This window comes from Nyctereutes procyonoides, unplaced genomic scaffold, assembly GCF_905146905.1.
Source record: "Nyctereutes procyonoides isolate TBG_1078 unplaced genomic scaffold, NYPRO_anot_genome, whole genome shotgun sequence".
Lineage (NCBI taxonomy): Eukaryota > Metazoa > Chordata > Mammalia > Carnivora > Canidae > Nyctereutes > Nyctereutes procyonoides.
The window spans coordinates 3022840-3094928 of record NW_026575033.1 but is presented as its reverse complement, the minus strand read 5'-3'; the positions used below and the strand labels follow the sequence as shown (position 1 = coordinate 3094928).

Sequence of the window (72089 nt, the reverse complement as noted above, 5' to 3'; positions counted from 1 at the left end):
CTGGGATGGAGCCCCTCTTTGGGCTTCGTGCTCAGCTGGGAGTCAGCTTCTCCCTCTGCCTCTGCCGCTCCTCCCTGTTCATGAGATTTTTCTCTCTCTCTGTCAAATAAATAAAATCTTTTAAAAAATTATATATTCTGTGCTTTATTGCTTAATGTCTTATTTTACACTGATTTTTAAAAGAGAAAGGACTCTTCTAACTGAAACATTTACAAAGGCCTGATGCTCTTTCCTGCTTCTTAGATGAAATATCTTTTTCACCTACCAAAGACTGGACTACCTCTCTTTATTAACTGAGTTGGTGATGTTCACTCATACTGATAAAAATACTACTGCTTTCAGACTTTGCTGTATATGTGACATATACAATAGAAGAGGATATGCTCTAATTTCATATGACAGAGGGTTGTTAATACTTTTGTATACTTTTTTGGTTAAATTCACAAAGACTTTATAAGAAAGACAGGACATTATTCATGACAAACGAAAAAGTGAAGTATAAAACCATGTGTATGATCCTCAGTCTGTAAAAAGTGTATATGCCTGGATACTGTGGTCTGACATTGTGGTTATAAGTGAATTTGTTTGGGGACCCCTGGGTGGTTCAGCCAGTTGAGCATCTGACTATCAGTTTCAGCTCAGGTCACTATCTCATGGTGGGATGGAGCCCCGCATCGGGCTCAATGCTCAGCAAGGAGCCTACTGAAACATTCTCTCTCCCTTTGCCCCTCCCTCTTGCTCACTTGCTTTCCCTATCTTTCTAAAATAAATCTTTTAGGGCATCCCAGGTGGCTCAGCGGTTTAGTGCTGCCTTCGGTCCAGGGCATGCTTCTGGGAACCCAGGATTGAGTCCCACATCGGGCTCCCTCCATGGAGCCTGCTTCTCCCTCTGCCTGTGTCTCTGCCTCCCCCCCCGTGTCTCTCATAAATAAATAAACAAACAAACAAATAATCTTTAAAAATAATAAAAATAAATCTTTTAAAAAATAAGTGAATTTGTTTTATTATTTAATTATTTCTCAGCTTTATAGGATGAGCACATATTACTTTTAAATTTGAGGAGAAAAACATAAAATTATCAAAGGAGACTGGAAGAAATCACCAAAATGGTTGGGAAAGGGGGAGGAGTAAGCAGGGTCATGGTGAGGGTATCTTCCATGTTTTGTTTTATATGTTATATACTACATGAATCTTTATTTTTTAGATTTAGAGGGAGAGAGAGCAGATGAGGGGGAGAGAGATAAGCCCAAGCAGGCTCCTCACAGAGCTTGGAGCCCAACAGGGGGCTCGATCCCCCAACTCTGAGACCCTGACCTGAGCCAAAATCGAGAGTCGAGAGTCAGACACTTAACTGATTGAGCCACCCAGGCACCCCTCACAAATATTTCAATGTATATATGTTAAAGCCATATGAGAAAGTGGAAAAAAAAGGTTTTTGTGAGAAAAATTTGAGCACTATCTTATTTACCGTGATACCCCCAGTGCCTAGACAAAGTGTCAATCACATAGTAGGCATTCAGGAGCTTCTGAGTGAACAGTGTAATTCCATACATTAAAAACAATGACAGAGAGATCTGGAAGGGTATTATCTTTGTAACCAGGGAAGACAGTTCAGTAGTACCTTCTCTGAGAATGTGGCTGTGGGGTCCTTAGTGGGTAGTGCGAAGGTTTATTTTGCCAGTCCCAGGGCCAGGGCCAGGCATTGAAGCAGGATCCCGCTTGGTGGGACCTGTGCCTGAGAAATAGGCAGCCTTGTGAGTGTGTCTGTATGCAGATAACCATGACAGTGTTATCTGTGACTGGAAAAAATTACAAACAGCTATTTATCCATAATTAAAAGGGATTAAATACTTAATGGATATATCCATTCCATTCTCTTCAATACTGTATCTACATAGACTGACAGGGGAGGTCCATGATACATTGCTAAGTGAAAAAAGTAAGTTCAGACTATCAATGGCAACATGGCAATAACTCCAGTGGATTTGAAGGAATTATGCAGAGCAAAACAAGTCAACATAATTCCATTTATATAACACTCTTGAAATAACAAACTTATAGATGTGAAGAAGAGATGAGTGGCTGTCAGGGGTTGGGAAGTGGAGAATGGAGTTATATAGGGAGAGTATTAGAAAGCCCCGTGGTGATGGCTCAGTTCTGTACCTTGATTGTGGTGGTTACACAATTCCACACTTGACAAAGTTGCAAAGGAAACTAGACTGGCAAGTGAATGCATGTAAACCTGTGAAATTTGAGTGAGCTCTAGGTGGTCCCAGTGTCACTCCCCTGATTAGCTACTGTACTGTAGTCAGGTAAGATCCTACCATGGGGGGAAATGGTGAAAGATACACTGGGCCCCTTAGTCCTTTTTTTTTTTTTTCAACTTTCTGTGAATCTGTAATTCCAAACAATAAGTCGGGGGAAAATTGGGAAAAGCAAATTACAGAACAAAGTGTATAGTATGATTACTTTTGAAAAATATGTTATGGGTGGCTCAGTCAGTTAAGCGTCGAACTCTTGATTTTTGACTCAGGTCATGGTCTCAGGGTCATGGGATCAAGCCCTGTGTCAGATTTCACACTCAGCCAGGAGTCTGCTTGAGATTCTCCTCTCCCTCTTCCTCTCCCTCTGCTTTTCTCCACAGCTTGTGCTCTCTCAAGAATAAAAGTATGTTATACACACACATGTACATGTGTTTGTATGTAAATGTTATATGCATAGGAAAAGATCTAAAGGGTATACAGCAAATTGTTCCTATTACTTAACCCTGGGGATGAAGAGGGCAAGTGGGATGGGCTGACACGAGAGGGAAGACTTTCACTGCTTCCTCCTCACGTTTGTACACCATTGAGACTCTTTTCTCCATGGGCCTTAATATTATACTTTTATATTATTTTAGTAGGCAATATGAAATTTTGTCAGTAGTGCTTTTTATTTTTTTTTAATTTTTTTTTATTTATTTATGATAGTCACAAAGAGAGAAAGAGAGAGAGGCAGAGACATAGGCAGAGGGAGAAGCAGGCTCCATGCACGGGGAGCCCGATGTGGGATTCGATCCAGGGTCTCCAGGATCGCGCTCTGGGCCAAAGGCAGGCGCCAAACCGCTGCGCCACCCAGGGATCCCTCAGTAGTGCTTTTCAAACAGCAGGAGTAGAGGTTGTAAGAATGGCCTCCCTTTTTAAAGATTCATTTATTCATTAGAGACACAGAGGCAGAGACATAGACAAAGGGAGAAGCAGGCTCCTTGCGGGGATCCTAATGGAGGACTTGATCCCAGGACCCCGGGATCATGACCTAAGCCAAAGGCAGATGCTCAACCACTGAGCCACCCAAGCATCCCCACATCCCCCATTTAAATAATGAAATCTAAACATCATAGGAATCAGCTCAGGAAAATTCATGTGGAGTTGAAATAAGTTACAAAGTAACATCTGCTTCTTAGAAATTTCAACAAACATTAGTTGTCAATGTAAACAAAGAGCACAACCAACAAGAACATAATTGACTGTGGAGGTAAAGCTGCCTGGCTAGAGTCAGACTCGTGTGTCCAAGGCTGTCAGGATTTGCACCAACAACACAAAGGATGCTCTTGATTTTAGTTAGGGACAATTTATTGAACAGGTATAAGGAGAATTTTGGATTGTGGCTAGAAATAATGTGGGGCACATGCTGGTTCAGTGGTTGAGCACCTACCTTTGGTTCAGGTCCTGATCCTGGTGTCCTGGGATTGAGTCCTGCATCGGGCTCCCCACAGGGAGCCTGCTTCTCTCTGCCTATGTCTTTGCCCCTCTCGCTCTCTATGTCTCATGAATGGATTTAAAAAAAATTTTTAAGAAATAAAGTTAATGTGAAACAATAATATATATGGTCTTTATTGTGCTGCTTCTATAGATCACTCACATGGGCAAATTATTCATGTTCAAGTTAAGGCATAAGGAAGGAAGAAAAATGGATGGAATAGAAAGTCTTCCATTTTAACCACACCCTTTTTAAAGAAAAGCAAAAAGGACAAAAAGTAAGAAAAACAATATGAGGAATCAATGCTTTGAAGTTTCTGGCTTCTGGTATGAGAAAATGTGAGTTTCCCTAATAGAAATGGCTAATGAGAAAATAGACACTTTGAGGTAGAACAGAGTTTAGTTTTGAACATCTTAACTTTGAGATCACAACTAGATAAAGGTGTCACCTAATGGGATGTTTCAATCTGGAGCTTATAAGCGATATTACAAATTTTGGGCTTCAGATCTATAGGCTAAAAATGATCACCAGTAATGGCAAATGTGTAACTAAGTATGTAAAATTGTATTTTATTATCTTAATTTCTCCAAAAGCTATGCTTCTTTAAAACAAAAATTATAATGCTATATTGTGAGATTTGTGACATTAAAAGCACAAAAAATGGGTTGGTAAATGGAACTATACAGTTGTAATGAAAGTAATATAATCTTAGCTCTAAGTAGACTAATAAAGATGTATTTCATAATTCCTGAAGAAAGCACTAGAAAATCCTGCAGAGCAGCGTAGCCTAAAAGTGAACAGAGGAGCCAAAATGGGATAAGAAATGTTGACCCAAAAGAAGTCAAGAAAGGAACTGAGACACAAAACCTAAGTAAGAGTAACAGAAAACAAATAGCAAAATAGCACACTGTAATCATAACTGAAATGTAAATAATATACTTAAATACTACAATTCAGAGATAGTAATTGTCAAATTGGATTTTTTATTAAAAAAGAAAGACCCTAGGAGTATCTAGGCGGCTCGGTCAGTTAGGTGTCTGACTCTTGATTTCACCTCAGGTCATGATCTCATGCCTTTCATGGGGGTCTGTGCTGGGCGTGGAGCCTGCTTAAGATTCTCTCTATCCCTCTCCTCTTCCCTCCACACTTGTGCACATGCTCTCTTTTCTTCTCTCTCTAAAAAAGAAGCAAGACCCTATTATATGATTACATGCTGCCTCTAAGAAATATATATTTTTTAAAGATTTATGTATCTATTCATGAGACACACAGAGAAAGAGAGGCAGAGGGAGAAGCAGACCCCATGCAGGGAGCCCGATGTGGGACTCGATCCCAGATCCCGGGATCATGCCCTGAGCCGAAGGCAGACGCCCAACCGCCAAGCCACCCAAAAATACATATATATATATATATTTTTAAATACAAAAATAAAAAACCAGGGTTTTTTTTTTCTCCAAATTCCTGGTTTAATAAGGACTTGTTTATTTGAGAAAAAAGGGTCCCAAACATCAGGCTGTTCACAAAAATAACCCACAGTATCAACTTTAGAAAACAAATCTTAAGACTATTACACTAATTATTTTTCTAGAGGATGCATTTGACATGCCAACTCTCGTTCACAAAAATACATTGTTACATTTGTGTTGAACAGCCCCACATAGCATTCTTATGTATAACACACATACCTCTAACTCAAAGCTGCTCTCAGGTGCTACTCAACTAATGGATTGCCTTTGCAGTTAGGCAAGCAACTACCGAGCTCATGTATGAATGGAAAGAACTGTACTCCCTGCATAACAAGAGATTGATTATTTTGGAGACAGTTGGTAAAAACCACACATCCTTTTTATTGTTAAGTCATAAAGAGGTATCAAAATTAAAAGCAAAAATTACAGGGTAAGACTTAACATAACTACTAGGAGCGTCAAAGGAAGTGAAAATGGGACTAGGCGCAGGGCAATATGAATTAATGAACATGCGAAGGATAAGGATGGGGAGAACAGTGAGCATGTGCTGAAGAAGATACTAGGGGAGAGGATCTGGTGAAAATTTTGATCTTAGACAAGCGCCTAGGTAAAGAAATAATGGGACAAGATTTCTAAACCCCACTATGTGCTTAAAAGTCATCCTCGCCATTGGCGCTGTCTCTGTCATCCTCTCCTTCCTCAGCCTCTTTTTCATCATCCTTGATCAACTCCAGCTGGTCATCCCCCCGATCTTCATTATCATCATCATCCAGTAGGTCCCCCTCCTCAGCAGAGTCATCTGCACCCCCCTCAGACTGCATCTTCACATTAGCCTCATCTTTCTTCAGGGAGCTGCTGCTCTGCTCCTCTTCTGACTTATCATTCTTCATCTCTCCTTGTTTGCTCTGTTCTTTCTCAAATTTTTCCAGGCTTTCCAGTAGAGAATCCACTTTTTGTTTTATCTGGGCCAACTCCTTCTTAATGGTTTGAAGGTCATCTCCTTTCAACTTTCCAGACTTGGAAGAAGATCCTCGCTGTCCACTCTTAGAATTGACGCCACTTTTGCCCCTTGGTGAGGTGTGACGTTTTGAGGGAACCACAGCGCGAGCAATTGGAGGAGGAGGGGGTACACGTGCTGGGTAACCGTACATCCTGTCATAATAATCTCGTTGGAAGTCATAGTCCAAATCAAAAGAGGAGCTGAGTAGAGGGCACGGAGAAGGGTGTTCTGGAACTGACCCGTACATCTCCGCTGCAGATCGTTTCACACCTGCTTTTCCTGGGTTCACTTTTGGCTCTGCAGCCAGATCAATATCTAAAACCTGGCCAGCAACCATTCTGCCGTCCTCTCCTGCCACAGCAGCCCGGGCATTTCTCTCATTCACATACTGAACGAAGGCAAAGCCTTTATGAACAGAGCAACCCACAGTTTTGCCGTATTTTGAGAAGATTGCCTCCACATCAGATTTCTTGACCACAAGAGTATTGAGATTCCCAATGAATACACGGGAGTTCATGGAGCGAGGATCTGTCTTGTTGGAAACATTGCTGGCCGTTGTCTTTGATGGTAAGGTTCCTCACAAAGCCGAAAATGTAGCTGAAGATCCAAAAAATCTCACAGGATGGGGGGAGGGAGAAGGGATTCGATTCTGAATCTCCCACTCCCGGGTTCTACGTAGAGAAGCCAAGTGCTGCTCCAGGGCCACGACGCGGCCGCGACCGCTCAGCCTTCGTCTCTTCACCCAAAAATATATTTTAAGCACCAAGAAAATTAACTTGAAAATAAATGACAAAAACATGTCATGCAAACAGTCATCAGATAAAATACACTTTCAAAATGATAGATCAATACTTCAGATTTCTATGTCCCTAACTGCAAAGCTTCAAAGTACATGAAGCAAAAACAACTAAAGGGAGAATTGGAGAAACCTAGAGGCATAGTCACAATATTTTAAATCCCTTTCTTTATAATTGGTAAAATGCCTATACCAAAAATCAGAACATAAAGAATAAAAAAAAAAAGACTTGAATGACACTATCCCCCACCTTGACTTGACATTTACAGAACAGTATATTTATTATCCTTAGAATATACAGTCTTCAGTAACACATGTGATGTTCACTAAGACCACATCGTGAGCCATAAAAATTTTTCAAAAATTTTGAAAGACTGAAATATTTTTCAATGTCTTATTACCATGACGATAAAATGAGAAATTAATAGCAATGAAACATCTGAAAAATTGTTACCCTTCTTGCATGGTTACATATTTATATAGATACTAGCAGAAACACCAGTTACCTTGGCTGGAGGTCAGACCAATTCACGTCAAGAACAGCCAGAGTAACATTACAGTATTAGTTCCCCCATGCCCAACACCTTGCAGGTAATGCAGGTCAGATCGTGTAAACCTACTTATGTGATGGGACAACTGTACTGTCAGAGAGGACCCCTGAAAGATGAATTTGTCCACTTACATAGAATTCCTGTGCTCCTAAGAGAGAAGACAGGATCCTGGATCCTTATCCCTTGGAATGCAACTACATTTCTCTGGATGGGACACTAATAGGAACATAATGTTCAAAATCACTCCCGACACTCCTGAGATCCGGGTTATTCAGTCACCCTTTCCAGTAGCCTTGCTCCCTACTCTGGAATGTAACCCAAAGAGATAAGAGAAGATTTATTATCTTTAGGGTGGCAACAATTAGTTCTACCTTTCAGGAACAAATGACTACAGAGTGATACATAAAAATCTATTATTTCTGGGATAATTAAGAGTAAGCATCTTAAAATCAATTTTATAGGTCAGGAGGTCAAGACTTTACAGGAACATCAAAAAATTAAGGATTTGGGATCCCTGGGTGGTGCAGCGGTTTAGCACCTGCCTTTGGCCCAGGGCGCGATCCTGGAGACCCGGGATCGAATCCCATGTCAGGCTCCCGGTGCATGGAGCCTGCTTCTCCCTCTGCCTGTGTCTCTGCCTCTCTCTCTCTCTCTCTCTCTGTGTGACTATCATAAATAAATAAAAATTTTTTAAAAACTTTAAAAAATTAAGGATTTGTCTTTTCATAGCACATAAATATATCGGTGTATCAAAAAAAGAAATCATGAAGGAAATTAGAAAAATATTTTGAACTGAATGATAATGAAAATACAAAATATCAAAATCTGTCTTGTGCAGCTAATGCAGTGCATACAGGAAATTTACAGATTTAAATGCTTACATTTAAAAGAGAGCCTTCAAAGTTGATCTAAATTAAAAGGCTAGAAGAAGAAAAGTAAATTAAACTCAAATGAAAAGAAGGTAAAAATAAAGAGCAGAGAATAATAATGTAGAATACAGAAAAAGAGTACAAAAACTAACAGAACCAAAAGTTCTCTGGAAGAGGGATCCCTGGGTGGCGCAGCGGTTTGGCGCCTGCCTTTGGCCCAGAGCGCGATCCTGGAGACCCTGGATCGAATCCCACATCGGGCTCCCCATGCATGGAGCCTGCTTCTCCCTCTGGCTATGTCTCTGCCTCTCTCTCTTTCTCTCTCTGTGACTATCATAAATAAATAAAAATTAAAAAAATAAATTGGTTTGTCTTTGTATTAAAAAAAATTTATTAAAAAAAAAAGTTCTCTGGAAGAATTCTTAAATTTGATTGGTAAGGTCTTGATGCAACATACAAATTACCAATATCAGTAAAGAAGAGGGTACTCATTACAGGTCCTACTGATACCAAGAGAAGAGAAAGGGAATATTTTTTTAAAGATTTTATTTATTTATTAATGAGAGACCCAAAGAGAGAGGCAGAGACATAGGCAGAGGGAGAACAAGGCTCCCTGTGGGGAGCCCGATGTGGGATTCGATCCCAGGACCCCAGAACCATGACCTGAGCCAAAGGCAGACACTCAACCACTGAGCCACCCAGGTGCCCCGAGAAAAGGAATTTTATGAACACTATGCCAATGAATTTGATGACTTAGATAAAACATATAAATCCCTAAAGAAAATCAAAACTGACAAGATGAAATGAAATCTGGGTAGCAAAGAGTGAATTTGTAATAAAAAAATTTTCTCATGACCTCCAGTTCCAAAACAAGATTGAATAAAGGTACACATTCCCCTATTACTCCCACTAATTTCAACTAAAATTTCCAGATATTATGTAGAAAGCAAACATAAGTAGTGTCTGAAAAGTGAAGAGAAAGCAGACCATTTAGAAACCTCAGGACCTGGGATGCCTGGGTAGCTCAGCGATTGAACGTCTGCCTTTGGCTCTGGGTGTGATCCCGGAGTCCTGGGATCAAGTCCCACATCGGACTTCCTGCAGGGAGCCTGCTTCTCCCTCTGCCTGTGTCTCTGCTTCTCTCTCTATATATCTCTCATGAATAAATAAATAAAATCTTAAAAAAAAAAGCGAACCTCAGGACCCAAGAAATAACATGACAGCTCCCTAGGTTTTCTTTTTGCCTCATAAATCCAATATTGGGTGTTAGAGAAGCTGGCAATGTAGAAACACCAATGGGAGCAGACACACAAAAATTTGTGCTCTAGCCAAAAGACCAAGAAAGGATAAACCTACCAGGACAAAACAGCACAACACACACACACACACACACACACACACACACACAAATGCAGCCCTACCCTTACCCTATCAGCAAAGCCCAGGGAGGAGCCTAGATTTCTATTCTCATCTAGCGGTAATGAGGTGTCCCCCTTTCCTGCTATTGTGGTATAAGACAAAACCAGGTGGGGAGCTGGAACTTTCATTACCATCCAATAATAATGAAACTTTACCCCTTCCACAATGACATTCGAGACTACATGGAGTGTGGGCAAGAATGAGGCACCTCCCCAACAAGCAGAGGTGTTGTCAGTGAAAGCCTACTGGGGATCCCAAAATACCACCTCTACCCAACAATAATTTTTTTAAATTTATTTATGATAGTCACAGAGAGAGAGAGAGAGAGAGAGAGAGAGGCAGAGACACAGGCAGAGGGAGAAGCAGGCTCCATGCACCGGGAGCCCGACGTGGGATTCAATCCCGGGTCTCCAGGATCACGCCCCAAAGGCAGGCGCCAAACCGCTGAGCCACCCAGGGATCCCTCTACCCAACAATAATGAGGTACTCTCCCCAAATGGAGAGTCGAATGGAAAACCTGGACTTTCACACCCACTTGGCAGAAATGAGACAGTACCTATTTCCTTGAGGTGGATGGTATCAGAATAAGCCTGCTAAAACGGAAGATTAAGTAAGACCCAAGGTAACATAATACCCACAATGTCCAAGATACAATAAAAGATCAATCATACCATGCATCACTAAAACCTCAATGTGAGAGAAGACACAAGCACCAACCCTGAGATGTCAGAGTTATCTGACAAGAATTTTAAAGCAGCCATCATCAAAATGTTTCAGTGAGGAATCATAAATATTCTTGATACAAATGAAAAATAGAAAGTCTCAGCAAAGAAATAGAAGATAGAAAGAAGAAACAAATGGAAGCTATAGAACTGAAAAATATAATAACCAAAATAGAAAAAGTAATTGATGGGCTCAACAGTAGAATGGAAGGAACAGAAGAAATATTTAGTGAAGTTGAAAATCTAATAATAGAAATTACCCAATCTGGACAAGAGAAAATGAATTCAGGGTTGGGGGTGAGAGGGGAAGAACAGAGCCTCTAGGACCTGTGGGACTATGACAAAAACTCTAACATTCCCATCATTGGAGTTCAAGAAAGAGAAGAAAGAGTGTGGGGCCGAAAAAAATTTGTAAAAATATGATTGAAAATTCCCCCAAAATTTGACAAAATACATAAATCTACAGATTTAAGAAGTTGGCTGTACCCCATACAATTAAAAAAAAATCAGAGATCCAAGCTATCACCCATCATAATCAAACTTCTGAAAACTAAAGTTAAAGGACACAATTCTTGAAAACAGCAAGAGAAATGGCACCTTACCTCCAGGGGAAAACAAGTTGAATGGCAGTGAATTTGGATTTCTCATCTGAAAATAAGAGGCAAGAAGGAAGGGACACATTTCTCAATTGCTGAAAGTAAGAACCATCAATGCAGAATCCCCTATCTGGTGAAAACATTGTTCAGGAATAAAAAGGAGATCAAGATTTTTCTCAGACAAATGAAAATTCAGTGAATTAATGGTGACAGATGGTAGCTTCACTTGCAGTGAGCACAGCATAAGGTATAGAGTAGACATTGAATTGCTATGTTGTACACCTGAAACTAATGTAACATTGTGTGACAACTACAATTTTTTTTAGATTTTTATTTATTCATTCGAGAGAGAGAGAGGGGCAGAGACAGACGCAGAGGGAGTAGCAGCCTCCATGCAAAGAGCCCGACATGGGACTCAATCCCGGGTTTCCAGGATCTTGCCTTGTGCCAAAGGCAGGCGCTAAACCGCTGAGCCATTCAGGGATCCCTATACTTCAATTTTTAAAAAAATAAGTGAATGCATCGCCAGCAGACCTACCCCCAAAAGAATGCCTAAACAGAAAAGAAATGATAAAAACAAGAATTCTTGTAACATCAGAAAGAAAGATGGAAAGGGCAACAATAAATCTGTCTCCTTAGAGCTGAACTCCACGTTCCATGAGATTGAAAGTGGCTACAGCAGCCATAACTACTAACTTGTGAAGGTTCAAATCCAGTACAAATATAAAGTGTCTTTATCCCAGCACTCCAAGAAAAAGCATCATTGTACCCCACAGACTCTTGGTGGATCACATAACATTCCCTGAACCAACCACGACCACAGGTATGGGATGTACACACTGGCTCCATCCTTGAGATGGAGGATGGGCCCCACCTGAAGCAAAAGGCTGGAAAAGGAGGGACTTGTTAGCAGAAAAAAAAATGTGCTCAGGAAAGCAACTAATAGATGTTTCACTATAATGAATAAATAAAAAATGATAAAGAGTAAAATGGAAAAAAATACCCTCCACTACAAAGAAAACACCAAACTCAGATTGTTTCATTGGTGAATTCTATCAAACATCTAAAGAAGTAATAACACCAATGTTATATAAATCCTTCAGAAAAGAGAGAAAAGAGGAAAGCTTCCAACTTACTTTAGATACAGCATAACCCTAATACCAAAACTAACAAAGGCATTACAAAAAATAAAGTTCCCACATAAGCACAGGCAAAATAATCCTTAACCAAAACAAATCAAATCCAGCACCATATAAAAAGAATAATATATCATGATCAAGTAAGTTTTATCTCAGAAACACAAGATCGGTTAAAAATTTTTAAATTGAACAATATAATCTAACTTATTACCTGAATAATAGGAAAAAACCAAATGATTATGTCAGTGGATTCTGGGAAAGCATTTTACAAAATTCAGTATCATTAATGGTGAAAACGCTCAAGAAGCCAGAAATACAAGGAAACAAGGCAAAATGTCCACTCTCATCACTTCTATTCACTGTAATACTGGAGGTTCCTATCCTGTTCTAGAGGTCCTGTCCCATTCGATAAGGCAAGAAGAATAAATGAAATGCATGAGGAGCAGAAAATAAGCAAAACTGTCCCTATTTGGGGATGACAATTCCCTAAAAAATTCAGAGGAATCAGTGACAATGAAAAAAACTGCTATAACAAATAAGATTAGCGAGGGCTCAGGATACAAGGTCAATATAAAAAATCAGTTGTATTCCTATATGTGAGTACCAAAGGTACATAATAGTTATAATAATTTAAAGGAAATGAAAGTTGCCTACATTGAAAACTGCAAAACATTGCTGAGACAAAGAAAATTAAATAAATGGAGAGAGAGAACACATTCATGGAGTGGAAGACTCAATATTTTCAAGATGTCAGTTTTGGCCCAGATTTATTTGTAGATTCAGTACAATCCCAACTGTCATCACAACAGGCTTTTTTTTAATATTTCAGAAACTGAGAAGCCAATTCTAAAATGTATATGGAAATACAAAGAGGAATCAATAAAACTTTGAAAAAGAACAAATCTGTAAGAGTCACACTTCAGTATTTACCCTGAAGCAAAAATAATTCAGTGTGATCTGGGCATAATTACAAAACAAATGGATGGAACAGAATAGAGTCCAGAAATATATGCATACTCATACAGTCGATTTATTTTCAATAAAGATGCAATACAAATTTATTGGAGAAGTATTTTTGAACAAATAATGCTGACACCAATGGAGTGTCCAAATGTAAAATAAAATGAGCTTTGATTCCTGCCTGATACCATACACAAAGGAATAGGAGAGGTAGAGGATCAAGCTAAATATACAAGGTAAAACTAAAAAGCTTTTAGAAGGAAAAATAGAAGAAAATCTTCATTATGTGGGCATAGGTAAAGATTTAGAACCCAAGAGATGCTTGGCTGGCCCAGTCAGTAGAACACGTGACTCTTGATCTCAGGGTCATGGGGTTCAAGCTCCAAATTGAGTGTAGCACTTACTTTTTTTTTTTTTTAAGATTTTATTTATTTATTCATGAGAGACACACAGAGAGAGAGACACAGACACAGACAGAGGGAGAAGCAGACTCCATGCAGGGAGCCCGACCTGGGACTCATTCCAGGACCCCAGGACCCCCAGGACCACGCTCTGGGCTGAAGGTGGCGCTAAACCGCTGAGCCACCCGGACTGCCTTGTAGCGCTTACTTTAAAAGAAAAAAAAAAAAAAAAAAAAACCCAAAGCAATAACCAAAAAATTGATAAATTAGATTTTAACAAAACGGACAAATTCTAACTGAAAAACTGTTAAGAAAATGAATTAGACAAGTCTCAGACTGTGAAGAAATATTCACAAAACATTCCTGGCACAGGACTTGTATCCAGAATATATATTAAAAAAACTACAATTCATTAATTGTATAATTAATCAATAAGCACATGCAAAAGACTTGAATAAGTTCTTCAAAAAAGAAGCCACAGATAGCCAAGATGTATGGTAAGTATGCAGAACATTATCAGTCATCAGACAAGTACAAATTAAAACCACTCTGATACATGCTGGTAGGAATATAAATTGCTTTAAAACCACTTTGGGGGGACACCTGGGTGGCTCAGCGGTTGAGCATCTGCCTTTGGTCCAGGGCATGATCCTGGAGTCCCAGGATCAAGTCCCATATCGGGCTGCCTGCATGGGGCCTGTTTCTCCCTCTGCCTGTGTCTCTACCTCTCTGTCTCTCTGTTTCTCATGAATAAATAAATAAAATCTTTAAAAAAAAAAAAAAAAAGAAAACAAAGTTGGAGGAGAGAAGTTGGAGGGAGAAGCAGGCTCCACGCAGGGAGACCGACATGGGAGTCGTCCCCAGGTCTCCAGGATCAGTCCCTGGGCTGAAGACGGTGCTAAACCACTGATCCACCCAGTGCGCCCCCAACTTTGTTTTCTATTTCAAAATTGTTTTGGCTCTTCTAGGTCCTTTGAATTTCCATATGAATTTTAGCTAGTCAATTTCTACAAAATAAGAAAAAAAATCCTATTGAGACTTGAAATGGGATTGTATTGATATTATAGTTTTGGTAAAATTGGCATAGTTCCCTTATTGATTCTGTGCATAGAGTATCCCTCTAGTTCTTTAGGATTTCTTGGATTTCCCTCAAACACTTTAGTTTTCTCTGTATGGTGTTGTACATTTTTTTCAGACTTATTCCAAGTATTTCATATTTTGTTAAAATTTTTATTTATTTGAGAAAAAGAGAGAGAGAGAGAGTATGAGCAAGGGAAGGGGAAGAGGGAGAAGCAGGCTGCCCACTGAGCAGGGAAGTTGGATGGCAGACATTTCACCAACTGAGCCACACAGGCACCCCAGTATTTCATACTTTTTTAAAGAAGTCTTTACACCAAAGAAGGGGCTTGAACTGACAACCTTGAGATCAAGAGTCCCATGTTCTACTGACTGAGCCAGCCAGGTGCCCCATAAGTTTTCATATTTTTAGTACTACTGGAAATGGCATTTTAAAAATTTATTTATTTATTTCAGAGATAGAGGGAGTGAACATGAGTGGGAGTGCCATAGGGCTAGGGAGAGAGAATCTCGAGTCCACACTGAGCAGCCCAACTCTGGGCTCCATCTCACAATACTGAGATCATACCCCCACCAAAACCAAGAGTCAGATGCTTAACCAACTGCTTCACCCAGGCACCCCTGGAAATGGCATTTTAAATATTAATTTGTTCATTGATAGTATATACAAATACAGTTGATTTTTGAGTATTTCTTTCCTGCAACCTTACCAAATTCACTTGGTTCCGGTAGCATTTTTGTCATTTTCTATATAGATAAACTCGGCATTTGTTAAGGACAGTTTTATTTCTTACTTTGTGGATTGATTTTACTTCTTTTTGTGGTTTATTACTATATCATCCAGTACAATACTGAATAGAACTAATGAGAAGAGTCATCCTAACGCTGTTCCTGATCTTAGGGGGAAACAGTTCATTCACAATTAAGTGTGATGTCAGCAATAGGCTTTCTATACATTTTTAGAAGCCCTTTGTTACGTTCAGGAAGTTTCCTTCTAATCATTCTAATCCTGGGGTCTCCGGATCAAGTCCCACATCAGGCTCCCTGCATGGAACTGCTTCTCCCTCTGTGTCTCTGCCTCTCTCTCTCTCTCTCATGAATAAATAAAATCTTTAAAAAATATATTATGCTGAGAAAAGCCAGATACAAAATACACATATCTTATCATTCAATTTATATGAAAGCCCAAAAATTATTATCTGGCAAAGTATAGTGAGGGGGTGTGTGTGTGTATTTTCTGAGAGCAGAATGGTAAGGTTGGGAAGAGACTGACTAAAAAAAAGGAAAAAGGAACCTTCTTAAATAATAGATATATTCTATACTTGGATTGTGGTGATGGTTATATATAATATCATTAAACTACAATATTTAAAGTAGATTTGATGGCATAGAAATTATAGCTCAATAAGAGTTTGATGTAAAAATCAATAGAAAAAAATAAAAAAATCAATAGATTTTTAGTTGTTTTCAGTGAGTAGGTGTCAATTTCAGAAAGAGTATCAATTCTTTTCAGCTATTTTAGACCTTATTTATGAATATTACACCATAGTAAATTCTCCCATACCGCCACTACCTTTATTTCCTTCTTTATCTCAACATAATTACAATTTTAAAAAATGTAATGAATAGTTTATTTATAACCATCAAGTATTGTTCAATGCTACAAAATAGTGTATTATAATACAGTGTATTGGTTTTCCACCTGTTAATAGCCTTTCACTTTCAATAGCCTAGTTCTCCATGTATTTAAGAATTTTCTTCCCCAAAAGTTGTATTTCTGCCCCGTTTATCAATGATACTCTCTGTAAAGTCAAACACATCATTTCATTCCTTTTTTTTTTTAAACACATCATTTCTTGTACTTTCCTGGAGATTATCCTGTCTTCCAACCTCCTGCTCCGACCTGACCTGTTGACTTCTAAGACAACTTCAAAACAGTTATACTAGTACTTTCCTTCCCTGCTTTCCTGTATCAGTTCCATGCCTTTCTTATTCTTGTTTTACTCTCTATAGTTTTGCTGGAGCTCATCATCCAGCTACCTCCTACCTGAGCTTCTTGGAAGGCTCTTTGCCGCTCTTCTACAGATGTTTAGATTACAACTTTCTTTCCTTTTTTATGTCAACATCTCAGACATCTTTATTTCTTTCAAAATACTCATTGAAATAGCTATATTGTTTTCTTTCCCTTTCTTCTCAAGGGTTAATATTTTTTTTAATGTAAGGACGCCTGGATGGATCAGCGGTTGAGCGTCGGCCTTTGTTTGGCCCAGGGCGTGATCCTGGAGTCCCAGGATCAAGTCCTTCGTCAGGCTCCCTGCATGGAGCCTGCTTCTCTCTCTGTGTCTCTCATGAATAAATAAAATCTTTAAAAAAAATTTTTTTTAATGTTTTACTTTCATTTCACCAAGGTTTGGGGAGAGAGAAGAGAGAAACCTATGTGTTTAATTCATCATCATAAAACTGAATCCCGGCATTGCATTTTAGACAACTGATGTATCCTTGATTTTTCCCTGATTTTAACAAAGGAGAGAAAATTAGTACATTTGTCGATTTGGTGAAGATGAATGGATTCACTTCCATGGGTTTTAGTTTTATCAGTAAAATATACTGATATTTTACTAGGTCCCCAGCTGAGAGTGATGATGGAGGGCCTGTAGGTAGAAGGCTTTGGAGAGAAGAAAAGGTTAGTTATCCCTCTGAATAGGAAATTACAGCAATCAGAGAAACATGTTCTGGGCTTATTTGTGACCCCCAATACATTGGAGTCCTAACCCCCAGTACCTCAGAATGTTCTATTTGGAGATAAGGTCTTTAAAGAGGTGACTAATGAGGCTATGAAGGTGGGCCCTAATCTAATATAGCTAGTATCCTTATATGAAGGGGAAATTTAGACACGCAGATACCAGACACATGTAAGGGCAGCAGGACAAACATGAACAGTGAAGCAGCCATTTGCAAGCAAAGAGGGCTGAAACAGATCCTTCCTATTGCTCTTGAGAAAACCAATTTGCCAACAGACATCCATCTTCCAAGCACTATGAAAAAATAAATGTTCAAGTCACTGTGAATTTTGTTATGGCAGCTCTAGCAAACTAATACACACGGTCAGGTTGCTGGACAGTGTTGAGTTCCAATATTGGGTTTATGGTCATTTAAGTAGAGTTTTATTATTTATTTATTTATTTATTTATTTAAAAGATTTTATTTATTCATTCATGAGAGACACAGAGGGAGAAAGAGAGAGAGAGAGAGAGAGAGAGAGAGGCAGAGACACAGGCAGAGGGAGAAGCAGGCTCCAGGCAGGGAGCCTGATGTGGGAATCTATCCTGGGACTCCAGGATCACACCCCAGGCCAAAGGCAGGCACTTAACCGCTGAGCCACCCAGGGATCCCCTAAGCCACTTTCCACAATGCTTTCCATTATTTACCTAATTAAACGTTTCTGATGTCTCCCTATTACTTACAGAATAAAAGCCAGACTTCTTAAAGTGTTATACAAGAACTTTCATGTTCTGGTCCCTGCTTAAAGCTTTAGCCTTATTGTCTATCACTTCTCTTCCCCACTCACAAATACCCTATTATTGCAACTAAACTACTGGCAATTCCATGACTAATCATTAGACTGTTGCTTTTGCCTTTACTTCTGCCAAACTAAGAATTTGTTCAAAGACCACCTCTTCTTAAGTTTTTCCTGACTGTTCAGGCAAGGTTGACAAATGAAACTTTCCCTGGACTCTTACTACACTTTATACTTGTATCAAGTCAATCATCAAGCCGTATACTTATGCTATGTGATTTATCCAGTGAGACAGTAAATTCAAGCTTAATGATGAATAGCACCAGGACGAGTCATGATAGACAGTCTATAAATTTTTGCAGAGTGGACAACTGGATGACACACACTGTATTAGAAATGAGTGACTGGGCAGCCCCGGTGGCCCAGTGGTTTAGTGCTGCCTTCGGCCCGGGGTGTGATCCTGGAGACCCGGGATCAAGTCCCGCATCAGGCTTCCTGCATGAAGCCTGCTTCTCCCTCTCTGCCTGTGTCTGTGTCATGAATAAATAAAATCTTAAAAAAAAAAAAGACAAAAAGAGTGTTCATAATGTACAGGTTGGCACAGATATATACATTATATACAATGTAATTCTAATTAGCTGGGTAGCAATGGACTGTTGTTGATTAAAAAAAAAGATTGTGATGGCTATAGTGCTAACATTTGTAGAGCTTCAAGAAAAGTCAACTGTTTCAACATCACTGCTTTGACCAAGAAGTGATTAAAACAAAGCTATAATCGTTTATTTATAGCAGCTAGTGTACTATATGAAAATGAATATGCTGTTTGTTAGCTGTGTGACCACATGTTGCTGAAATTTCTGAGCTTCAGCGTCTAACCTGCATAGTGGGGATAGCTATTTCACAAGATTGTTTAAAAACTTAAATGATTAACTATACATAAAAATACCTGTCTTATGAACTGCCTTCTGTGTCTTCCGACTGAAGATTTTAACATCTTTCCCCTTCTTTCTGAGGTTCAAGTTAACCACTACTTTTTCAAACTCCAAGGTCAAAGGAAGTTTTTGAGTTACATGGAGATCAAAGCAACATAATTACGGTTTTAAGCAGGTCTGTCTCCTTTCAGTGTCAGCTGTCCAGATACGAAAATAAAAGTCAGGGACAGTAAATTGCTCTATGAACCAGAGGCATTTCTGTAAGCTATAAGAAGCATTCAACAAGTATTTTTACACCAAGAATATGACATGTTAATAACAGAGTTCAGCTTGGCATTTAACTATCATGTGGCAAGGTACTTTTTAGGTGCAATGAATCAAAAAAAATTAATATGTGCACCAGTCTACACATTCTAATGGCAAATATTTAAATGTGAATCATGGATCATTCATTAATGAAGAGTCAATGCTGGCAAATGAGACTGGCACTCTCATCCATTGATCTTGCTGTTTTACAATCTTTCTGGAAAGCCACTGGCAATATGCATCAAGATCTTTTAAGTGTTAGTATTTAGCTCTAAATTCTACTTATCCATATAGACTCAATGTATGCTCAAAAAGCATATACATATAAAAAGACTAAAAGAAAAAATGTATAAAAGACAATTATTCTGTCTCTGGGTAATGGGATTGAATTATTTTTCTTCTATGTGTTTTGAAAATGTTCTGCTTAATGTATACATAGTAGTTATGACTTCTAGATTATACAGAAATTGAAATCCAAGACACACTCATTATTGGGTATGATTTTTGACAAGTTTCTTAAATATTTCCTCACATGTAAAATAGCCCCAGGTGATAGGATTACTATTTTTGGTAATAGCTGTAAAGTGCCTGACTGAAAAAGGGAATTTGAAAAAACAAACATCTTCGGGGTAGACTATAAGGTTCATTAATTACATTCCAGAAAGGTATTTTTAAAAACTTTTTTTTTTTTTTATTTTTAAAGATTTGTTTGAGGTGGCAGGAAGGGCAGAGGGAGAGAGAATCTTAAGCAGACCCTCTCTGCCCCCAGCAGGGAGCCCTAGGCCGGGCTGGATCTCAGGGGAAACCAAGTCAGCAGGGCTTAACCGACTGGGCCACCCAGGTACCCGAAAAGAGGTTTTCAAAAATACAACTTCATGTAGCAGTTCTGATGAATATCTTTTACTTCACGTAAATGTCTACTTTTAGTAGCAATCCCAAAAGAAAATCCTATTTTTAGGAGTATGTTTAACTGAAAAAGCTCATTTTTTCCCACTTTCGTTTAGGCAATTGTTTTTTGAAGAAAGGTAAGCCTCCACCAAGTATCTCATACTTAAGCACAGTTCGTAGTTTTTTTGTTTTTTTGAGACTTTCATCCAAAATACACTTTGTATCTTCTGTGGCCTAGGAAATACCTGTATCTTCCTATTAGGGTAATGGAAAGGAAACACTACGCCAGAGCCTGGGCTATAGAGTTTGGAGCCCCATACACCCCACATGCAGACCACACACTCATGTCTGCTGTTCACTAAGCCTGCACCAAAAGCTATCAAGTGAGCGCTCTTCAGAGGTTCCAGAATCGGGTCAGGAGGTGGGTGGCCGCCCTGTGAATCCGTGGCTCCGGATCAGACCCACTTCTTGGTGACGTTTAGATGGTCGAGCTGGTCCGCCACGAACCTGTGCGGGGGGAACTTGGCCATTTTGGCCGCCTTGATGGCCTCGAAGGCCGCCGCCCTGCGCTCCGCCGCGTGGCCGTACTCCTGCTCCGCCGACAGGTAGGGCGTGCTCAGCCAGTACTGGTTCTCTGCCTCGATCTCCAGCCGGCGGATCATGTTCTGCTTCGCTTGGAAGGACACGGCCCGCGGCCGCCGGTGCTTCCCGATCCACTGCCTGCCGGGGATGCGATTGCGGAGGAGCAGAGCCGTCAGGAACATGGCACCTGCGGAAAGGGCAGAGCCGCACACGGAATGGCCACGCGCTCGGCCACCCGCGAGAACGCACACCGCACCCCCCAAAAAAGCGGGGAGCCCAAATAGGATCTACGGGGAAATAAGGGGGAACTCCCGAAACAACGAAACGTGCCAATCAACTCACCGACCGCATTCCCCAACACACCCCACAGCCTCCACAAGCCAGCGGGCACGACCCCGGAAGTGCGCCCGCCCCCCCGGAAGCTCCGTGCCCAAGAGCGCGAGCGAGACTTCAGCTCTCGCGAGAGAGGAGTGTAGGACTCCGCCCAGCCAGAGACGCTTTCTGCGCGGGGATTCAAACGAGGCGGGCGCGAGCCGAGCGGCGGGGTGTCTTTGCTTCTGGTGTGCTGACGAGCCGTCCGCAGCCATGGACCTGGTCCGAAGCTTCCACGCGAAGCTGCGGTCTCTGGCCATCACACTAGACAGGGAGACGGCTCGGCTGCAGCGAGCGCTGGACGGGGAGGAGAGCGGTGAGTGAGGCGGGCGGGCGGGGTCGGGGCTCCGCAGCCCGGAGAGCGGCGGGGCGGGGCGGGGCGGCTCGGCCTTGCGGTGAAGATGCGCACACTCGCCGGAGGGTTATTCGTGCACAGTGCGGGGACTGCCTCGAAAGACTGCGGCATGGGGACGGTACGCCTGCTAAAATGCCGGTGTCTGTCGTTAGCAGAGTCCCGAGGTGACCGTTGCCGCTTTGTCATCATTTATTCTTCCGCCCCCTCAAGTACGTTGTGGCTGTTGGGGTTCTGTGTCCGAGCTCGTTTGCTTTCCTCAAATAATGAAACAGCGCTGCTACTGTGCTGCGAGGAGGAACAGCATAGGCTAACAGTGTAAATTGACAGATTGAGCTCGTCGTGCATACGATAATTTATGCCTACGCGTATTGCCTTCAAGTCAGTCACAGTATCATGGGTGTTTATCGATAAAAATATAGTATAATTAAAATGAAACAAAACGCAGTTATTTAGCAGGGCTCTTTACATCCATCGTGACTGTCTCACCCAAATGATCCACAGTTGCAGGAGATGCCTGTATGCCCCAGCAAACCGTATTGCCGACACAAACACTAGTACTCAATACTGCTGCGTTCTTTCTTTCTTCCTTTTTTTTTTTTAACTGATCTTTACACCCAAGGTGGGGCTCGAACTCACGACCCAGAGATCGAGAGTGGCACGCTTTTGCAACTGAGCCAGCCAAGCACCCCTGAATACTGCTCTTTAAAAAAATAAGTATAACAGGATTCTTAACCATTAATCTTTGTGTTAGGAATTTCTTAAGAAATTGTTTCAAGAGTAGTTCAGATTTTGAGATTATTTTATAGATGTCGTAATTGTAATTTGCCTTAAAATATTGTGCCCTGTAGACAGAGACTCCTTTTACTTTAGTAAAATTATGAATAGTGTTCCAGCCATTTAAAAATGTTTATTCTTTTGACTGCAATATGTGAAACAATATGTAAAACAACAATGAGATGTGGAAAAGTAGAAAGAGGGAGATAAATATTTGCTATAACTCAATGATTCAAGGATACCCTATTAATATTTTATTATTTTTTGTTTTCTCTCTCTCTCTTTTTTTTATTATTATTATTTTTTTTTTTGGTGAGCTCCATTTCTAATGTGGGGCTTGAACTCATGACTGTGAGATCAAGAGTCACATACCCAAGGGACTGAGCCAGCGAGGTTCCTCTTTGGATTCTTGGTATATAGTTGAATTGCTTTCCACAAAGCTTGCACTAATTTACCTTCTTACCATATTAATTGTGTACACAAATTTTGCATTTTCTTCTGGTTTTATATGAAAAGTTGGAATAATATTTCTATTTGTGGCTAATATGTGTTACAGAAAATATGGGATTGTGATAGAGAAAATGACCACCAATTTCACCTTTTTATGATCACAATGATGAATCATTAAATGGACTTTTTAAACTTCTTTACTGAGCTATAATTCACGTACTGTAAAATTCAGCATTTAAAGAATACAATCAGGGGCACCTGGGTGGCTCAGTGGGTTGAGTTGGTTTCACCTCGGGTCATGATCTTGTCATGGGATGGAGCCCCACATTGAGCACCAAGCTCAATAGGAAGTCTGCTGGTGATTTTCTTTCTCCCTCTCCCTTTGCCCCTTCTTCCCCTGTGCTCTTTCTCTCTAAAATAAATAAATCATTGTTTAAAAAAAAAAAGATATAATTCAATGATTTTTGATATATTCACAGTCATGCAACCATTACAGTAAGTTTAGACTTTCATCACCCTCGGAAGAGACCCTCGTGACTGTTTATATCCACTCCCCATAATCCCATCTCCACCTACCACACTAGCCTTATGCAACCACTAATTTTCTTTCTGTCTGTATAAATTTGCATATTCTGTATATTTCATACAAAAGGAACCATATAGGGGTGCCTGGGTGGCTCAGTCCGTTAAATGCCTGCCTTCAGTTCAGGTCACTATTTTCTCTGTCTTAGGATCAAGCTCCGCGTTGGGTTCCCTCCTCAGCAAGGAGTCTGGTTCTCTCTCCTTCTGCCCCTCCTCCCTGTTTGTTCTCTCTCTCTCTGAAATAAATAAATAAAATCTTAAAAAAAGGAACCATACAATTTGTAGGCTTTTGGGATTGACTTATCATAGCATAATGTTGCAAGGTTCATTCATGTCATATGTATGTATCAGTACCTCATTCCATTTTATTGCTGAATAATGTTCCATTATATGGTTATGCCACATTGTGTTTCTTCATCAGCTGATGGACATTTGGGTTGTTTCTACTTTTTAGCCATGTGACTATATGTAAAATTTGTGGGTGAATTTTTGAGTCAACTGAATGTTTTCAGTTCTTTGGTATGCACTTAGAAGTAGAATTGTTGGGTCATATGATAACCCTATATTTAACTTTTTGAGGAGCTGCCAAAATGTTTTCCATAGTGGGTGGACCATTGTACATTTTCTACCAGCAATGAATGAAGGTTGTGGTTTGTCCACATCCTTATCATTTATTATTTTCTGACTTTGATTATAATCATTCTAATGGGTGTGAAGAATCACTGTTGTGTTAACTTGCATTTCCCAAATGAAAAGTGGTCAACTTTTAACTGGTGAACGGAGATCCTCAAAGGAGGCATATTTTAGAAAGAGAAATACAATTATTTTTAAAACTTTTTATATGATAAATATTATACATATTACAACTGATTAATAAGAAAGACGACAATACGCTGTGTTGAAGGATGTCTTTTCAATAAATGGTGCCAGGTCAGTTGGACACTCATATAGAAAATAAGAATGGATCTTGATCCTTACCTCTTGCCATATAAAAACATCAATTCCAGGTGGATTGTAGCTTTAAATGCAAAAGGCAAACAATAAAAGCACCTAGAAGAAAATGAAAGTGTTGTCATTGGCAAATATTTTAAAACTAGGAACCAGAAAGTGCTCACCTTAAAAAAATTGCTAGGTAGGATTACATTTCCTCTTATTCCTTCCCTTCTTCCCTTCTTTCCTTCTTGATTTGAGTACTGATTATATAGGTATGTTTCTTTCAAAGTACACCGAGCTATATACTTATGACTTTTGTACTTTTCTGTATATATGTTGTAATTTCATAAATTTTAAAAGAAAGGCCTTAACACTTTTTTCCTGTAATTGACAAGAAATAAATTATGAATAAATATATACAGGGACTTTATAATTCTAAGAAACAATACTAAATTATATTTTCTTTTTCCTTTTCCTTATTGCACTTTTTCCTTTCTCTATTCATATTGAAGACTGTGAAGATTATCCAATGAGAATTTTATATGACCTTCATTCAGAAGTCCAGACTCTAAAGGTATTGCTTCTACAATATTAATTTATCATCTTTGTGTCATAATTTTAAAAATCTAAATAGACTTAGTCAAAAGATAAATTATAATGTACTTCTTTTCCTTATAAAAGGATGATGTCAGTATTCTTCTTGATCAAACAAGTTTGGGAAGTCAAGAAAGCATTGGTTTCATAAAGGCAACAAAAGTACTGATGAAAAAAAATTCAGTGGATATCATGAAAATAAGAGAGTTTTTCCAGAAGTATGGATATAATCCACGTGCCAAGAAAAATTCAGGTGTGAATAACTTGCATTTTATGGTATTTGTTTTAGTATTAAAGAAGGAAGGCAGCATGATTAAATATGACTACTCTAGGCTTGGCCATGGTTTCTGGTTCTGGCTCTGCCATTATGTGACTGTCATGTATAATCATTTATTCATCAAACACTGTGCCTGGATGCTGTTTGGTGGTGTAAAACAAAGGTAGTCCTTGGTTTTCTTTCCAAAATGCTAGATGACAGAAGAGTATAAGGTAAATCTACATGATACTAGGTGACTGGTTTCTAGTCACCTCTGCCAATAAATAGGTGAGAGACTAATCTTAAACTTTGCTATTTCCTTTTTCTTGTTCTCAATTTTCTCTTCTGTAGAATGAGAAATTTTGGTCATTATAAACTGATAAAGGCCTTTTTAAGTTCTGTAGTTTTAATGAAGGTTAGTATAGCATGGTGATTTAGAATTTAGAGCCAAACTATCTAAATGCAAATCTCTAATTCCACCGTTAATACAGCTAGTGCTGTATTATCTTTGACCACTTACTATTTATTAACTTTATACCTCAGTGTCCCATCTATAAAGTGGAATATCGACTTCTGAGGCTGTAGAAGGATTGAATGAGATAAAAATTTGTTTGGAACAGTACCTGGCATGTTAATCACCCATTGTTAACTACTGTTGGACCCATACCTATGATTTCAATATGCTTCATTGTCTTTGTTTCTGTTAAGAGAACCATCTTTGTACATAAGTAAACCATTAATTAAATTAACAAATATATATTGAGGACATGTGTAGAGGGTATAATAAACAAGACTGCATGGTACAGTGGAAAGAATTCAGTTTACTTTAGTGTGACCAGCTGTGGATTCAAGTACTGGCTCCCCCAGTTACTACATGTGTGTGACCTTGGATAATTTCTCTGAATTGCTTTTTCCTCACTTTCAAAATGGGATTGATTATACCTTACTATGAGGCAGAGATAATGGTGATGATTTTGTTAATCTCATCAACAATAGCCTTGTGATAAAATACAAGTTTAGAATAGGGTTTTGGTAGCCCTTATAACATTTCTCAGAATAACACAGTGCCAAAACAGAACTCAGTGAATTAGCAGCTCTTCCAAGGGCCAAAAGCCATGAAGCCAAAGTCTGTAACTTTTTTTTTAATGGTTCTTACTCCATATTTAACATGTCCTGGTTTATCATGCATCCAAAAATAGTACCCAATTCTAGTTCATTTCCTGTTTTCAGTCAAAACAAAGAAAACACTACCTTTAAAGAAAAAATATGCTCCTCTTCACTTCCTCCAATCTGTTGGATCTCTTAGCTGGCCCAGGAAATATACAGTCTAAATTTATCCCTTTCCTATTCCTTTGGATCCAGAAGATTTTGGCAGGGATCTATACCAATGTCTGATAGACTCCATTTTAACTATAGACCTTCCTTTAAAAGAGTGAGTGAACAGAAACAAAAACAGTCATTACCAGACTTACAAAAATACATTCCAGTTCATAACAAGAAAAGTACAAATACTTTCTTCTTAGAAAGAATGCAACAAACAAATTTTGGAGAAATTTTTTTCCCATTTCTTTTTTTTATTTATTTTTTATTTATTTTTTATTTTTTATTTTTTTTTTGTAAGTTTTTTTATTTATTTATGCTAGTCACAGAGAGAGAGAGAGGCAGAGACATAGGCAGAGGGAGAAGCAGGCTCCATGCACCGGGAGCCCGATGTGGGATTCGATCCCGGGTCTCCAGGATCGCACCCTGGGCCAAAGGCAGGCGCCAAACCGCTGCGCCACCCAGGGATCCTTTCCCATTTCTTTCAATATGTGCAATGATTACAATTGATATTTCCAATTTGGCAACCAAATGGTATCTATTCATCTAAAACAGATCTTTGTATTAACTTCCTCTCTCCTTAAACAAATGGCAGCATTAGGAATCAAAGGATGTGGGTCCAAGTCTTGGCTCTTTATTTTATTTTTTCAAAGATTTTATTTATTTATTCATGAGAGACACAGAGAGAGGGGGGTGGGAGCAGAGACACAGGCAGATGGAGAAGCAGGCTCCATGCAGGGAGCCTGATGTGGGACTCAATCCCGGGACTCCAGGATCACGCCCTGGGCCGAAAGCAGGTGCGCTAAACCACTGAGCCACCCAAGGATCCCAAGTCTTGGCTCTGTAAATTTTATCAGCTGAGTATTTTCCAAAATGTTGTTTGGTATCTTTATTTATAAAAACGAGGGGAAAAAAAATCCTGAGATATTTCATGCTTGAAACAGTTAATATGAAAATTAAATGGAATGAAACATTCAAATGCCTGTTCCATGGGGGATTCTAAACACATTGTCTTTTCTCTTCATCTCACCCTCCATTTTCTCCTCTTTTCTGGTGCCCTTTCTAATACTGGTTCATTTTTCTTTTCCACTTCATGCTACACATTTTACATTTGTCCTTCAGCATTTTCTTACACCCATTCCATGCTCCATACCTTTTATCTCACTGAAACCCTGTCGTTTATTAAGATAATCTCTGCCCAGATTCTGGCCAGATCCACTTCTTTCTGGTTATCCTCTATGACTTTCTCTTGTCTCACGTGAAAAGCTAGTATTTCTCCTTCTTGGATTCTTTTTGGCATCATAGGTGCTATCTCAGACCTTTTAACTGCAATTTGGGTCCCACACCAAATTCATTAACCATTTATGTATGCAGGAAATGAAAAAAGATTGTGGGGAAAAGCATAGTTGTTGTTAAATTATTTAGTCTGAAATGTTCAGTGTGGTTAAGCATCTGGGATCTGGAGCCAGATATAACCTATTCCAGGTTGAGAAACTTTATGTCTTTCTGTTACTCTCCTTTTATTTTCCTCAACCAGGCTCTTGATACTGGTGTTCCAGACTAAGGATAAAAACTTATCTTGGTGTACCAATCTTTTCATTTTAACTTATAGTCTTTTCATTTAACTCCTTTTAAATGAAAAATATAAAATAATATTATACTTTGTATTAAATCTAGAACAGTTAATTCCACTCTGTAATGTCATAAAATGATGAAATGGTTCCACAATTAGGGAAGATAGGTAAATCACAGTATAACTGGAGAAGTAAGCATATTGGACTTTTATTTGCATTGATTTTTCATCTTTTAACATTTTAGTTTACATCTTAAATAGGTCATCAAAATGGAATATGGCTAGATGAGAGATACATGTAAGAAATTTCCTAAAGAGACAATTGAAACAAAACTTTAGAGACTAAGCAGGGAATCAGGACTTTTGCTGTCTTGGGACATTTCATTTTTTTTTTAAATTTATTTATTTATGATAGAGAGAGAGAGAGGGGCAGAGACACAGGCAGAGGGAGAAGCAGGCTCCATGCACCGGGAGCCCGACGTGGGAGTCGATCCCGGGTCTCCAGGATCGCGCCCTGGGCCAAAGGCAGGCGCTAAACCGCTGCGCCACCCAGGGATCCCTGTCTTGGGACATTTCAAACAGATCTTTTATTGTTTGTATATATGTAGTACATGGGATTTTGTGGTTTGATGTTTGACCAAAATATGATGACCTCCTTGGTTCTTCCTCACAGTGGATGAACAAGAAATCATGGACTCTGAATCTGAGTCCATGAAGCATGAAAATTTTCAGATGACTGATGTAAAGAACAATCTGTCTGATCCTGCTATTCCAAGCACTTCTGGTTCTGAGAAGTCTCCACGGAGTCCACAACTTTCTGATTTTGGACTTGAGCGGTACATGATATCCCAAGTTCCACCAAACCCTCCACAGGCAGTAAACAACCATGAGGAAGAGCCAAAAAATTTAACTCCATCTTCCAAACAGTCACTAGTTAAAGAACTAAAAACGCCAAAATGTGCTCTAAAGATGGATGATTTTGAGTGTGTAACTCCTAAATTAGAACACTTTGGTATTTCTGACTATACTGCGTGTTTAAATGAAGATTACACAATGGGACTTAAAAATATGAAGAAGAATAAAAGGTAAGCCACTTTCATAAAAGGCACATTTTATCTAACTTTCTAAATCTTTTGTATGTATTGACTTTTCCTAGAAGAGATAATGATATTTCAGACAGTAACTTTGCTTCGAATGGTTTTTGAGATACTTCACATTTCAAATTTCTTGAGTCACCAATTCCGTGAGGAAAGTGTGAGCTCTTGAATTTCCAGTTAGATGCTATAGGAGTAATACAGACCTGAAAACAGATGGCATTTGGCAGGGTAGAGAAGGGATAGAATCAGTAAGAACCTGTGAATGATTTTGCATGGGGATGTGAGAACAGAACAGTTGGGAGTCCAGGATTAAATCAAAGACTTCTATTTTTTTGCTGATCTCAGGCAAAAAATGAAGACAGGAATACCTGCAGCTTGGGTTAAATTAAAGGTGGATGTGTTTCCAGGTTGATTTAGAGGACCCAGTGGAGGTGCTTGAGCATGAGTATTTTAATATGAATCGGAAGCTCTGTGATCAGTTTTGTCCTGAACTAAAGAAATTGGGAGTGAATAGCGTGGAAGTAGTACTTAAAGAGCTACAACGAAAGGGAAAATACCCTGTATTAAAGCAGCCAAGCAATAGCTAAAAATAAATCCATATCTTTCAGAACTGTAATTATTAAAGAAGGAAAATAAACATTCAACTTAGTCAAGTAAAAACCTCACAGTTGTAGGGCAAAGAGAAGGGAATAAACACCAAAGATAAAATAAAATGTATTAGAAAATATTTTTAGAAGCTTAGAGTTGATAAATCTAAGAACTGGTTCTTACTTAAACATAAATGCAAATAACAAAATTAGGAACTAAGGGCTATATTTTTTCTTTAAGTTATTAGAAATACTACAGAGTATGTATGGGAAAATTTGCAAAGTTCAGATAAGGGAAAATTTTTTGAAAATAATACACAGCTATCAAAATGAACTTGAAGTCGGAAACCTGTATAGACCAAAGTCAGAGAAGAAAATGGAAAAAGCTATCAGAGAACTAGGTCCAAAAAGCTCTGAGCACAGATGGTTTTCTGATGAATCCTTTCATAATTTCATAGAACATATATAATTCACATATAAAGTTATTTTTATGAGGAAGAGATATACATTCTATTGTGGGTCCCAGCACCTTCAGGTTGATGAAACCTGTTTTAACATTTCCTCACTAGTAAAATATGTATATAACCATTCCCATTCTGCTTACCACACAAAGTCAGTGTGGTATAATGGATAACGAAGTTATAAATTGCCTTAAGAATGAGATGCTATGAAAATAATTACCTTTAAAAAGAACTGTCATTATCAGAGGTCTACAAACTACTGCTACAGGCCAAATCTAGCCTGCTGCCTATTTTTGGTAAATAAAGTTTTATTGGAGTATAGACTTAAAAAAAGTTCTTCTGAAAGTAGAATAAGAAAAATGCTGCAGTTTAGTTTATGAGATTGATATACCCTTGATACAAATACTGACAAAGCATGCAAAAGGAAACTATAGCCAATCTAATTTATGAACATGTATGTACAATCCCAATTAAAAAAAACAGATTGAATTAACAGAATATTAAAAATACAGTGGGCAACTTTCAAGTTAAGCTTATCCTCAGAATGCTAAGATAGTTTAATACTTAGCAACTCATAAAATACATTATTTTAATGATTTAATAACAGGGTAATCTCAATAGATACCAATAAGGAATTGATAAAATTTGACGCTCATCCCTCATTTAAAAAGCTTGATCAAACTCTAAATTGAATACTTCATTAACATGATAAACTGGATATATCACTTAATAATGAGCTGTTATCATCACTTCATGTAATTATTGATACTCTGGCCAGTAAGTATGTCTAGGCTGTGTTTTGTATGTGGGCAACTCAAGAAACTCACATCTAGATCTTCAAGAAAGGCTGATAGAAGATATATTTTATATAATTGTAAGATAACCATTTAAAATAATATGCTTTCCTATATTTTATTAATAAATAATTTCTACACAAAGTAGAAAAAATCCATTCATGTTTGCAACAAAAAAGTAAAATACCAACATCAGTCACAGATAAAGGTCTTATATGATAAAAACCATAGAACATTTCTGAATTTCATGAAGGGGAAATTAGGGAAAATTATGTTTTTCTTCATCCGAATTTATTGGATATTGCTAATAAGATGTTTAATCACAGCAAATTAATTTATAGATGTCATACATTTACAACAAAGCCTTGCTAGGATTTTTTTTAAGGTGGAGAAAGGGATATTTGATAAAATGATTCTAAAATTTATTTGGAAGAATAAAAATAGGAGTAGCTTGAAAAAGTAATGAAAAATAGTAATATGGGAATTTGACCTTCTTATATTGAAATATATAAAGCTATAATAAAAAAAACTGTAATAGAATAGACTTAAAACTGGAGCCCAGGGATGCCTGGGTGGCTCCCTGGGTGGCTCCCTGGTTGGGTGCCTGCCTTCGGCATAGGGCATGATCCTGGGGTCCTGGAATCGAGTACCACATCGGGCTCCCTGCCTGGAGCTTGCTTCTTCCTCTGCCTGTATCTCTGCTTCTCTCTCTCTCTCTGTGTCTCTCATGAATAAATAAAATCTTTAAAAAAAAAAAAATAAAAGTGGAGCCAAGAAAGCAACTCTAATTTATATAATTTATATATAAGAAGGTGTTTTTGAACTAAGAATGTTCAGTAAATTATGCTAGGACAATCGGTTAATTGAACCAACTTATAGTATTTGATGACACTCGTCTTTATAACTGTATTTCAGATATCTGGGTAATTGGCTAGAATATTTTTAGTAACTAGATGATAGGGATCAGTCTTTTTAGTCTAAAAAAATGGCAAGTTCTCTTTTTTTTTTTCAGATTTTATTTCACAGAGAGCGAGCACAAGCAGGAGGAGCAGCAGGCAGAGAGAGAGGGAGAAGCAGGCTCCCCACTGAGCAGGGAGCCCCATGTGGGGGCTCAATCCCAGGACCCTGGGATCATGAACCTAGCCTAAGGCAGATGCTTAACTGATTGAGCTACCCATTTGCCCCCCAAAATGACAAGTTCTTAACTTATATCTGTAAACTGGTTGCAAAATTCCACTTGATGGTTTTGAAGCCATGGGCTATAATTTCTGTATTTGAACTAATGAGTTAAACTTATGGTATACCCTTAAGTCAGAATGTCTTAACCCACTTTTGAGCCACACCTGTCAATACAAAGTGGTTCATAACCTTTTTTGAGTCATGGGTATATGTTAATTTTTTAAAAAAAGAATAGTTCCATGGGACTTCTGTTCCGTAAAACAGAACTGAACATTTGTCCAGACTTGATGATATATAATATGTAGTAAAATTGAACTTTTTCACAGAGACTCAATATTAACTTTTATTTTTTAATCTTAAAATTTCTTTATGAATCACACCAGTGAAGAGGTGATAGGACCAGAACCAGTGACCAGTAATAATTTCTTTGCCACTCCTGGCATCATAATCCAGGATTTGAAAATAAGTGGTAAGTGTAACAATTACATTAACTTCTCAGCTATCCTCCTTCTAGATTATCTTTTTACAAAAATGATTCTGTCATCTTAGACATTCTTATAGCCCCTCTGCATCTTCTCAGTTCATAACATTGAGTTTATAGAGTACTATCCCGGGGATTCCTGGGTGGCTCAGCGGTTTAGTGCCTGCCTTCGGCCCAGGGCGTGATCCTGGAGTCCCGGGATCGAGTCCTACATCAGGCTCCCTGCATGGAGCCAGCTTCTCCCTCTGCCTGTGTCTCTGCCTCTCTCTCTGCATTGCTCATGAATAAAATCTTTTTTTTTTTAAAGTGAGTTTCTGTTGTATTGTAGCTTGACCCTCTTCTTCCCCTGCAAAAGTTACCATTATTACAGTCTATACCTATGAAAATTTAGTCACTTGTTTGCCATTTTCTTTATTTACCATTGCTTTTTATATCTCACTCATTCCTTCTGGGTATAGTTTTGTTCTTGTTAAAGCACATGCTTCAGCACTTCTTTCAGAGATGGTATTTCTAGTCTGTGAGCAGTCATCTCTGCTTTTGTGTTTGAAGACATGTTTTTTTCTTTCACTTTCATTCATTTTTGAGCAATAATTTAGCTGGATATAGACAATAGGTTGACAGCTGACTTCAGTATTTTATAAAGAAATTTTGTCATTGTCATCTGGTATCCATTGCTGATGAACAGAGTGCTGTGGATCTGATTTGCTTTCCTTTGTAGATCTTTGGTCTTTTCTTCCTGTAGTCAGTAAGATTTTTGTCATTATCTTTGATATTCTGCATTTCTCTAATTTTAAACTATTTTTATTTTATTTTATTTTTATTTTTTTAAGATTTGAGAGCCAGAGAACACGAGTGTGGCTGAGCAGGGATGGCCGCCCCGTGTCCCCCTCCCCCCAGCCCCTGGGACTCACTCCCAGGACTCTGGGATCATGACCTGAGTGAAAGCAGATATTCAACCCACTGAGCCACCCAGGCATCCCTGTTTATTGTTTTTATTTATTATGTTTAGAATTCAGTATGATTTTCAAACTAAGGAAATCATCATTATGTCATCAATTTTGGAAAATACTCTGAGATTATCTCTTGAATAAAATTACCTCTTCTGTAATTCCTCAATTTTTTTTCTCCTGGAATTCCTTTAAGATATATTTTAGAATGTTGTTCTTCGGTCTTCTGGGTTTGTTAACTTCTTTTTTTTTTTTTTTTCTTTTTTTGGTTTGTTAACTTCTCCTTCCTTTTCTCTATGCTACTTTGTGCTTGAGTTAGAACCTTCTTTCACTTTGCTATTTTTCTCTTACACTGAGTCTAAATTATTAATCTATTGAATTTTTACTTCAGTGACTACATTTTTCTGTTTTATACATCTTTCTTTCAAATGTGACTGCTTTTTTTTTTTCCCTTCCATAATATTGTTCTCTTGGCTCATGATTTCTGTGCTTTCCTTTATCTCTTTGAATATTTGAAACATTTCTATCTGGAGACTATTTAAGATGTTGATACTTTTGTTTATTGCTCTGATTCTCTTTCTCGGAAGTGCGTTTCCTTACGGGCTTTTAATTTTTAACTGTGAACCTCTTTTCAGATGATGCTGTTTTCTGTGGAAGTTCTGTAAGCCCTGGGGTTTCCATGCTCACTTCAACCAAGGCCTCACTGTTGGCCAATTGCACTCAGGTTTTTAGGTGAACTGCTTGACTCGGGGTTCCTGTACATGTAGGGTGAACTCAGAACCCACAACTCTGGGCTGTGTGGAGTTGATTTTCTGATTTTCAATTTTTTTTCTGAAGGCTTTACCATTAGCCTAGCTGACTTCTCTTAGCCTCACTGACTTCATCCTGTTCCCCTGGAGCCAGCACCAGGGGGCAGATGTTTTCCAGTTGCTGCTTCACAGACCTCACGGCTCTTCCAGGCTCTCGGCTTGATACACTGTGCTTCATTTCACTGCCTCCTTGGTTAAAGCCTGTGCTCATGCCTTCTGTCTGTGCTTGTTTTAGAATCCCAGGGGCTTGGGTATATACATGGACATTTCAGATTAAGTAGATGTTGGCATCTTAGTGTATTTGCTTCCCATCATTCTCTTCGTTTATACATAAAGCTAAATCCCTACTCCATTATAAACCCCATCCCTTCTTCCCCTAAAGTGATGATTATTCTAAAGAAGAACTGTATTGTTTGAAAATTTCATTTAAGTTGCAACATCAAAATTATATTTTGTCACTTGCTTTTTTTCATTCAATCCGTGTTAATCCAGTTCATCCATTTTAATTGTTAAGCGTTGTATGAATCAGTCATTTTGTATTTATTTATTTGCTTATTAAGGAGTAATTGTTTTTTACTGTTATAGGCAGTGCTCTAATGAAACTGTTCCTTGTACACAAGTGTTACATCTAGGAGTAGAGTTTCTAGATCAGAGGGGATGCAAATCTTCCCGTTTTCTAGAAAATGCTAACTTGCTACCTTAGAGCAGCTGTTCTGATTCTCACTCATTTTCCGGCACTTGATGATTTGTAGACTTCATAAAATTTTGCCAGTCTGATCATTTTTTTTAACGTTTACTTTTTTTTAAGGTTTATTCATTTGGTTTAGAGTGTGTGAGGAGTGGGAGTAGTCGAGGGAGAGAATCTTCAAGCAGACTGCCCTCCAAGCACAGAGCCTAAGGCAGAGCTCGATCTCACAACCCTTAGATTATGATCTGAACTGAAACCAAGAGACACTTAACCAACTGAACCACTCAGGCGCCCCTCTTTGATTTTTTTTTTTTTAAGATCACTTTCATGACACTGTGTTAGAGGTATCAGATGTCTGATTCTGTTTCTGGGATCTCTTTCTAAAAGTTCTGATGGTCAGTTATGACTTTAGAATAAATCCTAATGTCTTAGAAGGCAGGTGACTTCTTGCCCTCTTCCTCCTTCTTTTCCTTCTTCAGAAATTTTATTTTCTCCATAAAGATCATACAGATTTTAATATGTAGGTGTCTTCTTTGTTGTTGATGTAAGAAAAGAATTGTGTTTTTTTTTTTCTTTTAAGATTTTAAAAATTTGAGAGAGTGAGAGCAAGTGCACTAGCGTGGGTGGGTGGGGTGGCAGCAGAGGCAGAGGGAGAAACAGACTCCACATTGAGCGGAAGCCTGATGTAAGGCTCGATCCTAGAACTCTGGGATCATGACCTGAGCTGAAAGCAGACACTTAGCTGACTGAGCCACCCAGACACTCCCCAAAATATTTTTCCTCAAATTATATTTTTGTTTGTTGCTCATTCGCTAGAACTATTCATTTTTATATATTGTTATACCCTGCAGCCTTGCTAAACTTTTATTAGTACTGATGATAATCAGATAAGCAAATATGAAGTTCTGTTTCTTCCTGTCTAGTCAGGCACACTCTATAGCTGTTTCTTGTTATCAAAAATAAAGTGCACAAATTATATTGACTTAAGATTATAACCTAAAAGTTGAAATGTTTATTTCAACTTTATTTTCAAATGTATATTTCCATGCCATTGTTTGTATCTTTTAGATGCCGACTCTACAAATTCTCCCTTGGCACCTACATTCTGCACTCCTGGTTTGAAAATTCCTTCTACAAAGAACAGTACAACTTTGGTACGTTTCCATAACATTGGAAGTTCTAATCTTTTCCTGATGACTCATATACGCTACTATTTCTAGATTCAAACAGTCTGTTTTAAAAACTTAGACTATTGTATGTCCACTGTACTTTAGTTTAAAAAAAGACTTAGATTAGTGGAGACTTTAAGAGTATTTTTACAAAAAAAAAGTATTATGTATTTCTGGAGGGGAATTTAGCAGCATATAGCAAAAGCTTTAAAATTTTTCATACCCTTTAACCATATATCAATTTATTCTAAGGCACATTGGCACAAAGAATTATAACAAGGAAGTTATAGAGGAAGGAACATTATTTATAGGAGCAAAGAATTGGAAAAATCTGAATGTCAAGTGGTAGCAGAGAAGCTAAATACACTGAAGTATATGTTTTAAAGAACAGATGATAGAAAGTGACATGCATGCTTATGGATATGCAAATACACACAATATACTTTATTGCAGGGAAAAAATAAATAAAAGAATGGATAGAAAAACACCAGATGTGATTATCTCCCGGTGATAGATTTATGGGTGATTTTTATGCTTTTTCCAAATATTTCTCAATGAACAAATTTATTGTAATTGTCCCTCATCACCCTCACCCCTTTTTAAAAAAAGATTTTATTTATTTGACAAAGAGAGGGAAAAAGCACAAGCAGGGGGAATAAGAGGCGGAAAGAGAGGGAGAAACAGGGTGTCCATCGAGCAGAGAACCTAATGTGGGACTTGAACCCCAGACCCCGGGATCATGACCTGAACTGAAGGCAGACACTTAACCTACCCAGGCACACTCTCATCCTTTTTTTAAAGTCACTATGAACACTTAAGACAACCAATGCAGCAGACTGGACTGTACAAAAAATGTGAGTAGGGGATCCCTGGATGGCTCAGTGGTTTAGGGCCTGCCTTTGGTCCAGGGCATGGTCCTGGGATCTGGGATCGAGTCCCGCATCAGGCTCCCAGCATAAAGCCTGCTTCTCCCTCTGCCTGTGTCTCTGCCTCTCTCTCTTTCTCTATCATGAATAAATAAATAAAATCTTTTAAAAAGAAATGTGAGTAGTATATGAGGAGCTAATTTGTTTTTAAAAATTTGATGAATTTAAAATTAACCCTCTGTGGTTATTGCTATTAAATTGGACAGTGTAGCTATAGACCCACAAAATTCAATTAGTATCAGTTGAAGTATCTCTCAGGTTATTGCCTGCTAGTACTTGCCTCTTACAAGTAATCCACCCCTTGTATTCCAGTGTGGAAGGCACCAGTCCACTGGACTGATGTGACTTGTTCTTTATTAACTCTGACCCTGGAGAGGTGAGATTTACTAGATTGGTCAGTTTAGCAGGTATTGCATGCTAACCTTATGTCAGATGGGCTTTCTCCCTTTTGAGTGAGGGCATGTGGTAACACTTTTGCTCACCTGTGTTATTACTCTCACCTGGCCCAGCTTAGTGTTGCCTGAAACTGGGTGGGTGAATCCATCTAAATCTGATTCAGGGACGGCTGGGTGGCTCAGTGGTTGGGCATCTACCTTTGGCTCAGATTGTGATTCTGCAGTCCTGGGATCGAGTCCCACATTGGGCTCCCCACATGGAGCCTGCTTCTCCCTCTGCCTATGTCTCTGCCTCTCTCTCTGTGTCTCTCACGAATAAATAAATAAAATCTTATAAAGGTTATAAATCTGATTCAGTCAGGGCCATTTAGTTTTCATATCAAGCTGTAGTTCACCCGTTATTAGTAATGAAGCATGGTATTTTGTGCTATATATGCCATTCTTTGTTTTCTCAGTTTTCTTTAATAATCAGTCAAGGAAGAACAGGTCATTTTTGTGCTTACTTCTGTGTCGCTTTTGTGCAACAGAACTAAAACTAATAAATTTGTTTATTGTATTTTATATCATAAATTAATGTGGTTTTTTTTTTTTGTTCAATAGGGATCCATAAATTATCCACTATCAAAAACAAATAGTTCATCAAATGATTTGGAAGTGAAAGACTGTACATCATTAGTTTTAAATTCAGACAAGTGTTTTGAGAGTTTTGCGGATCCCTCTTCTCCTGTAATCTCTTCTTATGAGAATCTGCTGAGAACACCTACACCTCCAGAAGTAACTACTATTCCAGAAGATATTCTCCAGGTTGTTTTTCCTGGCTATTTCTTTCTCTGATACATTCTTTTCAAAGTTTGATATTTATATTAAGGAGCTAAAGCTATGTATAAACTGTCTTATTTCTCATCGGATGAATGTGGTTTGTGTACTGAGAAAATCTAAATTCTGTGCTGTTATGTTCTTCTGAGCTCAGCACATGCTCATGACTTCATCATACTTTTATGCACTCATGGTGCATCTTTAACTTCATGTTCTAAAATGTATTCTTAGAATATTTTGTTATAATCTTTCAAGTGTGATTGCCATGTTGTTGACTGTGGTTTCCATTGAAGATATGGCTAGCAAAATCAGAAATGTCATTTAACCTACAGTTCTCCAGGATAGGGTATCACGAATGACTTACGTCAGTGTTTCTTGAACCTGAGACATTTTGGACCTTGTTTTAGAAGCATTGATTTAGATGTTAGAATATCTGATTTCTTAGTACATCATTCACCTCTAGTCTGCTACTGATCTATATACCAACTGCCAGCTCTACTAAATAACCACTAGTCGTCCCGCCCTTAATAGAAGCTAGAGAGCTCGGCAGTATGGCTTAAGCAAGTGGAATTGTTAAGAACTGCTCTAGCAACTGACCTAGCCTGTGGGAGCGCTGTGGGAAGGATGAAACTACTCGGAAGAATCCCTAAATGCCATTAAAGTGGACTCAACCTGTGATAATCAAGAAAGTATTTGTTACCCTCTTTTTCTCTTTGTTTTGCTGGGCACTTTAAGAAGTGGAGTAAGCATCTTCTGTCTTAATAGGAGTTATCAGGTGTTTCCACTTTGTGGTAGTTGATCCTTCTCTTTATTTCTATGCCAAAGGGGGGATGCCTTGTATTTAATGTATCACCTTTGTATCAAAAACATAGCTGAAAAAAAAAACATAGCTGATATTTCAGACTCTTCTTTTTATAATCTTTAATAGCTGGTCTTTGTTTTGAGCATGTATTTTGCCTCTTTCGTATATATATTTTACCTAACAACATTGTAAAGGCCTAATTTGCTCTCAGGGACACATTACTGCTTACTCCTGCTAATCTTAGAGTACATTTTAGAAGGCTTTAGAAATCAAGTCTCCACATCCAAATTCAATTTCTAATAACTCCCATCTTTTCTGTGCTGCTGAAAAATTGTTTCAAATAACCCATATCTTTAAATTTGCATGGCTTTTCTTGAATGGTTTTTAAGACCTTCCAAATTTGTTGTTTTGTTCCAATGACTTAAAAGGAATATGTTTTGTTTCAGATTTTATCAAAATACAACTCAAACCTAACAACTCCTGTAGCAGTGAAAGCTGTGCCACCCAGCAAAGGGTTCCTCACTAAATACGAAGGACCAAACATCGGAGGTGTTGGCAACAAAGAAAACTGGTGAAGGTATGCTACCATTCTAAAGAAATTACCTATGTTATTTGAGGAGAACACTTAAAAATTAACATTCAGATGGTAGTAAAAAAATTTAATTTTTTTTTTTTTTTGGTAGTGAAAATTTCTTAATTGACATTTGCCAGCTAGGTTAACAGCCTGTTTCTCTTTTGATGTAGAGCTTGTTATTCTTGGAGTTCAGATTCCTACACGAGCAAGCTGGAAGACATCGTTGGGAATCCAAACCCAATTATTCTAGAAGTTTAAAAATATACAGTCATAGTATTGTTATTTGTTTTGTTGATGTCTGTTAGTTACACTTGATTTTTTTTTTTAAATTGTATCTTTTTGCAGAAATTCTAGTGGATCCTCTCATTGTAGACACTGAATAGATACAGATGAAAGCAGAGCTGGACTTACTTTGTTATTCACATTTCCTTACATGTTCCTCCCTTTTTAAAAACCAACCCATATTAAAGATGAAAATGATAAATATTTTTTAAGTCGCCACTATGCCCAATGTGCGGCTTGAACTCCTAACCCTGCAAACAAGAGCAGCATGCTCTACTGAGCCAGCTAGGCACCGCTGTTGTAATATGCTTTTTATTAAAATGTGATTTAGTTTAACCTCGGTCTTACTCAGTTATTCAGTTTTTTAGTTATTCAGTTTTTAAAGATCATTACTATTTGATTTTACATTTATCCTGCCTAATCTAGCAGAATGGTTGAGCAATATTAGGAAACAATATTAAAAATTTAAAAATTTTAAGTATTACTATTACTCAACAGGGGCACCCCAAGCTTCTCCTGGCAAGGTGGCGTTGCCATCAGCTGGAGCTGGGCTTCTTCCCTGATTCTGACTCTGCCCTCATCCTATCTCCTCTCACAACTCTTTCAGAGCCTTTCACACTTATTTCAGCAAAGCACTTTTAATACGGTTGTCTACAGTTGACAGCTTAAGTAACTTTAGGAAAAGGGAGGCATTTATTTGCAGGTCTGGGTAATCGTACTACAGGTCTGACAGTTGGAAGCAGAGACTCACCCTATCAGGATGTCTGATTTTCTTTTTACTCCCAGTATTTTACTTTGTGTCAGTTTTATCCTTTCAGATCAGCAATTTCCGCGACATGGCCGCTGACCTCTTTAGTTTGGCCCCTCAACAGACCTGAGCCTCTAGAAGGTTCTGATGATCTCTCTGGGCCAGGTGCCCTTCTGTGGACTGTCACCCAAGAGCCCAGGAGGGAGGAGACACTTGCCTCTCGAGCCCTCTGAAAGTTTCAGGCTGCTCTGTCCATTGAGCCCAGGATCCCTCCCAATTAAGTATAATAAGCAGGAAGTAGTTCTAAGTTCATGCAGATATTGTTGTTGCTTTGGCAGCTCCAAAGGGAAAATGAGGACCCTAGCCTATTGTGGAGACCAATTAAAAATTTGAAAAGGAACAGTTTGCGAGTATCATGACAAGGTGCTTCAAAGGCTTGGGTTTGGAAAATCTGATGCAATGATTACTCTCTTATGGATGGTGCCTTCAAAGTCCATTGTGAAGAGCTGTCACATCGTGGTCTTTTCATCTTGTCAGGAAATTGTCATTAAAACAAAACTTGATTTAATCCTTTGTTCTAGAAATTACTATGTGTTTATAACTTAATATTTGCTTAAGTATGGTATAAAATCATTTTCAAGATTTTTAGTTTTATTTTTCAAGGTATAGCTCTGGTCAGCTTTATATAGGTCAACTCCAAATTGCCATCAAGCTCTTGTTGGCCGATTTCCATAGCTACATGCACATAAATCCATAGAGCGGGTGAGGCTTGAGGATGGAGGGGCAGAACAAAGCAAACTCAGGACTGAACCTTGGAGTTTTCTTAACTTTGGGAGATGGAAAGAGACAGCAGCCTAGCAAGGGAGGTGGAGAAGAGGCCAGTGAAGCAAGAAGAAAATATATCATGGAGAGTTGAGTGATCTATTCTGTCAACGTTGCTGAGAATTGAAAAGAGAACTGACCGCAGGACTTGGCAAAATTGATGTTATTGGCAGCACGAATTGATTTTGATGGGGACCTAGGGACAGAAGTCTGCAGTGGACTGAAGAGAAGGGGTGGTGGGGTGAGGAGCAAAGGGTGCTTTAAGATGGGAAATAAAAAATGCTGTAGTAAACATTTCTGGTTGTCTGCTAGTATCCCCAGCTTGTTTTGTGATGCCCCTCCAAACCCCATTTGTCCAAAATTTCTTTCCCCGACCATTCCCACTTCTCTACTGTGATCCTAGTTTCTGTTGCTTATCAAGCTTCAAGTGTTCGGATCTTGCACTTGTTTCCTTGCTTAACCCTTAAACCCTTGCAGTGTCTCCGTGAAATCCAAGATCCTTAATACAGCCTACACGACCCTATATAATCTGACCTTAGGTTACTTTTCACAGTTCTCTTGCAACTTATGCTATAGCCACACAGGCCAACTTTCCTTTCCTTTTCTTTCCTGCTATGAGGCTTCATACACACTAAGAAACCTCTCCTTGCCCACTCGCTTACCTAACACCCTTTCATCCATATGCCCCAGATGCTTGAGGTTTGTCTGCCCACTATTTCTGGCCCTTTAAAGGAAAGCAATATTCTAATTTTCCTTGCAGAATTTACAGCCTACCTAGCTCCAGGCTTGACCAAGCAGTGTTAGTGAGGGGCATATAACCACATCAAGTCAGCGAGAGCCAGTTCTAGGACTTCGGGAGCTGCTGGGAAACAACATTTCTTTTCTGGCTGTGTAGACGTACGTACCTGGAGCTCCCAGCCACCCCCTTCTCACCATGCCAGGAATGTAGCCCTAGCAGAAGAGAGTAAGCAGGAGCTCAGGTGGGACCCTCTGAGCCTAATCATCCAGCTGGGCCTGCAGCCAGCAAGCTCTAGCCCAGGACTTTTCAGTTAAATGCTTCATAAACACCTGGGCTATGCTAGCTGGAGTTCCCTTGTTACTTGAGAGGAATTTCAGCTGATCTGTTTCAGGTCAAAGGTTAAATGCCAGTTTGTTAGTTTCCCAGTCCCAAAGAGGTCCTTCTGCTTAGTTCTGAGCACCCTATTGTCCTCCTTCACAGCACTCTGTAGAATTTGTAATAAAATATTTTAAGCATAGATTTTTGTTTCTACTATTGGACCTTAAACTCAGTAAGGGCAAGGATCTTGTTTGCTTTGTTCATTACAGATACTTAGCAATTAAGTCCCTGAATGAGTGATAACATCAAACACTGAGATCTCAGTATGCTGCCGCAGTTCTAAATATTTATTGACCAATTGTTAGATCAACTCTTATGAAGTAGGTACTATCATCTCGACTTTCTGGATGAGTAAAGTGTAGCTTTAATGATGGACTTTCCTTTTCCCTGCTCCATTTCCCACCCCAGATCTTCTTGGCTACCAGATCTTGCTGATGGCCCCTACCATCTCTGGGACTTGTTCCCTCCCCCATCCCCTCTGCCACCAGTGCAGTTCTCACCTAGGTTACTGCAGTAGCATCATTCCTTTTTATCCTGAACTCCAGTCAAAATAGTACTTCAGGGCTCTATTGATCTTCTTTTTTCATGTTCATATTAGATCCTATATCAAGTATAAATCCAACCCAACCTTTGAGGAGGTGGACAAGCTCCAATGCCATTTCGTGTAGCGAAGGTCTTTGTCATGACACTTCCCCCTCCACCTTTTATCGTATTATACTCCCATGCCTAGACTGTAAGACTTTTTGGGGAGGATGCATATCTGGGTTGGATCTGTGCACTGCCAGGGCCTTAGTAGCTGCTACTGGATAGGCACATGTTAAATATATTTTATCCCCTGGTATAGTACTGGAAGGTGAGAGGAGTTAAAATAATAAGGAATAAATACTACTACTTCTGACAGTTCGCAATAGGTACTCTACAAATTTTGGAAATGCCTAAGGAGGTTCACCTCATTCACAATGTAAACTGCTCCAATTTCATCAACTCCTATCTGAAATTTTCTTAGGAGCTCCTAGCCTGGACAGGAAATTCTGTCAGCCAAAAGCACAAAGCAAAGGGGCAATAAAGACCTTTTTCCTTCTTTGTAAATAGCTCTTAACTGCACATCCACCACCAGGCACCATTTCACTGGCTCCTCCCAACAAGCTTTGGGGCTGGTATGTAACAAGAACACCTTTCTACAATAAACTCTGTATCACATTCCCAGGCTCAGGATTTTTGCTTAGTAAAATAACTTTTTAGTATTTTGTATTAAGATTGCTCAATTAGACTTTATTCTCCTCCTAGGGATAATAGGAGAAAGAAAATCCATGAATAAACACTTCCTTCAGGCTCATTCCACTGCAGACTCCCAAGAAATTGCAGCTCAATAGCAAAACCACCTGTATCTAAGCAACAGAACACAACTCGGAACACACAGACCTTGTTCGGCTGCTCTGGCACTCCAACCAGAAGCAGGACCGTGTCATTGAAGAGGAGTGTTTGGATTTGTATAAAAACTGAAACTGGTCCACTGCACCTTGGCAGAAACCAGTTGTGGAGTTATCAATAACTTGCCCCATTGCTGTAGGTAAAAGCCAGGTTGCAGAGCTGAGGATAAACAAAACAGAACACTACTTTTGGGAATACGCATTCAGCGTTTGTTCGGTACTTGCATTCATGTGACCCACTTGTTAAAGTGGGCTTTGGGCTCATCTGTAAATGGAAACAAGTCCCTGCAGCTTGGTTGGGAAAGTTCATTGAGGAAAATAGTCAAGTTCCTTGTGCCCAGCTCAGCCCAGCACTAACTATAATTCTGATAAAATGTTTTAGGGTGTGGCCATCTCAGTCTGAGTAGTACTCAAGTTTGGAATTTGATTGAATAGAAAGAGGCAGGCTGAGTTCAGCTCTTTATTTAAGAATAACAGTTTAAGTGTTAGAATTTTAAACCTAAGCTAACAGTTTAATAGCTCTCTCACATGCACGTGTGTGCTTGCGCACATGTGTGTACACACCATTGTCTCAAACATCACCTGAGCCAGTGATTACTATGGATATAACGGTCCCAGTCATGTTTTGTAAAATCTAAATGTAACAGCAAGACTCCCTATTGAAGATCTGGTAAATTAACTCAAAATACCAAGTTCTTGTACATGGTGAGGAAACTGAAGACAGGCAAATTATAAGCAACACAGGAGTTAGAACACATACTCCAAAGGAAAAATTTCAACTCCAAAATACTTTAAGCAAGCGAGGCAGTGAGGATACTGAGCATGGTGCTGTCATGGTGACCATTTATTTGTTTTATATTTGAGGAAACAGCTCAGTTACTTACCCATAAGCCATACTTACCAAAGCCAGAGGTAAATAAGGACTAAGTACAAGTCGTCTGATTCTTAGCATCATAGTCAATAATAAATCCATTAGGTAGTCTTTAACTGTACTTTTGGTAGAGGACTGAAATCTTGAAAATTTCCATGTTGGAACCAAGTATATAAACTGCTTTACAACTACTGGGAGAATAACCTGGAATTACAGGAGAGCCCTCACTGGAGTTCATGCCGTAAGAAAAACTGGCTTATGAAGGTCCTTTATTTAGTACCTGCCTTCTCTGCATAGTAAATCAGTTTCTTCCCCACAAATAGGAAGGTAATAATAGCTCTTCTCAAAAAAAAAAAAAAAGTTTAAATTATTTTTATGACTTATAGAAGTATCTAATCTGAATGAATGAATAAGGGTTGGGGTAAACTTCAAAGTAGAAGAGGCACTAGATCTAGGTTCTGGGCTGGTCTCTGCCACTAGTGATGGGCTTCGCCACAGGAACACCACTCCCACAGAACCATTACATTGAAAAGGCTGCTTCTGTGTGTAAAAGATAAGTGACGGAAGTCTGACTGAAAATCACTACTAGCACCTTTTTTTTCATTTGGAATATACGTTTTCAATTTCCCACTTTTAACAGACTGTGGCAATTTAGGCTGACAACACCCTGGCCACACACTATAAAACTTTCAGATAAGACTGTAATAGAGCCACAGAAGATACAGTTCCCGTTTTGACTTCTCTATGGCTAATAGTATTTACTGTTTCTTACTTGTCAGGCAAGTACTTAATCTTCACAGTCTTATGGGCTGTCCTCTCCATTTCACAAATAAACAGATTTAAGTCACTTGTCCAAGGCTACAGAGCTCGTGGGCAGCCAGGATTTAAATGTTTAGCCCAGCTGGTCTTATCCACGATGCACAGTGACTCTCCAGTTGGATACTCAGATACAAGCCAGTCCCCGGCCTGGTAACTGGTAACTCCATCTGTGAATAATCCCTATTCACTCAGTGTCACCTCAACCCGGCTCTGCTCCTGGGGCTTAAGATTCCTCTTTTGTTGCTTCCTTCTCAGACCTTCAAGGTAAACCTTTCCACCCTGATCCTAAGTTCTAACCCTTGTTTCCTCTATACTGGTTCTGGTCTTCAAAATGCCCTGTTCTCCCCATTTTTAAAACATAAAAAGCCCTCTCTATGGCACCCATTCTCCTCTTTTTGTCATCCTACCTTGATTCAGGCAATCTCTTTGAGCACATAACGGCTTCTTCAACTTGCCTCGGCTCATGCTATTCCAAAATGCCTTGCTACCATGCTACCTCACCCTTGTTCTAACTGTAGGCAACAGGCCACAAACTCACACTCTATTTAATTCCATGGCTTTCTCACTCTGCCCCATATAGGCTTAAACATACCATCCTCCACTATTCAGCTTAAACCCCAAATATTAAATCAAACCCTGTTCTCATGCCTTCATGAACTTTCACACTCCAGTTGATTGCACACATATATTTAACAATAGTTTTACACAAGATGCTAAGAGCACTTCTCTTTGTATTTTATGGAAGGACCCAAAACCTATGGACTTTCTATTAATATCCATACCATAGCATAGCCGAATCTAATTCCTAAATAGACGCATTACAATGTGTTTAGATTTTAAAGGCTTAATGGCAATGATGAGGGAAGGAAAAAGAATTTATTTTACATAACTGATTGAAAAATAATTCAAGAAATAGTAAATAAAACTTAATATGGTCTCATGCGCCCTGAAGGAGGTGGTGCCCGATTTGGAGGTGTGATTGCTATGTCCAGATAGTCTCCTATTTGGAACTTCTGTGACTGCAGGGTCATGGAGTCATCAGTCCCCTTCCTCCCAGACATGGTGCTGCCAATCTCCTTTACTCTGCAGAAAAGGAGACCCAACTGTTAATGGATCACAAACCAATGAAACTAAATATGCACTGCAAAGTAAACACGGGACTGGATTTGCTCCATTATCTTATGGCACTGTTAAAAATTAATTACTACATTAAGCTAGCCCAGATATTAATAATATTTATATTCCAACTAAAGAGGCTCATTAAAAGGGATTATCCCTATCAATTAAAACATATAAAAACCAAAGTGATTATAAGAATTAAAAATTAAAAATTACCTACCGATAGCCAGGCCTTTTAGGATCTGTAAAAACAATTGCAAAATTGAAGTGTGTGCCCTTCTTTCTAGCTTCTGGGTAGACTTCTTTTACTAAACTAGTCAGTTCTTTCAATGTTGCATCCATCCTGAATTTTTTTAAAAGAAAACATTACATTTGATTAATCAACAGTATAGTAAGAATATTAACATATAACGAGTTAACTATGTGTGTCTGAATTGCAACCTGTTAGAATTGTAGCTGTCTTATACTTGAGTCCATTTTATTTATTTATTTATTTATTTAAGAGTTTAAGTAATCTCAACATACAACATAGGAGGGGGACCCCAAACTCAAAATGCTGAGGTTGAGTCGCATGCTCTACCCGAGCCAGCTAGGTGCCCCTAGACTTAATTTTAAAGCTAATAATCCCCTCTGCCCCTATAACAACTGAAATTTTGATGAAGTCAGACAATTTAGTGCCCAAAGGGAATGCAGGGATTACACCTGCTATCTTTTGTTGCTAGGTAGCAATCTTATTGGTCTAGTGATTTAACTCTTTAGGAGTAGTCAAAATTAATTAATTGTATTCCCTTATTTGTAAAGCATGTACTTTTCCACATTTCATCATGTCTAAATTTGGAACACATGTTAGAATCAATGATAGGAAAGCATTTTCAAAAAGATGTATTTTTTTCCTTCTAAGATGGATCTTAAGAGTTTCACAGTAGACAGAGCCACTGAACCAATGAACCATTAAATTTTCTTTAGGATTAAGCAAGGTTCCTTTCACAATAATATTCTTGCCCTGCAAATATTTATATGAACTCAGAACTTAACGTAGTCCTTTGTGCTAATACGGCACAACCTGGAAAAATCCTTCAAAATATTAACACCTTGAAAATAGTAACAAACTGTAATAGTGTAAATTTTTATAGTTTTCTTTCACAACAACTGGGAGAATGAAATGGATGCTGTGGAACTGAAATAACGTTGCCTATGCAAGGCTATAAAATGAAACAAGGGACACTAGGACACTCTTGAAGAGTATTCACCCCAAAACATGTCCTGGCTCTTTCATAGAACCATCAAAACTACCATCACCGGGGTGTCTGGGTGGCTCAGTCAGTTGAGCATCTGACTCTTGATCTCCAGGTTTAGTTCAAGCCTTGACTTGGGCTCCACACTGGCATGCAGGCCACTTAAACCATCTCCATCCTGTTGTTTCTACCTCCTAAATACATATCAATCGTTTTCTCCATTCCCCACTGTCATTGCTTTCTTTCTACCTCCTTATTTAACTGTGTATGTTACCCTTGACTTATCTCCATCTCAATTTTTAAGTTTCTTTATAAAACTTTTGTCACACAAGTGACACCTGTTCCCACCTCCAGAGGAGGAGTCCAACCACGTGACTAGGATAACAAGAGCACAACAATGCCTTCCACCGGGGCAGCAGTCCTGGTTCCAGGACATCAACCTACTGCATTAGTTTGCAGGTGTTGGGGCTGCCAACACAGATGCAACTCACACAGACAACAGAGGGATAAATGCTTTACTTGCTCTACAAAAAGACAGTACAAGACCAGCTTCATGGGAGTGTGGGTTCCCCACGGCCAGCAGGTCTCACACCCTGTAGCTAATGCCCAGATAGTCTACATGATCCATTCTTTTGCTGCAAGTAAAAAATCCCACAGAACAGTCACTGCAGGTCAGGTGCCATACAATGGCACTCAGGCAGAACAAAGAACACATTAAACCCGGAACAGGGAAAGATACTCCCAAAGCCATATGCTCAGCACAGGATGCAAGGGCTCTTTATCTCTTTGCAAAAAAAAAAAAACCAAACCAAGAAAACCTTCCAGGCCACAGGTCACTCTAGGCGGCCATACAACAAAGGGGTGAGAAGCTGTGCATGACTGCCTTTCTCACTTGACACGTGTTCACATTACTTGAAGAGTGGGAAAGCCATATTTACAAAAATGTAACAAACTGTACCCCAAATCTCATCAACCAGAAAGAAGCAGTGATGTTAACATCATTGTAGGCATCTTTCCGTACATATACACAATGCTACGGGGAAAAAAAAAAATCAAGATTATCAAGCATATTACATATCCTGAGGTTACAATACAAAAATATAATTCATACTTCAAATATCATACATATTTTTAATAAAACTCACCCGAATTTAACAAAAGAAACAAGTAAAATTGAATGAATTATAAAATTCCAGATAAGATTTAGTTTCCCCTCCTATCACCTCCTAATTTTGTGGCTATTTTTGTCTGTGAGATTCTATCAGAGGTCTAGCCTCTTCTGCAACAATTCCCCGGCTGTCTTAACTCTGTCCTCGTGGAGTTGGAGGCAAGGCTGATTTTTAACTTGACATTCTGATGTTAACTATCCCACATCAGGTATTCCCTAGTACACCTCCGTACTTATGATGCGTACGTGCTTTCTTCCTTTCTAAAAATATGTGCCACGTCGTCATCTTGTTCCGCACAAACTTGCAGAATTTGGTTTACATCTGTTATCAGTTCTGCCAGTGACTCTCCTACAAGCTTCCAACCTGAGGCTCATCTCCCCAGACCAACAGCTGGGACTACAAGTGTTGCTTTCTGACCACTGGTCCAAAGCTTGACTACATGAAGAACGCGAGAGCTCTCTTGGGGCTGAAGTCTTTGCTAAGCAACCGTGAGGCTGTTTTGTGTGTCAATTTTGCAATTCTGTGTGTCAATGCAGTCTCAGTTACTCAATCACGCTAATGGCGGTGATGCTATAAGATATTTTGTGTGTGTAGTCCAAGTCTATAACTAGTTGGCTTTAAATTTAAATGATCCCAGAAAATCTGAATAGGCCTGATTCAAGTAGTTGAAAAGACCTTAAGAGCAGAGTGCAACTTCTCTAAAAAAAATTCAGGCTGCTGTGAGCAGTCTTAGCTCTTGCTTGAGAGTTTGTTCTAGCCTGGCCCTTCCTTATAGCTCACCCCATAGATTAGAGAGTTAGTTATCTAGGCAGCCCTCATAATTATGTGAGCCAATTCTCTGCAATCAGTCTCTTCATACAGATCTCCGACTGGTTCCATTTTTCTAGCTAAACCCTGATACAGCTACCTAAGTACTTCCCTTCCAATAACCTGTTTAATGACCACCCGAGCAAGGGAGATGTACCACTCCTGTGGTGTCTGGCTTGTTCCTCCAACTCCACACAGTGCCTTGAACTTTGGCAAACCCAATTGACTTCGGCTAGGCTCCTCTAGACTTCACTCCTTTTTCTTGGACTTATCTTAGGGCTGCCTATTCAGTCCTACAGTCTACTTCTACAAATTGAGAATTCCCAAGATTTGTTAACTAATCTTCCTTCAGTACTGTTTCTGGAAAAGGGGGCAGGACTCTGTGCTGTCACACCAACCACAAGTCTTTCAGAATCTTTTGTCTTTGACCATCATTTTAAGGTATAACATAAGTTGCTTTTCTTTATTTGGTTGCAGTTTAGGGATAGGACAGTTAGGGGCAGAATTTTCACATAATTTTTTTTCTGGATTAGGAGTAAAGGATCTTTGGAACAATCTCACTCTGCCATTTTAACCCTTAAGTCTTACCTAATTAGCATTTATTCATCTGCTTTCTCCAGTAGACTGAGCTGACTGCGTGGAGGGGCAGTACCTTCTTTACTCCATACCCTCAGAATCTAAGCACAGCACCTGGCAAATAGGAACTCTGATGCCTGGAGAAGTATACACTTCAATCCCGAACAGTTTTCATCAATACATTAGTAACAGTTCTTTCTTGTAAGTTAAATCAACCTTCCTGGAGCTTTTATCCTGGAATGATGCTGAACTAAAATCATATTACATAACTTTAACCAATACCAACACAAAGACAAATACGGTCCCAATCTTTAAAGAAGTGAGTGCTGGACTCACAGTTTAAAATTACACACTCTCTGGGGCTGTAAAATGGTGCAGCTGCTGTGAAAACCAGCTTGTTAGTTCCTTAAAAAGTTAAACATGTAATAATGTTATTTTCCAGCAATCCTATTTCTGGGAATATACCCAAAAGGATTCAAACGATATTTGTATACCCAGGTTCATAGCAGCATTATTCACAAAAGGCAAAAAAATGGAAACTCAAGTACCTATCAACAGAAAAGTGGACAGACAAAACGCGGTATATCCATTAAAATATTAAGCCATAAAAAAAATGAAGTTGTGTGCACATAAAAAAGAATGTGCTACAACATGGATGAAATGTAATGTAAATGTCACACTGAAATAAGCCAAACACAACACTTGTGTAAAATACCTAGAATAGGCAAATTCATATAGATATAAACTAGATTAGAGTCTATCGGGGAAGAAAGGAATGGAAAATTACTGCTTACTGGGTACAGAACTTCTGCCAAGGAGAGGGAAAAAGTTTTGGTAATAGGTAATAGTGGCACAATGCGAATATAACGGATGCAACTGAATCATACATTTAAGAAATTATAATAGCAAATGTAACGTTATATACATCTTTACAACAATAAAGATATATATTTAAAACTTACTAACTTTTTACTGCTACTACACAGTCATTATGATGTCAAACTAAGGAAACATATGCAGCTCTAAAGATATGCTTACAACATGTAATGGCCCTAGAAAGACTTGGGGGTAGAGAAGGTACACATAAACATTCAGGGGCAGGTCTTCACGAAACACACATCAAAAGCTTTTCCATTAAGCACCAGATCAGAAATCAGTTGGTTTTTGTTGATTTCCTTTTTTAATACTATAGCACTGAAGGCTTAATATTTCACAGAAATGCTCTTGAGGATTTACTTTACTATGTAATTCTGGTACCATTTAGTTGACTACGGGCCCCTTCAGGGGCAGCTACTGCATTTCATTTATCACGTGTATTTTTATACCAAGCAGCCACAACAGTGATAGCAATCCTGGGTGCGTCAGTTCTTCACAACCCAAAAGTTTGAACATTAAGCTTAATTGTATTACAAGATGGGAGAATCCCCTTTTACCTAACAACTAAAACTTCTAACTTTCTGAGAGCCGGGCCCAAGGACCCGGAATGGGAGGAAGCGGAGCCACGGAGGGAATTACTATGTTAATGCCCGACCACCCCCCGGGTCCCGCCCCCGCGGACCCCGCGCTCTCACCAAGTGTAGATCTGGAGCTCGCTGGACGGCACGTTTCCGCGGGAAAACTCGTCCATTCGGTGGTGGCGGCCGTTATTGGTGGTGAAAACACGCAGCAGCAGCGGGCACGTCTGGGAGCAGAGGAGGAAAAGGAGGGCAGAAGTTAAAGAAAGCGGCTTGGGTCCGGGGCTCCCTTTCCCTCCGGAGGCGTCGCGGCCTCTTACAGCCCGGGGAGCAAACTGCCGCTTCCTGCACGCAGGCCGCGCTCTCCGCCCCGCCGGGCCCACCTCCACCTCTTTCCGGATCCCATACTTTCTCCCGATCGATCGGTTTCTCCGGCTCCTTCTTAATTTCCTCCTGGGTAACGCGCGACTCCACCGCCATCTTCCTCCTACGGCCCGCGAGACGCTCGCTCTGACCTCCGACCCCCGCAGCGAGCATGAGAACGGAGTCTCTCGCGAGGAGAAGCTCGAGGCTTTATAGAGGACCGGGGAGGAGGGGCGGGGCGTTTGCTGGCGCAGGCGCAGTTCTTTGTGCGGCGCGTGAGCCCGGGCCCGGCCGCGCCTGCGTGTTGCGTCCTCAGGAAAAAGGCGGGCGTTGGCGTCCGCGGGGCGGGGCTTCCGAGGGGTCGTCTCGTGTGGGTCTTCCGAGGCTGAGGAAGTGACCGCGGGTTGTTCGCACGACAGAAAGCCGGCGGGGCATTGTTCCCGCGTAGTGAAGGACCCAAGAGTGGTACAGGGGATCAGTGAGTCCGCGGAACCATGACTCGATTCGCAGAGCATCAACTCTGGAATAAAGGAAGACCTGGATGGGAACCGGACGCCGGAGGGAAGACGGAAGAGGCTGCGCAATGGAGGGGAAGACCGTGCTGCAGCGTGTGCTCGCGAAGTCGTCAGCCGTGTGTACCGGGGAAGGGTGACTTGGGCGCCTCCGCGCGCGGTGGGCCAGAGACCCGCGTGTGAACAGCAGAACGAGAACTTTGCGGCATAACGTGAACTCTCCTCAGGATCTGTGGATCGGGGTGCATGATACCAAAGGCATGGAACCAGAGAAGATCGGTGAATTTGACGAGATTTAAATCGAAAAAAAAGGAAAACCACGAAACCTGACCTTAAAATACATCATCAAGAAAGAAAAACCACAGAGTGGTAAACAATTTCCATGATGCGGGTGATTGACAAAAGCTGGTGTCCCATAGCTTTTATTAAAGAACAGGCAACCCAGTAGAAGATGGGTAAAATAACTGAAAAGTGCTTTTAAAATGAAGAAATCCACATGGCTAATGACCATGAGATGCTCAAGCTCGTTACTAGTCAGAGATTGCATGAAAACCCTAGAGAGGGGCAGCCCGGGTCGCTCAGCGGTTGAGCGCCACCTTCAGCCCGGGGCGCGATCCTGGAGACCCGGGATCCAGTCCGCGTCGGGCTCCCTGCGTGGAGCCTGCTTCTCCCTCTGCCTGTGTCTCTGCTTCTCTGTCTCTCATGAATAAATAAATAATAAAAATCTTTTAAAAAAATTACTATGCCATGTATTTGTACCCCAAACACTGAAGTGTAATTTAAAAAAATAAAATGTATTGGGCAGCCCTGGTGGCCCAGTAGTTTAGCGCCGCCTTCAGCCCAGGGTGTGATTGATCCTGGAGACCCGGAATCGAGTCCCGTGTCGGGCTCCCTGCATGGAGCCTGCTTCTCCCTCTGCCTGTGTCTCTGCCTCTCTCTCTGTCTCTCTCTCTCTGTGTCTATCATGAATAAATAAAATCTTTAAAAAAAAAACACATAGTGATTGGTTTGTAACAAACTACACTCACTAACAAAGCAAAAATGTGACATTTGTTGGTGGACTAATGGGCATTTTCTAATACTCATGGTGAATGCAGATTGGTATACCCACTTTGGTACCCACTTTGGAAAGTAGTTTAGGATTATTTAGTAAAGTCGAAGATGTGTATACTTTAGATCTAACAATCCCGCTGCTTGGTATATACTCTAGAGAAGACCTTGCTCAAGTGTATCCAGTGTATTGTTAAGAATGTTCTTAATGTTTTTCATAAGAACAAAACCCCATTTCTATCACGAGTACATTAATAATTAAGTGAATCGAGGTGCACTGTACAGAAACAAAAGTACCAAACAGCAATGGAATACTATACAACAACAAAAATGAACAAACTACAGCTACATGAGACTACAACAATGTGAAACAGCATGAATATGCTGTGCGAATCCATTTTTATAACATTCAAAAGCAGGCAATACTAAACAATACTGTTCAGGGTGCATTCCCAGGTGATAAGACTATAGAAAAAAAAGTGATGAATCACTAACAGAAGTCAGAATGGTGGGACGCCTGGGTGGCTCAGCCGTTGAGCGTCTGCCTCTTAATTTTATAAATAAAATTTAAAAAAAAAATCAGAATGGCAATTACCTCTGAGAAAAGACTGTGATTGGGGTGGGGGAGTGCAGAGGAGGTGTTTCTGGAGTGTTGACAACATTCTTTTGTTTGTGGTGGTTACACAGTTTTTTTTTTTTTTTAAGATTTTATGTATTCATGAGAATACACAGGAGAGAGACAGAGAGGCAGAGACACAGGCAGAGGGTGAAGCAGGCTCCATGCAGTGAGCCGGACATGGGACTCGATCCAGGGTTTCCAGGGTCACGCCCTGGGCTGAAGGCGGCGCTAAGCCGCTGAGCCACCCGGGCTGCCCACACAGTTTTTCAATTATTCTTTAAGCAGTATGTTTTTGTTTTACACTCTTCTGTATGAAGTCTATTGTTTGCTATTAAAAAAGCTCCCCCCCAGACATATCAATTGATACAAAAAAGTACAAACAATCCAATAGAAAAATGGGCACAAGTCATGATAGGCATTTCATAGAAGAGGAAACACAAATTATGTGTAAACATATGAAAAGATGTCCAACCTCATGAATAATCATAGAAATGCACATTTAAACCGCAATAAGATAACATTTCACCCAGATTGGCCAAAATGTAAAAATCAAACAAACATTTATGGGCAAGGATGTGGAGAAAATGGAATTCTTACAGACCACTCTCATCATTGTGGAAATATTGGTGTTACCTAGAAAGACGATGTGAAAGACTGGTGCACACCATATGATCCAGCTCTTCCACTCATATTTGTATACCCAGAGAAATTGTTACACATGAGCAGCAGGCAACATGTTAAACAATGTTCAAACATTTATTCTCAATAACTAGAAAAAATATGAGTATCTATCAAGAGTATATTCATAAACTGAAATTCCATAAAAATTTGAAAATATGAATCAATATGCTTAAAAGCTAGACTTAAAAAGACAAGTCACAGAACAATACATACAATAGGATTCAATTTTGGGAATTTAAAAAATAGGAAATTTCTCTCCTCCTTCCCCCAGATACTGTTTAGGGAAACAAACACTAAGTGGTAAAATTATAAAGAGAAGCCAGGCAATGATTGACACTAAATTCAGTATAGTGTTACCTCTGGGAGTAAGCTGGGGTAATGCAGTCTTTGAAGGGCATCCAGGGAGCTTCTAAGAGACTAGTAAGTAGTCTTTCTCACTAGAGAGGGTGTCATTTTTTCACTGGCCACATTGTAGCTATACATTTTAAATACTCTTGGGTGTGTGATTTAGATCTGTGTTTAAAAAAATTTTTTAACTGCCTAGAGATGGGTCCTCTAGTCAATACTCAGGTTTTTAAAAAAGTATTTAAATTTCCTCCCCAGTTTATGATTCTATTTTTAAATTTTATTTTATTTTTTATTTAAGTTTTTATTTTAATTCCAGTTAACATACAGAGAAATATTAGTTTCAGGCATACAATATAGTGATTCAACACTTCCATATATCACCCGCTGCTCATCAGGACAGGTGTGCTGCTTAATCCCCATCATCTATTTCCCCATCCTTCTCACTCTCCATGATTCTAATATCAAATCTTTTTCAAAAATTCCATAGCCTAAAAATACAGACACATGAGGGCACTCCAATCAATTAAAAGGAAAACATTGAAGCTGGGAAAATGAAGAACCTCACAACGTGTTATTGGTATTAGTATTACAGGGGAGGTTTCCTTTCTTATGAATAAGCTCTCGGGATCCCTGGGTGGCGCAGCGGTTTAGCGCCTACTTTTGGCCTGGGGCGCGATCCTGGAGACCCGGGATCGAATCCCACGTCGGGCTCCCGGTGCATGGAGCCTGCTTCTCCCTCTGCCTGTGTCTCTGCCTCTCTCTCTCTCTGTATGACTATCGTAAATAAATAAAAAACATTAAAAAAAAAATAAGCTCTCCTTTGGACCTTTCCAAATGACCAGCCCTCATCAAAACAGAATTTTCCGATACCTTGAGGCAGTGGAACTGCAGGTATAGTTTAGAAGTTAAGGTAGATTTTCCTTTTTCTTTCTCTTTTTTCTTTTTTAAGGTAGATTTTCAGCATCACTCAATCCACCTACTTGGGCTTCTAGGTCCAGCCCTGAATACAAATTATAATATTTAAGTATATGCATCCTTTCTCTTTCTCTTTATAATTGACACTCATGAGTATTATACTTCTAGGTATATGCCCCCAAAGAATTGAAAGCAGGGACTCCGACAGGTATTTGAGTACCAATGTTCATAATAGCACTAGTCACAATAGTCAAAAAGAGAAAACAACCAAATGTCTCTCAATTGATAAACATATAATAAAATATTATTCAGTCTTTTTTTTAATTTTTATTTATTTATGATAGTCACAGAGAGAGAGAGAGAGAGAGAGAGAGAGAGAGGCGCAGAGACATAGGCAGAGGGAGAAGCAGGCTCCATGCACCGGGAGCCCGATGTGGGATTCGATCCCGGGTCTCCAGGATCGCGCCCTGGGCCAAAGGCAGGCGCCAAACCGCTGCGCCACCCAGGGATCCCTAAATATTATTCAGTCTTAAAAGTGAACGAAGTACTGATACATGCCAACAAGGATAAACCTTGAAAATATTATGCCAAGTGAAATAAGCCAGACACAAAAGAGCAAACATTGTATAGTTCCACTTAAATGAGGCACCTATAATAGGCAAATTCAGAGAGACTGAAAAGTAGAATAGAGGTTACTTGGGCCCAGGAGAAGAGAAGAATGGGGAATTACTGTTTAACGAAATGGTATTTCGTTAAAATATTTGCAACAATGAAAAAATTCTGGAAACGAACAATGGTGATATTGTGAATATACTTCCTGCCACTGAATTGTACACCTAAAAAATGGTTAAAATGATAAATTTCATGGTATACATATTTTACAATAAATGTTTTTTAAAAGAATGAACACTTGGTGTGTGAGAACTGTGAAAATAAGTCATCAAACTTTCTCCACCTGTGCTTTTCTCTCTCTTTAACATGTTCTGGGATTTTGAATCAGGGGGAAAGTCGATTGCCTTAATTAAAAAATTAGAAATATGTAAAATGTGAAGTTTTACAGAATACACCCCAGTCACTACAAGTCCAGGGCTTTTACTGCTGAGATTCAGGACAGCTTTTTTTTTTTTTCTTTTGAAGATTTTATTTTTTACTCATGCAAGACACAAAGAGAGAGGCAGAGACACAGGCAGAGGGAGATGCAGACTCCCTGCAGGGAGCCTGATGCGGAACTCCATCCCAGGACCCCGGGATCAAGACCTGAACCAAAGGCAGATGCCAACTAGCCAACCAGGTGTTCCAGAAATACAGCTTTCTGATGGCAAGAAAACATATTCAACAGGTACAAACTGTGTTTCTAGGAGAGATTTAATGGAATTGCTTTTCTTTCTTTTTTTAAGATTTCATTTATTTATTTGAGAGAGAGCATGAGCAGGAGGGGGCAGAGGGAAAGGCAGAAGGAGAGTGCATCTCAAGCAGACTCCACATTGAGCACAGAACCCGACACGGGGCTCGATCCCAGAGCCCTCAGATCATGACCTGAGCTGAAACCAAAAGTCAGACATTTAACCAACTGTGCCCTCCAGGCCCCTCCTGGAATATATTTTCCATAAAATTTTATGATCCCTTTTACAAAAGTTGTGGGTTGTAAATTTGGATATTTTGGAGGGTCATTGAACCTTTTCAAATTCCTTCAGGTGCATCTGTGGGAGACTAGGTGTATGATATTTATAATCACAATATTTATGGGTTCTTTTTTCAGAAAGAAGTGTATGTAAATACTCTCACTAAAGCATCTGCTTCTTACCAAGAGTGGAAAAGATCTGTAAATTTCCATAATCATTCCTAGAAAAATCAAGCCTACAGGCAATAAAATTACTACTTAGAAGATCCACTGCTTTATACTATGCTAAAAAACATATTTTTGCAAATGAACATACATTCCTGTTTGGCATTAGCACTAAAAGCAGTGCTGCCATGAACCAGTCCTGATGTTCCTAACTGGTCTCTCTGTGTCACCCCTTCAGCTGTTCCTCACACTACCACCAGTGAAGCAATGTTTTTAAACTGTTCTCACTAAAATGTGCTCTAAGGTATGGATTTTGGGAATTCACTTTTTTAAAATTAAAGGTTTTTAAAGTAATCTCTATACCCACCATGGGGCTTGAACTCACAACCCAGAGATCAAGAGTCACATTCTCTACTGACTAAGCCAGCCAGGCACCCCAGGAATCTACTTTTTAACCAACCTCTTGGTTGTTCGGAGAACCATCTCATTTACAATACATTTTAAGCTAATGGAACAAAATGAGGGCACATTGGCTTTTCAGAGAGTTGAACTATCTTTCACTCTATTTTAAGCATTTGAATGATTAGATTGATAATGGTTTTTAAACAGAATCCTCTTCCTCGAGAGTCTGCAATGTCAACAGCATGTTCACCAGAAGCAAGTTGTAGAGGGCAACTGAAAAGCTTAATTAAATGATTGAAAAATCTTGGGCTTTGAATTTAGTTAGATCTTAAATTTAAACTTTAGCTTAGTCACTTGCTAGCAGGTTAATCTTGAACCACTTAACTGTTCTGAGTCACAGATTCCTGATCCATAAATTAGGATAATAAAATACCAAGTAGCTCCTTATGAAGAATAAATGCATCTAAAATAGTTGGTGCAGTGTCTGCTGTATACTAGACATTCAACAAATGTGACCCATTATAATCATCATCATGTAGACTGCACTTCCTTTTGCGAGGAGGCAAGGGGGCAAATTAAGAGGCCTTATCAATTCCCTCTACTGTTGAAGGATAGCTGATTCCATGAAAATTTCATGAAAAAAATAGCATTTCTGTCACGATTACTTCATTACCAATCTTTGCCAACTCATTATCATGTATATTCAAATAGATATGCAGCAAAATACTGAGAGCATGTTTATTCATCTGAAAAAAAAACAGCTATGGAAGGTATTTGGCTTAGATATTTAACTATCAAATCTGGAAAGAGTGGTATTTTAGGAGACTAGGGGTGGCTCTTTGGGCCCTGATCCCAAGTTTGCACATGAAGAAGGATCTTCAATAATTTACTAGTTCTTTGAGATTAGGAAATGCATGTGGATAGATATATTTGTAGTATTGATACAATGATAGCATAAATAAAATTTAAAGCCCTCCATTATATATACCTAACACTAGAATATATATTAAATTATTATATACATTGTAAAATGCTTAAATATCAATGTCTCAGTATTATGCTCTCACCTTTTAGATTTATTTTATTTTTTTAAAAAGACTATTTATTTATTCATGAGAGACACAGGCAGAGGGAGAAGCAGGCTCCATGCATGGAGCCCAATGTGGGACTCAATCCCAGGACTCCGGGATCACACCCTGAGTCAAAGGCAGATGCTCAACCACTGAGCCACCCAGGCATCCCTCACCTTTTAGATTTATATGGTCATAATATGAGTTCATATTTATTGATCACTGTATCAAGTATCTTTCTAGTGCTGTGTAACAACCACTTGAAAACAGATATACTTAAGACAACAGCCATTTTATTTGGGCTGGGCTCTGCTGGGCAGTTGCTCAGATCTCACCTGGCTTCCCTCGTGCAAGCTATCTCGAAGAGTTGGCTCATTAGCTACACAACTTCACTTTTGCCATGTTTTGTTGGTCAGAGCAAGTCACAAGGCCATAACAAAGATGAAGAAAGTAGAGAAATAGACTTCACTTCTTGGTCAGAGTTGCAGCCAAGACACCCTACAAAGGGACACGCACATAGAGATGTGAGGAATTTGTGGCTGTTTTTATTTTTGTTGTTTTGTTTTTTACAATCTATACATTAGGCACTTAGCTGCATCTTTTGCATGCACTATTTTATTTCACAACTATCCTATGAAATGTATATATTATGAAACCTCTTTTACAAATGAGAAAGCTGAAAAACAGATATATAATTCAACATTTTTAATAAAGGAAATATTTATTAAGAGTTCTCAATGAGGGCAGCCCCGGTGGTGCAGTGGTTCAGCGCCGCCTGCAGTCCGGGGTGTGATCCTGGAGACCCAGGATCGAGTCCCGCATCAGGCTTCCTGCATGGAGCCTGCTTCTCCCTCTGCCTGTGTCTCTGCCTCTCTCTTCGCTCTCTTTGAATGAATAAATAAATAAATCTTAAAAAAAAAAAAGAGAGTTCTCAATGAGTAAAATATGCTAATAATAGACTTATGTTTAAAAGAATGATGAAATATTATAAAATGATTCAATGATATTTTTTAAAATGTGTACACACATACAAACATCCTGGGAAGTAGGGACACATGGGTGGCTCAGCAGTTGAGCATCTGCTTTTGGTTCAGGATGTGATCCTGGGATCCAGATTCAAGTCCCACATGGGGTCCCCACAGGGAGCCCGATTTTCCCTCTGTTTGTGTCTCTGCCTCTCTCTCTATGTCTCTCATGAATAAATAAACAAAATCTTTTTAAAAATCTTGGAAAGCAATATTAAAAAATATTAAATTTCTCTAGTTGGAAGATAATTGATAACTGATTTCTATCTCTTGTATTTCCTACATTTTTCATAATAAGTACATATTTACTTTTAGAAATTAAAAGTAATGTTTTAAAAAGTAAATCTCTGTGACATCTGAGTGGTGCAGTTGGTTGGACATCTGACTCTTGATTTTGGTTCAGGTCATGATCTCAGGGTCATGAGATCTAGCCCCACATCAGGCTCTGCACTCAACAGGGAGTCTGCTTGAGATTCTCTTTCTCCCTTTCCCTCTATCCCTCCCCCCTCCACTTTCTCTCTCTCTCAAATAAGTAAATCTTTAAAAAAATAAAAAATGAAAAAAGCAAATCTACCAAAACTCACACAAGAAGATATAGATTATGTGAATAGCCCTATATCTATCAAAGGAGTGGAGCCAATAATTCATAACCTCCCAAAACAGAAGCAGTAGGCCCACATGAGTTCACTGGTGAATTCTACCAAACATTTATAGAGGAAGTTATACCAAATCTCTACAATCTCTTCAAGAAAGTAGAAGCAGAGAGAATACTTCTTAACTCACTCTCTGAGCCCGTCATTGCCCTAATATCCAAACCAGACAAGGAAACTACAAGGATGGAAAACTACAAACTGATATTTCTCACGTACTAGATGTAAAAATTCTCAACAAATATTAGCAAATCAAATCCAACAATGTATAAATAGAGTTATAAGCTATGATCAAGTGGGGGTTACTTACCAGGCAAGTAAGGCTGGTTTAACATTTGAAAATTAATTAATGTAATCCATCACATCAACAGGCTAAAGAAGAAAGATCATATGATCATATCAATAGATGCAGTAAAAGCAATTGTCAAAATCCAATACCCATTTGTGATAAAAAAAAAAAAACCCTTAGTGTAAAATCCAATACCCATTATGATAAAAACCCTTAGTATACTAGATTTGGTAAAGAGCATCTACAAAAAACTTACAGCTAATATTATACTTAATGATGAGGAAATCAAAGCTTTCCTACAAAGATCAGGAATAAAATACCAGGGCAGCCCAGGTGGCTCAGTGGTTTAGCACTGCCTTCAGCCCAAGGTGTGATTCTGGAGACCCAGGATCGAGTCCCACATCAGGCTCCCTGCATGGAGGCTGCTTCTCCCTCTGCCTGTGTGCCTGCCTCTCTTTCTCTCTGTGTGTCTCATGAATAAATAAATAAAATCTTTAAAAAAAGGAATAAACCACCCTTATTCAATTTCATATTGGAAGTCCTAGCTAATGCAATAAGACAAGAAAAGGAATTTATAGAAATACAGATTGGGAAGGAAGAAATAGAACTGTTTTAGTTCATCAGTGACATAATTGATTATGTAGATAAATCCAAAATACTGGCAGCACCAAATGTTGGCAAGATGTGGAGCAATGAAAATTCTCATTCACTTCTAGTGGGACTACAAAATGGTAAGCCACTTTGAAACACAGTCTGGAAGTTTCTTACAACATGAAACATATTCTTTACAAAGGATCCAACAATTGTACTCATAGGTATTTACCCAAAGCAATCGAGAACTTATGTCCACATGAAAACCTACTCATGGATGTTTATAGCAGTTTTATTCATAATTGCTAAAACTTGGAAACAACCACAATATCCTTCAGTAGATAAATGAGTAAATCCAGACAATGAAATATTTTTCAGTGCTTAAAAGAAAAAGAAAAGAAAAGAAAAAAGGGATGCCTGGGTAGCTTGGTGGTTGAGCGCCTACCTTCAGCTCAGGGTGTGATCCCCGAGTCCCGAATTGAGTCCCACATGGGGCTCCTTTCATGGAGCCTGCTTCTCCCCGCTCTGCCTATATCTCTGCCTCTCTCTGTGTGTCTCTTATGATAAATAAATAAAATCTTTAAAAAAATAAAAAGGGAGTTACCAAGCCATGAAAAGCCATGGAGGAAACTTAAATGCATATAACAAGATGAAAGAAGCCAATCTGGAAAAGCTACATATTACATGATTTCACCTATATGAAATTCTAGAAAAGGCAAAACTAGGGAGACAGAGAAAGGTCAGTGGTTCCCAGGGGTTCGGAGGAGGAAATGATGAATACACAGATCATGAAGGATATTTAGGGCAGTGAGACTATTCTGTACGATGTTATAATGGTGGATATATTCTATAATAAATTTGTCTGAACCCATAGAATGTACAATATCCAAGAGTGAACCCTCATGTAACCTATAGACTTTGGGTGATAATGTTATGCCAATGCAAGTTCATCAATTGCAACAAATGTAATGTTCTAGTGGGGGATGTTGACAGTGGAGGTTACGCAGGTTGGGGACAGGGGGAAATATGGAAACTTCATGTTTTCTGTTCAATCTTGCAGTGAACTCAGGATGCCTGGGTGGCTCAGTGGTTGAGCATCTGCTTTTGGCTCAGGGCATGATCCCGGGGTCCTGGGATGGAGTCCCACATTGGGCTTCTTGCGGGTAGCCTGCTTCTCCCTCTGCCTGTGTCTCTGCCTCTCTCTCTCTGTGTATGTGTGTCTCATGAATAAATAAATAAAATCTAAAAAATAAAATAAAAATAAAATTCCAGTCATATTAAAAATGTTTTTCAGTGATTAACATAGCTATTGCATTCAGATAAAGAGTTCTCAACTCCCTGGGGAAAAAAAAAAAACAAAACAAAATCTATTAACAAAAATGGCAATTACATTAAAAAAGTAAATCTCTAATTTTTACTATATTATTTTGTTCTACTTTCAAACACCCTAAGTTAAGTGAGTTCTGCTTGGTATCTGATCTAGTTCCTGGTAATTAGATGTCTAGGTAAACACCTCTAAATAGTCTCCCATAGCCTACGGGAGTCACAGCACTAACTGCCTAACTTACTCATGGAGACCCTGATAGCAGGGGACCTCAAAGTCCACTAAAGGCAGATTCAATAGCATACTCGAAAATCACATCATCAAGCAAACTACTGATTGATTCTTCCTGGTAGGCTGACAAACCAAGAATTACAAAGTCATAAAATTAAGAATTGTGACCAGAATTTGCAACTGGAATTCACTGATGTGCTTTGTCGTTTCTCCATAAAAATATACCTGTTTGAGTGTTGTAGCTATTTTTAGACAATTCTGAGATCAAGAGTCAATGACTGAGCCAGCTGTATGCCCCAAGGACAGAAAATTTCTTAAGAAATTTTTTATGAAGCGTATAAGAAACACTGAAATAGAAACTGCTCGTTTTATATCTTTCCAAGCAGTTTCAATCTTATAAAGGGCAGGAAATCATAAACATTCAGGTTATTCACCAGTATATGTGCTGAATCAAACTTCTTTGATACCAAAGTAAGTATAATTTGTATTGTGAATTTCATTAAATAATTGTGAAATTTAACTGCTAGTACTTATCATGATTCCACTTTTGGTTTTCAGACAAGAGTTGTACAGTAGGAAAATTATGCACATTTACTGTGACTTACATGTATTTTAAAAATTTTATAAGTATCTCAAAATTTATTTTCATTCCCATATAATCAAAATGCCAGTATCTGCATTTTATTAAATGACACAATTTAAAATGAGGTCAATTCTACTACCATCATTAAAATCTGAAGTCATCAGGCAAAAATATTCTTTTGCTTTAATACAAAGCTTCCACTTACCTGTTTTTGCAGCTAAGCATTTGATATGAGATCTCTCTTACACTGCATATATTAGGTTCACAAAGGCAGAACTCAGAGTTTTGATGGTCTTCAGAATTTATCTACGGTACTGAAAAAACAAACAAAAACCAGGAGTACACCAAGTCTTGATTCAGAACAAAGTCCCAAATTACTGCCAAGGGACAGGTACTAGTTATACGTAGTTAGTACAGCCTGGATGCCTCTCTTTCATCTTCTGTATGCAACCTATCAGCGAGCCATGTGGGTCTTGCCCTTCGTTTTCAAATTCCTTTATTTCTTCCCATATCCGCTGTCATTATTTTGATCTAATGAACCGGCCGTCCCAAAACATATGGCTTGTACAATAGTCATTGCTTTTGTAGACCTTTGTGATGAGTGAATTTGGTGCTTAGGTATTTTGCTAAGAAGTTCCCATTTTGGAAAAAGTGATACCTTTTCGCTAAGGGTTTTTTTTTTAATGTTTATAAATTATAGAGTATGGTATGGTGTGAAGAGTATCAGATGTTTTCCATAAGGGTATTAAAAAGTAATGAAATCGAAGCTAATAGGAGCCCAGTCATTTCCCTTTTAGTTGCTGATTGTAAGGCAAGGCTCACGGCCTCCCTGAAGAATGGATATGGCAAGACACGTTTGCTTCACGGGATTATTGTGAAGATCAAGACACTGGAAACCAATGCACTTACTTAAAGAACTCTTGCTGAGCACTTACTGCATGACTTGCTTGCCACTGTCCTAGGTACTGAGCACAGGGTGGTGAAGACGGACAAACTCTGCGCTCAGGGACAGGGACCTTAGGGTCAAGGAGACCGAAAATAAATGAATAACAACAAAGATGCCACATGCTCACATGCACGCGCATGCACATTCACACTCACACAAAGAAAACTTCAGATTGTGGCACCTTTGCAGAGAAACAGATAGGGTAATGTGCTCTGAAGTTCTACTGCTTAAAAAAAAAAAAAGTTCTACTGCTTGAAGTGAAGGAAGCGGTCAGATGAAAATCTGGAAAATCTGGTCGCAGGCAGGTAAGCTCTGGGGTAGGGCTAGGATGCCTCAGACAGAATGTGCTGGAGACTGAAAAGAAGCCAGGATGGCTGGGGCAGGGAGGACAGAGCAGAGAAAGGAGTCAGAGGAGGCTGAGCAGGTGGGCAGGAGCCAAGTCACCTGTTGGAGGCCTTCGCAAGAGTTTGAATTTGATTTTAATCGGTGTAGGAAACTTTAGTGGCTGGGAGGCTTATGCATGTCAAAAAAAAAAAAAAAGACTCCGGCCAATTTACGAAAAGGAATTGACTGAAAAGAATTTTGAAAACTCACAGACCACCAAGAAGCCTGTGGAGTCAGGTTTGGAAAACGGGCAACTGCCCAGCGAGGCGGGCAGTGGGCAGAATGGGCAGGACCATCTCCCAGAACTAGTGCGGAGGACCTTGGCTGCTGCTACCAGAGTGGACCCGACACACCTGCCTCCAGCCACCTGCAGCCCCAGACTGGTGTCGGGGCAGCGCCCCTGATGGATCCTGGCAGCCTGTGATGGAGGCAGACACAGAAAGAGGCTTCACACGCAAGGCCCCAAAACGCCGCTCCAGCTGCACGAGGCCGGGCATTACTCACTGGCCACCTGGTTAATTATCCACTTCATATTCCTCGTTCTGAACAAGAAAGGAAATAGCTTGGGGTGTTCTTATTCATTCCCACATCACAAACATCACCCTGCTGGTGATAACATTGTCTTGTTCCGAGACTAAACGTTATGACATACTGTAAAAATATTACATGTCACGGAATTGAAGCATTTGCTTACCTACTGCAATGGTAATGTTTTCTGCTAAAGGAAGCCGCTGTGAAGGAGCAAAATTTTCACTGCTCAGAAGCCTCCTCACTGGGGGGCTTCACATCATTGGCAACCAATTCCAGTTCCTGAGAATATACATCTTAATCGGTTTCTTTCAAAATCCTAAGTTCTGAGCAAGGAAAGGAAAGAAAAAGCAAACGGGTAGGCTTGTGTTGTATGCAGAAAGCATTTCAAAACTGCTGGCCCGGAGAGAAGTCAGTACTAAGAGCGCACACGGGGTGTGCCCAGGGAAGGCCGCAGCCTGTCAGGGCGAGGATCAACCATAATCCGAGGCTTCCGGGAGGAGGCAGGCAGGCAGTGAGTTACAGGCCAGGTGACACAGACAACTTTCACTGGCATCGGTCCAGGACGGTACCGTCGCAGGACAGGAAAGAGCAGAATGTTTCTGGCGGTGCTGGACGGTAGAGCGGTACCCTGAAAACAATGGAGACGGCCCCATCACTTAAACAATGGTGCGGGCCTGTTACACTTAGGGGGGATTTATTTAAACCTCTAAACTGGAAGTTTCCAATCCTGATTACACATTAGAATCACTTGGGAAACTTAGCACACACACACAGAAATCAAAATCTCTAGGGAAAGCCCTGGGCCTCAGAACCTCTAGAGCTAGCTCCCCAGGGGATTGTGATGTGCAGCCAGGACTGGGAATCACTACTAAAGCTTAATGCTTCTGACTTGGGAAGCACAAGCTCTGAAATTCAAGAGGCTGGGGAATTTCTGTACAAGGCTACCAGTGTCTCCATCACCTCTTCTTCGTCATTTATACAGTTCTAAGTTCAAAGAATTTTATTTTTCTTTAAGATTTTATTAATTTATTCATGAGAGACACACAGAGGGAGGCAGATACACAGGCAGAGGGAGAAGCAGGCTCCATGCAGGGAGCCTGACGTGGGACTTGATCCCGGGACTCCAGGATCACGCCCTGGGCCGAAGGCAGACGCTCAACCACTGAGCCACCCAGGTGCCCTAAGTTCAAAGACCTTTTAAGGCATAGTCCCAGATCTAATTTTTGCTTGATCTATCTTGGTGGGCAAGATAACTTGCCTCTGTTTTTTTGCTGTTGTTCTCTATGAGCTTAAATTTTAGGGCAGCCCGTGAGGCTCAGCGGTTTAGTGCCGCCTTCGGCCCAGGGTGTCATCCTGGAGACCTGGGATCAAGTCCCACGTCCAGCTCCCTGCGTGGAGCCTGCTTCTCCCTCTGCCTCTCTCTCTCTCTGTGTCTCTCATGAATAAATAAATAGAATCTTGAAAAAAATTTTAATTGCCTGTACTTAAAAAAGAAAACAGTTAAGTCCTGAGAATTTATAATGCTATATTTGTCTTCATATCCATCATCTTTAGAATTTTAATATCCAATGGATTTGTAACTCAGTGTAATTTTATTCTCTACTAAGGCATGAGGTGTGGAACTGTAAATTTATAATTTCTACTGAGGATACGGGTTCGGTATGATTGGATAACATCTGGAACCCTAAAGTGGACTACATGTCATTCTTCCAGACAGAGGGAACTTTCTGTTTTGTACTCACATACACGCGCGGGGGCTTAGCGGGAGGCTGGCCAGCCTAGGATGACTCCAGCGGGCGGAACGTCCCCACTGGCTTCTGACAACACAAGCTGCCACTCTGGACAGAGCCAGTGCCCACTCTGAGGAAGCAGGGTGCTCTTGGGACCTGGATAAACACATGGTCAGTGAGCTCTGTGGGCTTTCCAAAAGTTATAAACTCTCAAAACCTTAATTTCACATCTAGAAGGAAAAGAAAAGCCTCTCAGAAAGCAACACAAGCTGCTCCCAGTGTTGATAGTAAAATACACTTAAGGCTTCTTGCAAGTTTGCCTCCAGAGAGTGTGTTTTAGTAGGTTTGGGATGGGGCTCAGAGAACTCCCTGGTTGACCTGATGCAGTTGGCCTGTGGGTCAGTCATTGAGAAACACTGGTCATGGGCAGGGCAGAAGCTTTCCACAGGAAGAGAGTCTAATTAAGAGAGCTGAATTGCTGATTTTAAAGAGGTTATTTTTGGGCAGCCCGGGTGTCTTAGCGGTTTAGCACAGCCTGGAGACCCAGGATCGAGTCCCACGTCGGGCTCCCTGCATGGAGCATGCTTCTCCCTCTGCCTGTGTCTCTGCCTCTCTCAAACTCTTGTTTTTTATGGCTTCAGGGCCAGTAAACTGTCCCCAAAAGGCCCAAAGGTCAAACCTGTGATTGCAGAATTACAACACACATTGAATCCATAGCCTTGCCAAATGATCTATAAATTTGGGGTACTTTATGGGAATAGGGAGGTACCCTGTGCATTGTAATGAGGGCATTTGGGTGCATTTGGATGGACGTGAATGCTCTGAATTTCTAAACTCACCAATTATTTCTTGCTAGCAGAAACTCTGAGGAGACTCATTGCACTTCGCTTGAAGCCCTGAATAATCTCTTCTCAAATTAATCTCTCCCAGGGAGAGAGATCTATTCACTAAGGGCACTAGAAGATGTTGGTGGGAATCTGGTACCTCCGACAATCTCCCAGGTCTTTCCAGAGAAGGTCTCCAACACTCTCATGAGCTGGTCTGCTTGGTCAAGATCACCAATGTCCCTCAATGCCTGTAGGCCAAGGTGTAGGAATATTCCAGGCCAAGGGTGCAGCCTGCTCCAGCTCCCCAGGTGTCAAGCAGCAGTATTAGGAGATCTAGTCCCTCTCGTGTGCCTGTTGTCCCTGAGCACTTGGAACACCTCCTTCATTTTTATTTTTTAGCTTCCACCCCCTGAGCACCATTGAATTAAAAATGAGTCCAGGGGCACGGAGATAAGAGACAACTGGGAAGGAGGGGTGAACTGCATTCTCTGGTGTCAATCTTACTCTCCTTAGGTGACTAACCACTTTCTTTTGTATTTTAACAAACCTAAGACTTGCCAGGTGTGAGGCATATTGTTATTCTATGTGCCACTAAAAGGGGGAAAACATTGTCAGCTGTAATTGTAAGATGCCATCAGTTATGAAGAAAAAAAGCATGCCTTAAAAGGGGTGGAAATTAGTAAACGAAACTCCTTGGATCTGCCTCCTCTTCTCAGAATTCCTCATTTTGTTTTGTTTTAAAGTTGTATTTATTTAAGTAACTTCTATGCCCAACACAGGGCTCAAACTCATAACCCCAAGGTCAAGAGTTGCATGTTCCCCCAGCTGAGCCAGCCAGGTGCCCCCCCCCCCAACTCCTTGTTTCCCTAGACCTTCTCTCTCATACAAATCATCCAGCACGTTCCTCTGGGTCACAAGACACGCCCAGGCATAGCAGATTTCTGCTTCTACCAACTGATTTCAAAGGATTTTTTAAAGATACAGGAAAATGTCTATGGTCATGATAAGCTGAATAAGTCTATAATATAGTATGTAAACTATATTAGCAATAATGTAAGAAAATACGTTAAAAAACTGGAGATAAATATTCTAAGAAAATATTTATAGCATATTGACAAAGAGCTAGTATCTTAACTGCATGAAGAATTCATAAGAAAAAGAGAGAAAAAGAACATAAAAATTAAGTTCATCCATTCAATAAATATTTTTGAACATTTACTGCATCTCAGGCTCTGTATAGGCTGAGGGTGTGCAATAAACCAGAAAAAAAAAATCTGTCCCGGTGAAGTTTATGATCTTTTGAAGGGAGACATGGTGACAAACAAGTAAATATACAGGCAGACCTCAGAGATATTACACATTCAGTTCCACACCACTGCAACAAAGCACATATCACGTTAAATTGAGTCAAATGAGTTGTTTAATTTCCCAGTACATATAAAAGTTATATTTACATGATACTATACCTTTTTTTTAAAGATTTTATTTATTTATTCATAAACACAGAGAGAGAGAGAGAGGCAGAGACACATACAGAGGGAGAAGCAGGCTCCATGCAGAGAGCCTGATGTGGGACTTGATCCCAGGTCTCCAGGATCACACCCTGGGCTGAAGGCCGTGCTAAACCGCTGTGCCTGCTTCTCCCTCTACCTGTGTCTTTACCTCTCTTCCTCTCTGTGTCTCTCACGAATAAATAAATAAAATCTTAAAAAAAAAAACAAAAACAAGCAAAACAAGGCTCACTGAGTAAACTGAGACTCTACTTAGGATTTAGCCCAATTGTTTATCATTAGTGCTAAATAGTCGCCTCACACCTGAGAGGTACCAGTGTGGTGGAGGAAAGAGCAGTATCAGAGCATCTGGAAGAAGCACAAAGGTAGAAAAGAGAACCTACTGCCTCAGTTTGCAGGTGCCAGCTAAGCACCTCCATCTGAGGGACGCCTGGCTCCCCATTCTCACGTGCCCGCGCAATCTTGAATGACCACTCTTGGAATCTTTCAAATTCTATTTTTTAAAAGATATTTATTTATTTATTTATTTATTTATTTATTTATTTATTTATTTATTTATTTCAGAGAGAGAAAAAGAGAGAGAGAGAGGAGAGTGCACATGAAAGGGGAAGGGGCAGAGGGAGAAGCAGGCTCCCCGTTGAGCAGGGAGCCCAACGTTGGGCTCCATCCCATGACCCTGGGATCATGACTGGAACCAAAGGCAGTTGCTTAACCTACTGAGCCCCCCAGACCCCCCTCAAATTCTATTTTAATTATTTGTTACCACATCTATCTTTCTCGCTCATTAAGACAGGGTTGACTCACACTTACCCAGTGTTAGTTCTTTTCGTTTCCTCTCCTAGACAGTAGAGACTGTATTTTTTCCTTGTGTCCTGGGGCCCAGTTTGCTCCTGAGTTCTAATATTCAACAAATGTTGTGGCATTTGGATGGATGCGAATGCCCTGTATGAATGTATGAATGATTGAATGAGTGACAACCGATTGGCCCTATCTAATACATTTAAGAACATATGGGAAAATAAATATAAAGCAAAGGTGGTTAATTTGGATAAATCTTGAGTTAGTCTTGTACTAGGAACAAAGTAAAATAATCCCCAAAACTTGGTCCACATTCCAAATTTCATGTACACAGGACCTGTCATTGCTAAAGCCATTATGTCACCAGAACCTTCGAAATAGAATGACTTCTAATGGGAATACCTAGGGGGTTCCACTTTAGTGTTGAATTTACTACAAAAGACATACTTGTTTCTTGCACGGTGCTTAAAAGGGTAGTTAAAAGGGAAAAGCAGTAATTACAGATATTCAGTATCACTAGACTGTGTCTTGACTTCAGTCCAGTGTGGCTCTGGGTGGCCTGCCATGGAGTTAAGGCGAAG

The 72089-nt window shown here is 39.6% G+C and overlaps 4 protein-coding genes across 4 annotated transcripts; 1 reads left to right on the top strand and 3 right to left on the bottom strand.

Moving 5' to 3' along the window:
- Positions 1–5565: 5565 nt before the first annotated feature.
- Positions 5566–6951, bottom strand: LOC129504573 (heterogeneous nuclear ribonucleoprotein C-like). Its single transcript, XM_055317338.1, has one exon. The coding sequence runs from the start codon at positions 6719–6721 to the stop codon at positions 5855–5857; it is 867 nt and encodes a 288-aa protein (XP_055173313.1). The 5' UTR covers positions 6722–6951; the 3' UTR covers positions 5566–5854.
- A 13204-nt stretch (positions 6952–20155) lies between these two features.
- On the bottom strand, positions 20156–21385 carry MRPL57 (mitochondrial ribosomal protein L57). Its single transcript, XM_055317296.1, has 2 exons — positions 21302–21385; positions 20156–21146 (listed from the first exon to the last, which is right to left on the bottom strand). Exon 2 carries the CDS (start codon positions 21139–21141, stop codon positions 20833–20835), a length of 309 nt encoding a protein of 102 aa, XP_055173271.1. The 5' UTR covers positions 21142–21146; positions 21302–21385; the 3' UTR covers positions 20156–20832.
- Positions 21386–21442: 57 nt separating this feature from the next.
- On the top strand, positions 21443–40511 carry SKA3 (spindle and kinetochore associated complex subunit 3). The gene is made up of 9 exons (XM_055317294.1): positions 21443–21647; positions 24938–24999; positions 25107–25272; positions 28842–29253; positions 32670–32755; positions 36280–36365; positions 38302–38505; positions 39766–39896; positions 40064–40511. Exons 1-8 carry the CDS (start codon positions 21545–21547, stop codon positions 39892–39894), a joined length of 1248 nt encoding a protein of 415 aa, XP_055173269.1. The 5' UTR covers positions 21443–21544; the 3' UTR covers positions 39895–39896; positions 40064–40511.
- Positions 40512–46839: 6328 nt separating this feature from the next.
- Positions 46840–52904, bottom strand: SAP18 (Sin3A associated protein 18). Its single transcript, XM_055317295.1, has 4 exons — positions 52751–52904; positions 52460–52569; positions 47322–47444; positions 46840–47065 (listed from the first exon to the last, which is right to left on the bottom strand). Exons 1-4 carry the CDS (start codon positions 52877–52879, stop codon positions 46909–46911), a joined length of 519 nt encoding a protein of 172 aa, XP_055173270.1. The 5' UTR covers positions 52880–52904; the 3' UTR covers positions 46840–46908.
- Positions 52905–72089: the final 19185 nt, after the last annotated feature.

Coding starts and splice junctions, on each gene's coding strand:
- LOC129504573 (XM_055317338.1), bottom strand. CDS start 6,721: ATGAACTCCCGTGTATTCATTGGGAATCTCAATACTCTTGTGGTCAAG.
- MRPL57 (XM_055317296.1), bottom strand. CDS start 21,141: ATGTTCCTGACGGCTCTGCTCCTCCGCAATCGCATCCCCGGCAGGCAG.
- SKA3 (XM_055317294.1), top strand. CDS start 21,545: ATGGACCTGGTCCGAAGCTTCCACGCGAAGCTGCGGTCTCTGGCCATC. Junction 21,648..24,937: donor GCTGGACGGGGAGGAGAGCG/GTGAGTGAGGCG, acceptor TTCATATTGAAG/ACTGTGAAGATTATCCAATG. Junction 36,366..38,301: donor CAAAGAACAGTACAACTTTG/GTACGTTTCCAT, acceptor TTTGTTCAATAG/GGATCCATAAATTATCCACT.
- SAP18 (XM_055317295.1), bottom strand. CDS start 52,879: ATGCTCGCTGCGGGGGTCGGAGGTCAGAGCGAGCGTCTCGCGGGCCGT. Junction 52,570..52,750: donor AACCGATCGATCGGGAGAAA/GTATGGGATCCG, acceptor CTCTGCTCCCAG/ACGTGCCCGCTGCTGCTGCG. Junction 47,066..47,321: donor CCTAAAAGGCCTGGCTATCG/GTAGGTAATTTT, acceptor CCTTTTCTGCAG/AGTAAAGGAGATTGGCAGCA.